The sequence below is a fragment of the Miscanthus floridulus genome, chromosome 19 (assembly GCF_019320115.1).
Source record: "Miscanthus floridulus cultivar M001 chromosome 19, ASM1932011v1, whole genome shotgun sequence".
In the NCBI taxonomy this organism is placed as follows: Eukaryota; Viridiplantae; Streptophyta; class Magnoliopsida; order Poales; family Poaceae; genus Miscanthus; species Miscanthus floridulus.
Window position 1 is genome coordinate 77049340 of NC_089598.1, and position 71479 is coordinate 77120818.

The 71479-nt window shown below is 46.2% G+C and overlaps 4 protein-coding genes and 1 pseudogene across 7 annotated transcripts; 3 read left to right on the plus strand and 2 right to left on the minus strand.

The window, feature by feature from the left end:
• The first annotated feature begins 4517 nt into the window (after positions 1-4517).
• On the plus strand, positions 4518-8301 carry LOC136528354 (receptor-like protein kinase 5). The gene is made up of 2 exons (XM_066521305.1): positions 4518-7282; positions 7399-8301. Exons 1-2 carry the CDS (start codon positions 4615-4617, stop codon positions 7881-7883), a joined length of 3153 nt encoding a protein of 1050 aa, XP_066377402.1. The 5' UTR covers positions 4518-4614; the 3' UTR covers positions 7884-8301.
• Positions 8302-11186: 2885 nt separating this feature from the next.
• Positions 11187-12216, plus strand: LOC136526210 (uncharacterized). The gene is made up of 3 exons (XM_066518956.1): positions 11187-11476; positions 11585-11960; positions 12124-12216. The coding sequence occupies exons 1-3, from the start codon at positions 11187-11189 to the stop codon at positions 12214-12216; spliced, it is 759 nt and encodes a 252-aa protein (XP_066375053.1).
• Positions 12217-15067: 2851 nt separating this feature from the next.
• LOC136526211 (receptor-like protein kinase 5) lies at positions 15068-24794 on the plus strand (annotated as a pseudogene).
• Positions 24795-28435: 3641 nt separating this feature from the next.
• On the minus strand, positions 28436-29455 carry LOC136526212 (uncharacterized). The gene is made up of 2 exons (XM_066518957.1): positions 28947-29455; positions 28436-28733 (listed from the first exon to the last, which is right to left on the minus strand). Exons 1-2 carry the CDS (start codon positions 29453-29455, stop codon positions 28436-28438), a joined length of 807 nt encoding a protein of 268 aa, XP_066375054.1.
• A 4117-nt stretch (positions 29456-33572) lies between these two features.
• Positions 33573-39877, minus strand: LOC136529373 (nuclear poly(A) polymerase 4-like). Of its 4 annotated transcripts, none has more exons than XM_066522448.1 (12): positions 39065-39877; positions 38846-38923; positions 38656-38763; positions 37571-37633; positions 37324-37485; positions 36407-36520; positions 36246-36308; positions 35840-36169; positions 35597-35761; positions 34357-35223; positions 34193-34229; positions 33573-34095 (listed from the first exon to the last, which is right to left on the minus strand). In XM_066522448.1, the coding sequence occupies exons 1-11, from the start codon at positions 39167-39169 to the stop codon at positions 34224-34226; spliced, it is 2061 nt and encodes a 686-aa protein (XP_066378545.1). In that variant the 5' UTR covers positions 39170-39877; the 3' UTR covers positions 33573-34095; positions 34193-34223. The 4 variants fall into 4 exon arrangements, with proteins under 4 accessions (XP_066378545.1, XP_066378543.1, XP_066378544.1 ...); XM_066522446.1 differs by having other exon boundaries at positions 34193-34269; XM_066522447.1 differs by having other exon boundaries at positions 33573-34229.
• Positions 39878-71479: the final 31602 nt, after the last annotated feature.

The following is a 71479-nucleotide window of genomic DNA, read 5'->3' on the forward strand; positions in this document are numbered from 1 at the left end:
AATTGGTGAGTCCGGCGGTTTTAAGTTCGATTACCCATAAACCAAAGTTGTACTTGCATATATTTTGCACAAAAATCACGTGACTTATAACTTGCAATCTAGGGGTTAAAAAAGTCACGTGACTTATAACTTGCAATCTAGGGTTAAAAAAATCAACCTGATTTATAAATTCTATAAAACAATTTCTAGAGGACTTATATAACTTGAGATCTAGTATTAAAAAAAGTTAACCCAATTCATAAATTCTGTAAAACAATTTTTAGAGACGGCTAGATTTTTGTGCGATCATTTCTTCATATTGGCAATGTGAACGGATGCATTGCAACAGCCATGCGCACACACTAGTATGGTAAAGACCGTGTGTTAGTATATGTATACATATGCGGTTAGAGATATACTTAGTTGTATGCAAACTCAAGATACAATAGGTTTAACCTAACTCCCTCTAAAAAACCTAGAATAACTTATCTTATACTCTAAATCTTTTATATACACTCGAGCCCAAGATCAATACAACCGACAACGTATCATTAGCAAAAGGCTTTTCAACGTATCCGATCCTTTCATTACCTGACTGACGACATTTTAGCTCATACAGGGTGCATTTTCCTGTGCCCCAACGCTTTGCAATGGTCTCAGCAAGCCTAACTCCCAACTAAACTATGGACAGATCGATTTCCTCTATTTGAATATAGTATCATCGACCGAAAGCATTGAAAACTTTTCATGTTAATGATATGGTGTTATATATGGTAATGATTGAATACTCGTCGGTAGTGGCAGTAGCTACTGACTAGTACAAACATGACGTAGTGGGTAGCACTGAGTTAAGGGTACTATTCGCTTATCTTGAAATTTGGCTTATGCTAATGCTTATGCTGAAATGTTGTAAGAGGAAAATACTGTTCTATCGCTAAAAAGTAGCTCAAGCAAATAGGGCCAAGGTTGATACGCAGGATGATCATAATTCTTGGGATGATCACCTGCTCCAAAGGTGCACGCCGACCGAACCCTACCGACGCATACCCTCAAATACATGGGATATATCTTTATAAGCACATTTGAAAACTGGACTCGACTAATAGTGAGATTAATCAAGTTAGTATAGACGTCTTGCTATCAATGGACAAGTCATCTGCTATTAAAAGAATAATGTAGTTAAATCTTGTAATAAACCCAAAAAAATACGTGTAGTCACGCCTCAATTAAATCTAACCATCTGAGCTACGTGCCCAGTTCACAGCGACTAAATCATATTATAAATATACAGCCTGTTCGTTTGGCTGTGGCTTGTCGTAAACGATCGTAAATTTTCAGCTGGAACAGTATTTTTCTCTCACACAAACCAGCCAGCAGTACAACGATACGAACCAGCCAACCGAACAGGCTGATAAACGTCATTTGCACTTTAGTCAAGCTTGCAGTTAACGGTGCAGAAAATAACAAGTCATTTCTCTGAATACAATAAACTATTGTCATGACCTTAACAACTGATTAATCATTGCTGATAGTTCCACATATGTTCTGTCGGACACAAAATGTTCTATTTCGAAAAACATGGAGTTAAATAGTTCCACGACAGACGTGGACACTTCTTGTTTCTTCCTTTTCCTTTTTAAAAAATGCCTCAAGGTAAGGTGATGACATGAGGAGCTGTTCCACTGCTTACGCATGCATAGGATGGGATATGCATAGCATACGAAGAGCATGTTTACATGGCAACAAGGATGTCACAATAACTTTTGGAAAATCCATCTAGCTCCAGCATGCGGAAATCCTCCTCCCTGTTTGGATTTGAGCTAAAATGTTGTATGCTGCAGCCTTTTTACAGTACTAACCAAAGTACTACTCCCTCAATTAATGAAAGCATAAAACAAAGTTTTCCGGCTTTAAATAAATTCAAATAAAAAAGTCATCAACTATAAAATTATTGATCTCTTTAGGTGCTACAACTTTGATAGCCAAATTGTCAGCCAACTTTAAAAATCCAATTCTAAAGACCATGGAACTTCCGGTCACCTCTAGATTTTTAAGGTGATTCAAAAGCGTGGCCACCTTTAGAAATGGCATTTTTTTAGAAGCGGTTGGGCTATATAGCCGCCTCTGAGTATAGAGGGCATTTCTAAAGTTGGCTAGCATTTCCCAACCTCCTACAAAATCAACTTCTAAAGACGGGCTGACTCAAAAATCACTTTTAGAGCTGGTTCTTGATAGTGCGGCCTCCAAACTAAAGGGTAGGTGCCTACAAGGTTTGGATTCTCTAATCACTATTAGTAATCAGGTTATTTACTTAAACTTGACAACTAAAATTGATTACCCAATAAATCGGTGCGAGTTTTTACCATGTTTATTCATCTTTACATATAACTTATTTTCTTACACTTGCGGAGTACGACATGTGCTCACCCTTGTTATATCATGCTGCTCACAAGAACAAGCTTTGGAGGATTATCCAAAATTATTTTTTAGAGCACTAGGCATATGTGCTTCTGCTGTCGACCTTCCTATGGAGTTGATGGATGCCACCGTGATGTTTCTTTTGCTGAACAAATAAACATTTCTGATATGCTTTTGTTAAGAATTTGAATCTTTGTAACGAGTTTATTTGATACCATATAATGCATTGTTTCTAACTTACCATTAATGAAGTCATTATATGTGTATGGATTTGATCCTGGCGCAAATATAATATGCATCTCGGCATATGGTTCTAATTTTACAGTCAAGTGTGACAGCGGAGCTAAAAAAAACTAATTTATTGTAGCTTTACTGTCTTTCATTTTATTTTTAGAAGAGAGATAAAAATAACTCCTTACTATAATATATACGGCCCCTTAGAATGGAACTGTTTTGGAAAGATGTGGGGTCCAAACGAGGACTAATTAATATAAAGAAGTGGAACTCAAATATGTTTATTTAAAGAGTTACTTAAATCACAATATCCTTTCAAAAGTAAGCATGTGGAATATAGTTTTTTAAGACAAAATAAATTATAGAATATAAGTAACACTATTGAGAAATGTGTTAACAGAGACAACCAAAACGCATTTTTAAGGGAGGGGTGTCTGCCTGCCTCTATGTAAAAGTTTGTGTTAATCACAGATAACAGAAGTAATGCTAAATGTCCATCTCTAAAAATCAATTAAAAAAAAGGACAACCAAGCCTGCTACCAATACACTGGCCATAGTGGATCGCTCTTCCTCCTCACTGTGGACCACACGTCCATGCTAAATCCTACTCGCCAGGATTTGTGAGAGCGAGAGAGGGTGAGGGGGATTTGGAGAAGCAAGGGCGGGGAGAACTGGAGAAGAGAGGGTGAGAGGCTCAAATCAATGGTCGAGATCCCACTGCCTTTTCATTCTCATTCTCGAAATATGTCGCCGCCTACTTAGCTAGTACCGATCGAGCCCCGCAGGCGCCTCCTCACTCTAGCCCGCCGCTGTCTCCACTCCGTGCGCTACGCTCATCTGACAGGCCTTCACCTCTGCATGCCATGCTCAGTCGATGGACCACATGCTGCCTTCTCGCGATGCCTCCTCGCATTGTGCGCGCTTGGCCGATGGGTAGCCCTGGATTCAAAGAGTCAGGGAAGGATTGGTTCCTCGGTTAGCTTTGCTAGACGAGGCAACCCTTGCCAGGGGCAATGAGCCAAATTGGCTCACTTGAGTTAGTAAGGAGAATCCTGGAAAATACAGGCCCCAAGATAACCTAGGTAAGAATGCAAAAGGCATTGCAACTTTGATTTCTTCTAAGCACCGGCCAAAGATCCAAGCATGCCCTCGAATTTGTGAGGAGAGAGCGTAGATGGGAAAAAAATTAATACGGTGTTTGGTTTGAGGAACCGCTCCATCCCAGATGAAGTGATGCATCATGAGTTGATTCCTTAAATTTGATGGAATGGCTCTATTACTCGTACTAGTATTAATTATTGACTTATAGGGAAAATAAGGTGATGATGCATCAACCTATTCCATTCCATAACCCAAAAAAATTGTATAGAATGCCGAAATCTTTTCTTATTCCTATAATCTTTTGTGTGTAATTAAATTGGTTTCTACGAGATACATATATACTGTTCCCGTAAAATTCCTAGGCTGCAAACGTGCCCAAAGTAGCCGAGCACGATTGAAAAATGTCACGTGACTTGCATAGTTACCAATGCCTGTATACCCATAGTCATCAACACTGTCTGAAGTCCGAAGGAACGAAAAGAAAGAGCAACTGGACTACTGGAGTACTGTTAATATGGAGTCATTGAGATTAGTTTATTTCTACTCAGTTAGTACAGGGTTATTTTTTTATGAAACACTAACCGAGGTAGGAGATATATATGTCTTTGGGAACTGGATTCTAATAGAAGAGACAGACTTTGATTAGCATCCATCACCCTGAGTGCGCCACTAACTATGCATCGCTGGGCCACCGAACAGTAGCCGGAGAACGTTGACGCGCTGACCAACGACTCGCCCACCCTTTTCACACGTATAACAACCAGCCGTCACTCCCGTGGCCTCACACTCCCATCTCTTCCCCGTCCTCTGCTCGGCAGCTCACCTCACCTCCTCACATCACCGCACAGCCGAGGAAGCTTCCAAGAAGAAAAAAAGAACAAAATGTCGGGGCCCACCACGTGCTGCCGCCGCTTTCCCCTGCTGCTCGTCTTGCTCCTCTTCCTCCTCGCCGGCGAGGGCCGCTCCCAGCCGGCGGCCGGCACCGGCCCCGGCCCCAGCGACCGCGACACGCTGCTCGCCGTCAAGAAGGAGTGGGGCAGCCCCCCGCAGCTCAAGTCCTGGGACCCCGCCGCCGCCCCCAACCACTGCAACTGGACCGGTGTCAGGTGCGCCACGGGCGGCGGCGGGGTCGTCACCGAGCTTACCCTGTCCAGACTGAAACTCACCGGCTCCGTCCCGGCATCGGTGTGCGCGCTCAAGAGTCTCACCCGCCTCGACCTCTCCTACAACAACCTCACCGGTGCCTTCCCCGGCGCCGCGCTGTACGCCTGCGCGGGGCTCACCTTCCTCGACCTCTCCAGCAACCAGTTCTCGGGGCCGCTCCCGCGCGACATCGACCGCCTCTCGCCGGCGATGGAGCACCTCAACCTCTCCACCAACAGCTTCACCGGAGTGGTGCCGCCCGCGGTGGCGGGGTTCCCGGCGCTCAGGTCCCTGCTGCTCGACACCAACAACTTCACGGGCGCGTACCCCGCGGCCGAGATAAGCAGCCTCCCCGGTCTCGAGACGCTCACGCTGGCCGACAACGCGTTCGCGCCGGCGCCCTTGCCTGCGGAGTTCGCCAAGCTGACCAACCTCACCTATCTCTGGATGGACAGAATGAACCTCACCGGAGAGATCCCGGAGGCTTTCTCCAGCCTCACGGAGCTCACTACTCTGTCCTTAGCGTGGAACGAGCTCAGCGGCTCGATCCCGGCATGGGTGTGGCAGCATCAGAAGCTCCAGTACATCTACCTGTTCGACAATGGCCTCTCTGGCGAGCTGACGCGCAGCGTGACGGCGTTGAACTTGGTTCAGATTGATTTGTCGTCGAATCAGCTCACCGGAGAGATACCAGAAGACTTCGGCAATCTCAAGAACCTCACCTTGCTGTATCTATACAAAAACCAGCTCACCGGCACCATCCCGGCGAGCATCGGGCTGCTACCACAGCTCGGAGACATCCGGTTGTTCCAAAACCAGCTGTTCGGTGAGCTCCCGCCGGAACTGGGCAAGCACTCGCCGCTGGGCAACCTTGAGGTGTCCGTCAACAACCTCTCTGGCCCGCTGCGAGAGTCGCTCTGCGCCAACGGGAAGCTCTACGACATTGTCGCCTTCAACAACAGCTTCTCAGGCGAGCTCCCCGCGGAACTCGGGGACTGCAGCACTTTAAACAACCTGATGCTCCAGAACAACAACTTCTCCGGCGACTTCCCGGAGAAGATATGGTCGTTCCCGAAGTTGACCTTGGTGAAGATCCAGAACAACAGCTTCACCGGCACGCTGCCGGACCAGATATCCCCCAACATTTCACGGATTGAGATGGGCGACAACATGTTATCCGGCTCCTTCCCGACCTCTGCACCAGGGCTCATGGTGCTCCATGCCGAGAACAACCGGCTGGGCGGCGAGCTGCCGTCTGACATGAGCAAGCTCGCCAACCTTACTGACTTGTACGTGCCCGGCAACCGGATCTCTGGCTCCATCCCAACATCGATCAAGCTGCTGCAGAAACTAAATTCACTCAACATGAGAGGCAACCGGCTGTCCGGCGCCATACCGCCGGGGAGCATCGGGCTTCTCCCAGCACTGACGATGCTTGACCTGTCCGACAATGAGCTCACCGGCAGCATCCCGTCAGACGTAAGCAACCCGTTCAACTTGCTTAACCTGTCATCAAACCAGCTCACCGGCGAGGTGCCGGCGCAGCTGCAGATCGCGGCCTACGACCAGAGCTTCCTCGGCAACCGGCTCTGCGCCAGGGCGGACTCAGGCACGAACCTCCCGACGTGCCCAGGCGAAGGCCGGGGAATGCACGACGAGCTTTCCAAGGGACTGATCATCCTCTTCGCGCTGCTCGCTGCCATTGTCCTCGTCGGCAGCGTCGGCATTGCGTGGCTGCTCTTCCGGCGCCGGAAGGAGAGCCACGAGGTGACGGACTGGAAGATGACGGCGTTCACCCAGCTCAACTTCTCCGAGTCGGACGTGCTCAACAACATCCGCGAGGAGAACGTGATCGGCAGCGGCGGGTCCGGGAAGGTGTACCGGATCCACCTCGGCAACGGCAGCCACGACGAGGAGCGCGGCATCGGCGGCGGCGACGGCAGGATGGTCGCCGTGAAGAGGATATGGAACTCGAGGAAGGTGGACGAGAAGCTGGACAAGGAGTTCGAGTCGGAGGTGAAGGTGCTGGGCAACATCCGGCACAACAACATCGTGAAGCTGCTGTGCTGCATCTCCAGCCAGGAAGCCAAGCTGCTGGTGTACGAGTACATGGAGAACGGCAGCCTGGACCGGTGGCTGCACCACCGAGACCGGGAGGGCGCCCCCACGCCGCTGGACTGGCCGACCCGGCTCGCCATCGCCGTCGATGCGGCCAAGGGGCTCAGCTACATGCACGACGACTGCGCTCCCCCGATCGTGCACCGCGACGTCAAGTCCAGCAACATCCTGCTGGACCCGGACTTCCAGGCCAAGATCGCCGACTTCGGGCTCGCCCGGATCCTCGTCAAGTCCGGCGAGCCCCAGTCGGTGTCAGCCATCGGCGGGACATTCGGGTATATGGCTCCAGGTTAGAAGCTCAGGGATTTCAGTTGCCATCCATTTCAATTTCAATTTTCAATCTGTGAGAATTTACAGCTGCAGTGCTGAATTGCTGATTGATGTGTGGCAATGGCATCTCTGCAGAGTATGGGTACAGGCCAAAGGTGAACGAGAAGGTGGACGTCTACAGCTTCGGCGTTGTTCTGCTAGAGCTTACAACCGGCAAGGTCGCCAACGACAGCGGCGCGGACCTCTGCCTGGCGGAATGGGCATGGCGGCGGTACCAGAAAGGAGCGCCGTTCGACGACATCGTCGACGAGGCCATCCGGGAGCCGGCCTACATGCAGGATATCCTGTCGGTGTTCACGCTCGGCGTCATCTGCACGGGGGAGAACCCGCTGACGCGGCCGTCGATGAAAGAGGTCATGCACCAGCTCATCCGGTGCGAACAGATCGCCGCTGAGGCGGAGGCGTGCCAGGTGAGCTACGAGGGCAGTGGTGGTGGCGGCGGCACACCGCTCCTCGAGTCGAGGAAGAAAGGCAGCCGGCGACGGAGCATGTCTGATTCCGGCCGATGGAACGACGACGACGACGAGGACAGCGGCAACTTCGTTGTGCACGTGGTGTAGTCGGACTACTGCAAGCTCATCCATGGAGGAATTTCGCAGAGGCGCCGCCCTCTGCCGAGCAGGCAGCTGAAGAAGGCCGATCCCGCATGGGCGCAAGAACAAACAACGAAGTGCAGTATAGAAAATGTAATAACGCCAATATTGCGTGTAATAACACCATGTATCCACTGTTTGACCGGCAGTAAAGCCAGTTTTAGCATGAACCAGTAGCCTTGTTGTAGAAGAGTGTACGGAGTAGCTTGCAGATACAGGATGTGGAGTTGCTTTTCGGTTGTCTGAAACTTTTGGGCACTTCTGGAGTTTCAGAAAACTGGAGACCACACAATCTGAGTGGGGCGGCTTATCTGCAACAAACTGTCTGTGTTGTATACAGACATACTAGGAAGCCAATTTGCCTTGCGATATGTGAGGACTGTGATGTGGCGCACCTTTTTCAAAGTGGGGAAGGCCGTGATGCTGGTGCAGAAAGAACAAATCTGTGGGGCGGCTTGAACTTGGAAAAAAACTGAACATGGGACAAGAAACAATGGGCATGAGTTGGGAAATGCATGGCGACATTCGGTGAATTGGAGTATGTCGGCAGATTTCTTTGCATCTATAAATATCAGGTTCCATCAAGTCATCAAGGTGCCAAACATTCTTAGAAAAGGTGGTTCGGATGCGATATAGAATTCTGCGCAACCATTTCATTTGCATGTACTCGTGTTGGCACCAAATATGTCCATAGTGCTAAAATTAAATGTAGTACCGAAAGAAGAGTTTCAGGTTTCAGCTGATATGTTAAGTTCAGCATTACATTGTGTCAATAGCAGGAATAAACTTATTTTTCTGAACAGGCAATTGTTTTAATGCAGTAATATACTCGTATTGCCTAGACCTTGAAGGATTTAACAAGGTTTTATAACCATGCTACTTTTCGGCACTGTAATTTTTGAACGGGTCGTAGTGTAGTGGTTATAAAGCCTAAATAGCACCTCTGGATTCTAAGTGTGGCCTCTCATGGGAGCGAATTTAGGCTGTTTAGAGCATCTCCATGAGACTCTATACTTTAAGTAATTGTTAGGAATATAGATTTTAGCGAAAAAAAATACCCTCCAAAAGCTTGTTTAATTGATTATTATCTAAGTATAGCCACCCTCTATTCAACTCACTAGCCAAATATAGAAAGTGAGAATGACTCTTTAGAGTAGGCACAAGATATATAAAATTTGTTGGAGAGTTAAAAAAAAATAGAAACGATTTTTATGCAAATAGCTCTCAAAATGATGATATAGCGGTTTAGAAAGTCTCTTTTGAAGATGCTCATAAAAAGCATTCAAGGATTTTCTCGACCAAAAAGGTTGGGTTCTTCTAACTTAAAAAAAGCAATAATCTAGAGGAGGTTATTTCCTGACTAGCTGAGTATTTTTTTGAACATAGGTTTGTCGAGAGTTGATCTATCTTTTCTCGAACACGTAGGAGAGCTGCGTATCATTGTATTAATAGAAGAAGAGTCGAGAGTTGATCTATCATAAGTTCATTTGATGAATTCTGGTAAGGTGACTCCATTCCATATGTTTATGTTAATTATTGGCATAATAGTGAACTAACACGTTATATTCAAGAAAAAAAATGAATACGAAGATGATGGACCACCCTATCCTCAAACTGAACAACTCCTTACTGCATGTGCACAACATAGAATTGTTTCAGAATAGAAAGGAGCATCCTGAAATTAAAGCAGATCCATCCTACAAAACGAATGTGTCACTGAATTTTAGATGTCAACAGGATATATATATCTAGAATTAGAGGTAGATTCCCTGATGTCAGATTGAAAAGCCAGAAATAAAAGGTTCTCAGAGAATGTAGAACACAGACAAGAAACAAATGGACACATCAAGCACTTTCCCAGCAGAAAAACGTTGATAGCAGATACTGGGATAGGGATAAGGAAAGGGATATCTCACCCTTCCAAAGGGTAATATTGTATCCTAGCCATTCATCCATTTCCCTTTCCCTATCCCACTCTCTATATCTCTCTATCCAAAAGCCACCTGCAGACAGAAGCTGATAAGAGCCACATTCCCCAGCGAACAACTTCAGACTATGCTGGTCACCTTGGATCCCACAATCTTGCATTCCATTTCACATGATTGTCAATTTCATTCGTGTCTTTTTTTTCATCATTGCACCTCCTTTTTGTTTCTGCAGGATTGCCCACAATTCCGATCCAGTGATATTCAAAGGAAATAGGTAAAACAAGAACTTTCTTTGAAACAAGCAGCATTATAGGATTTCCGTGTAGCCTAACAAAATGCCGCACAACCGGCAACACTAAGTTCATTTCCCCCTTTTCTATAAGTAAAAGAACAAATTTCTTGGAGTTGTCCGATTGGCAATAGAGGGCTTGTTTGGTTCAAAGCCACATTATTTAACAAGCACCAATACTTGCACATAGTAACACAGTGGTTCAAAGCCACATTCTTAATGCAATGAGACAGTTCTCGTGTGCACACACAATCAAAAAAACAGCATCATAACATCCACCTTTAAGAGAAGTATAAAAACATTATTACAAACATCTAAAAGATCAGGCCCAACCCAAACAAGATAAAATCAACAGGGCAGACCCTGTAAGTCGAAGAGAAAAAAAGCAGGAAAAGAAACTACTGCGTGAGGCTGTTGGGCTGACAAAAGGGGGTGCTGCTCGGGTCAGGTGGGGAGAGAGACCAGCCCAGCATTGGTTGTAGAGGAGGTAGCAGGGAGAGAACAGGCATATGCCCGCCTCCTCTCTAATTCCATCCACCTTGGATTTCAGCAATCATAAATGCCATTTGACAGAACTAACGAGTTGCTTTACATAGCACCTTGTGCCTTCCCTTCCACCAGAATTGTTCTAGTGATAGATTGAAAAGGAAATGTAAACCATGGCTTTTGACGAACTTTTCTTAGAAACAAGCAACTTTTCAGATTTTGAAATAGTCCAACAGAATGCCACAAAACCCAAAATTAGTAAATTCCTCTTTTTTTTCCTTAAGGAAACTGATGTAACCACCACCCAATAGTTGGTACACAAACACAATTTTTGGTCCCTTAAATCATCACTTACATGAACGGGCGGCGCTTTACCTGGAGCAATGAGCAGGACACGCCAACTCTCACCAGGATAGATAGGCTCTTCTGCACAACTGAATGGGAGCTGCTATTCCCGTCATGCTTCCTACACTCGCTGCCATCTCTTATGTCAGACCACACACCTCTTCTCGAGAGATGCAACAGCATCATAATGCGTGCTTTCGCTTCGAAAATTTCTGCACAAAAATGGAGGGGTTCCAGGAGTTAGTTCATGGCATCTGGAACCAACCCGTGGCGTCGACCCAACCTCTCAAACGGCTACACATTAAATTATCCCAGGTCGCAAAGGGCATCAAACGGTGGCGAAAAGAGAAAATAGGCGATACAAGGCTGCAGCTAGCATTAGTAAAAGAAATCCTCCTGCAACTTGAGGCCGCACAGGAGTACAGATCCCTGTCTCAGGAGGAACTACAGCTCAGGCGACAGCTAAAAATTCGTAGTATGGGCCTTGCAGCAATAGAGAAATCCAGAATCAGGCAAAAATCCCGCCTCACCAACATCAAATGCGGCGATGCCAACACCAAACTATTCCACATTCGTGCGAGTTCAAGAGCCAGAAAAAACTACATCTAATGCCTGCAAAGTGACAATGGGATTGCCCTCACGCACAAAGACAAAGAGGAGGTAATCGGCGACTACTTCCGGAATCACCTAGGCACCGTGGTCCCGAGACCGGCCACCCTCTTGTGGTCCGCTCTTGGGTACAGCCCTCGCGACCTCTCGGAGCTGGAAGCCCCCTTCACCGAAGATGAGATCAAGGAAACCATCCACTCCATGCTGGGAGACAAGGCTCCGGGCCCGGATGGCTTCACTGGAGCCTTTTTCAAATCATGCTGGGAAATCGTCAAGTCCGATGTAGTGGCGGCTATCAATGCTCTCTTCGTGATGAATTCACAGGGCTTTGACCTCCTTAACTCAGCCAACATCATCCTCCTCCCCAAGAAGCCTGACGCAAGGCAGGTCACGGACTACAGACCTATTAGCCTGATGCACAGTATCGCCAAGCTCTTTTCCAAAATCCTTGCGAATAGGCTGGCACCGTTGCTGAACTCCCTAGTGTCAAAATGTCAGAGTGCCTTCGTAAAAAAAAAGAAGCATACATGATAATTTCCTCTACATCCAGAACACTGTGAAGCGCCTGCACACGTCCAAAACCCCGGCACTTTTCATGAAGCTCGACATCCAGAAAGCTTTTGACACGGAGCTACTTGCTTGAGGTGTTGAAAGCTCTCGGGTTTGGGCATCGCTGGCGCGAGTGGGTCTCCATCTTATTCCGCATAGCAGCCTCTAGAGCCTTGCTAAATGGCGTGCCTGGAGGAAAATTCCGCCACGCCAGATGGGTGCGCCAAGGTGATCCGCTATCACCTATGCTCTTCATCTTAGCCATGGACCCATTGCGGCGATTGTTGGACCTTGCCACCAGCCACAACGTCCTCACGCAGCTGCCTCTTGTTGCAGCAAAGTGGAGAACGTCCATGTATGCTGATGATGCTGCAATCTTTGTAAACCCAAAAAAAGAGGACATCGACGCCGTCAAGATCATTCTTGAGACATTCGGGAAGGTGTCTGGGCTGTGCATAAACATGGATAAAAGCTCCGTCCACCTGATTAGATGTGAAGATATCGACCTTGATCATGTTCTCTCGTCCTTTTCGGGGACCAGAGACACTTTTCCGTGCCGCTACCTTGGTCTATAGCTGCACTACAGGCCACTGCGTAAAGTACACGTGCAACCCCTCATAGAGCGAATCGGCCAGAGATTACCTGACTGGAAGGGCAAGTTGCTAAACAAAGCAGGACGCTTAACGATGGTCACTTTGGTCCTATCGTCTATGCCTACCTACCACCTCACTGTCTTCCCACTTGCTGCCTGGACCAAAAAACAGATTGACAGAATCCGCAGGTCATTCCTTTGGAAAGGGGAAGAAAACACAAATGGATATCACTGCCTTGTCAACTGGCCGACAGTGTCAAAACCAAAAGAGCTTGGTGGCCTTGAGGTCCCAGACTTGGAGAAATTTGGGAGAGCGTTACGATTGGGTTGGCTGTGGCAGGACTAGACAGATCCCTCCAAACCTTGGGTTGGTATGGACTTGCCTTATAAACCAGCGGATAGACTCCTCTTCAATGCCTCAACCATCGTCACGGTCGGGGACGGTAAGAAAGCACAGTTCTGGCATCATAGTTGGCTGGACGGTGAAGCTCCCAAAAACCTTGCGCCACACCTCTTTGAACTTGTTAAGAGGAAAAATAGAACGGTCCAGCAAGAGCTCCACAATAACAGTTGGATTCGCTTGCTCAGAGGCAGGATCACAACAGCCACTCACTTAGAGGAATTAGTCTCACTGTGGCTCAGGGTACAGAACATCCAGCTGCAGCCTAGAATACGGGACTCCATTGTTTGGAAGTGGTCAATAGATGGCATTTACTCAACCCAATCAGCATACCGCATACAATTCCAAGGATCCTACCGCAGATTCCGTCCGGATCTTATTTGGAAGGCACATGCCGAAAACAAATGTAAAGTCTTCACTTGGATTCTCATACAAAACAAGATTCTAACGGCAGACAACTTGCAGCTAAGAAATTGGCCACACCAAGACCATTGCGTGATGTGCAATGGACCACTGGAAACGGCCCTTCACTTGTGCTGCGCCTTGTGCCGGGGTGGGAACACTTCGATGTGGACTTAATTCGGCCTCATGTGCAGCCATCTAGCATAAGGGCGTGGTGGGAACAGGGGGCGGCCAACATCCCAAGGCAGGGACGTAGACACTAACGGGGTGGTCATCTACACAATGTGGAGCATTTGGAAGGAAAAAGGATTTTCCAAAATTTGGTGATGGATGTCCGGCAGGTAGCCTCCAAAACCAAAGAGGACATCGACCTATGCTGTAGGGTCTTCAACAACCTGACTTAGACCTTGTATCTATCCCCCAGGACGTGTGTGCTGTGGGCTTTACTTTACTCTATGTGCCCTTTGGGGGTTTCGTGCCGATGGCACTTTCTGTACATAAACTCTCTTTCCTTCCTTGATTGAGAGGCAGAGCTCCTGCCAGGTTCATTAAAAAAAATGTTATGGATATTTCCTGACCGACTATCCGACTGAAGGGATCAGTATCTTTACTTTCAGAAACCCACATGGCTGTATGTAACAAAATTAGGATACTCAAATTCATATATATATATATATATATATATATATATATATATATATATATATATATATATATATATATATATATATATATATATATGTTATTGTTTGTTGATATCCATTCATATCTTATCTGACAGCTGACATTATCTGTATCCGAATTCGAGTCCGACGAATAATGTAGCTATCTGTATTTATAACCCTCCATATCCGATCTGTTTACATCCCTACTTACAGCTCAAGGAACTGATGGCATCTTGGTCTATTTTTTGTGGAATATCTGGAATGAGCGGAATCAAAGAATTTTCTAGCGTGTATCTTTGCAACCTCTTCAATTAGCCTTTCTCAGGAAGAGATCAATATGTTCAAGCTGGCAACTAGAAAAAATGGTTCACAAAATGGGGGAAATAGTTTCTATGAGTTTAGAGGAGGCCCGAGCTGTACAGCCTGTTCGCTGGTTGGTTTCTGGGCTGATAAGCCTGGCTGATGCTGGATTGTTATGAGAGAAAAATACTGTACCATGGCTGATAAGCCCTGGCTCAAACCAACAAGCGAACAGACTGCTAATCTAATCGTTTTTTTCATTTAGTTGGGAAGCAGGGGCCTTAGTGTGCCCTTTCTCTTAGTGGTTTATCCTCTTTTCTTGTTGTCCGTTGTTTGATTTTTCTGTACTTGCTCTCTTGCTGTGTTTTCGGAAAAAAAAACATCTCAAGGAACTGAAGCAGTCAACAGTCCGTAGTGTCGATAGAATTATTCAAAGGCAATAATAGAAAGACAGTGACATGTTTTGACTGATCAGTAGACCTTGACTGCAAGGTCTTCATTCAGATTCACTGTATAGAATACATGAACTTAACAACATCTTCTAGTAAGTATCATGGCTAGTCTCTACCTTGTTCGTGGCATCCTCATGCTAACTCTGGTCCTCCTCAATATTCATATCCTCAAATCTAATTGTGAGTCCATCACTAGGGATTCTGAGAAGGCAGCGCTTCTAAAGCTTGAGCAAGACTGGGGCAAGCCTGCGGCTCTGAACTGGAGTTCCATCACAAACACCGATCATTGTGATTGGTCAGGCTTCATTTGCACAGATGGCTTTGTAACAGGTTTGTCACTTGCTGGCCGTGACCTCTACAAGCCAATTCCAAAAGCAATTTGCTCGTTCAAGAATCTATTTTACATCGATCTATCCAAGAACCAAATATCAGGTTCTTTCCGTACATCTATTTTCAATTGCTCTAGACTTCAGCACCTGGATCTCTCATTCAATTCATTGTTTGGTTTTCTTCCTGCAAACATCCATAAATTGTCACCAAAGCTTGCCTATCTAAACCTCGCATCAAATAGCTTATCTGGCAGCATCCCAAGTGCAATCTGCCAGCTTCATGGTCTTCGATTTCTCCACCTTGATAACAATTATTTTAATGAAAGCTACCCAGCAGAGCTTGGAAATCTCTCAGAACTTCAAGTTTTATCTCTTGCTTATAATCCCTTTGCTCCAGGCAGGATGCATCCACAGTTTGGGAATCTGAGCAACATAAAATATTTGTGGATGAACAACATGAATATAGTTGGTGAAATTCCAGACACCATGTCTCAGCTGAGTCAACTTAGGCTACTCGACTTGTCTTCTAACAGATTGAATGGGATGATTCCTAGTAGGGTTTGGAGGTTGAGAAGTCTGGAAATGCTCTATCTAGTCAACAACTCTCTGTGTGGTCATATAAGTGGACCAATTGAAGAAATGAGTTTGACCGAGATCAATGTTTCAAACAACCTACTCACAGGAAGGATACCAGAGGATTTTGGTAAGCTGAAGAACCTCCTTTTGTTGCATGACAACAATATCTCAGGTTTGATTCCGAATGGTATTGCACTTCTTCCCATGCTCCATGATATGCAACTCTCACGCAACTTTCTATCTGGTGGACTTCCCAATGAGCTGGGGAAGCATTCCATGCTTTTTAATATTGAAATTTCATCTAACAATTTATCTGGGAAGTTGCCTGAGGGCCTTTGCTCATTTCAGGCCCTTTAGTACATTGATTTCTCCAATAATAGATTGTCGGGTGAACTCCCAAAGTCTCTCTTGCGCTGCAGGAGATTGAGGTCCATATTCTTGAACAATAAGCAGCTTAGAGGCAGTTTTCCAAGCAGCCTATGGTCACTGCCAGAGTTGACTATGATTATGATCCAGGAAAATGGTTTCTCTGGCTCACTGCCAAGTAAGTTGAGTTCAAATATAACAACAATTAATATCAGCAATAACAGATTCTCTGGAACCTTACCAATGTCAGCAGACAACTTAAATATGTTAATGGCAGAAAACAACTTCATCTCTGGTGAAGTCCCAACAAACCTCATCCTACATGCACTTTTGCAAGTCCTCGTCCTGGCTGGAAATATGTTATCAGGGTTACTACCTTCAAGGATCTGGTACATGCAGTACCTAAAGAAGCTTGACCTTAGGAAAAACAATCTCTCTGGTGAGATCCCAAACATCCCACTAGACACCGTGGATTTAAGTATGGCAATTGATACCATAGATCTCTCAGAGAACCACCTCTCTGGCCCAATACCAGCAAGCCTTATATATCTGAGACCTACCCTCCTCAATCTCTCTAATAACCAACTGACAGGCCATATTCCACCTGTTTTTCAGATAAACGAATTTGAGCAGAGCTTTCTATCCAATCCTGGTCTCTGCTCCTACAACTTTGGCAACTATCCTATGTGTAGCACACAACCAGGTCCAGAAGAACAAGACAAACATTTGAAAAGGCCCATAATCATTTTCCTAATCCTTGGTTCAACAATGCTCGTATTCACAGGGATTTTTTGTTTCATTAAGATTAGGTCTAGGAAAAAGCATGAGGCTCCATCTCCACAGTGGAAGCTAACAACCTTCCAACCCATTAGTTAAAATGTTGAAGACACTCTTTGTGGTCTTACAAACAATAACCCTGTGGGTAGAGGTGGCTCGGGAAAGGTATACAAGATATGCCTCGGTAACAACTGCAAGATAGCTGTCAAGAAAATAGGTAATGGCCTAAAGAAGGATGGTATGCTGGAAAAACAGTTTCAAGCTGAAATTGGGACTCTTGGATCTATCAGGCATGCTAACATTGTCAAGCTGCTTGGCTTCATATCAACCTCCGAGTCGAAGCTCCTGATCTATGAATACATGGAACATGGTAGCCTATTGTTAGATTGATCTCTAACCTAACTGGACCCAACGGCCCAGTTGGGCCTTTGATTTGCGCCCTGATCGGAGGCGCCCAGCCCATCATGGCTGGAGGGCCCCTGTCACCCTGCGCTATATAAAGAGGTGGGGGCGCTCTAATCACGAGGTTGACCTGAGCCGACCTCCCCACCAACACTCAAACCCTAATCCGATCAAGAGGGGCGCAGCCAGTGACGGGAAGCCACCAGCCGCGCCGCCCCGCTCCGACGACAGCAACTACACCGACATCTTCCCCGACCATCGTTGCCCGTGCGCAGACTGCATCGACGAACCTGATGGAGGCCACTGGATCTTCCAACCCTGCGGTCTCGGGTTCGAACCCCTATCTCTCTATCCCTCTGTCTCCATCTCTCTGTCTAGATGTATTAGGGCTTGTTTGGATCAACTGGTTACCTAGAAGGCCCTTAGTTCTACCCTAGATCGATCCTATGGTTACCACAATAGTACCAGAGCAGGTTGTTACCCTAGGTGTGGATTTAGATCTTGGGGTAGAAAGAGAAAGAAGTAGATCGATTCGAATTTTGATTCGGATGAAAGAAACTCTAACCCTAACCCTAGATCGGGTTCGGGAAAAGTGAAATCCAGTGCGGATCTAAAAGAAGAAGGGGGCTTCGGCCGACAAAGGGTTCGGTTGAACCCTAACTTCGATCCTTTTGGATCTGAGAAAAGAACAGGGTTCGGATGAACCCTAACCCTAACTGGGTTAAAGAAGCATGGCTCGTGTTCATGTCAAAACCGAACCTTAAACCCGTGAAGAAATCACAAGGAAGATAAACAGTGAAACCCCATCCCCAAACCCTAACCCTAATCCCCAAATCGGATGAAATCCGAGCACAAGAACCAAAGAAACCGAAAGGGGAAGAGGGGAAAGGGGTGGCTTACCTCGTCGTCGTGCACGCCGACGCGCGGGGAAAAGAAAGGGCCGACCGGGGGCACTGCTCGTCGGGATCCGACCACAGGGGTGCCGTGGCCAGGCTGCTCGACGGCGGCGCGCTCACCCGCTGGGGAACGCACACGCCGACGAGGGGGCCGGCGACGGCGCCGGGGCTCGCTGCTCTACTGATTCGCCCGCTCGCTCGCTCGGTGACTGCTGCGGCTGTACTGAGGAAAGAAGAGAGAGAGCAGTGAGGCGAAGAGAGAGAGAGAGCGAATGAAAATGACCTAGGGTTTCTGCTCGGGCGGCCGCGACGATGTTTTATCCGAGCGAGATGCGCGCGCAGCCGTCGGATGCAGACAGACGGCTAAGATTAAATGGGCCAACTCGTGGCCCAGGCGGGCGCGTGGACGCGCGACTTTGTCGGCCCAGGCCCAGGTTGCGGCCTGGGTGCGGCTTGTGCGCGCGCGGTGCAATGGGCCGAGCCGGCTTTTTGCCAGTTTTGGGCCGAAATAGTAAAGAATGAGCCCGTTTTCATTTTTTCTTTTTCCAGAAAATTGAAAAATGGAAATTGGCTCAAAAGAAAATAGAAAAAGTATTTTCCCTGTGGGTAAAATTCATCAAATTGAATGATTTTCCGCTGCGTATTTAAAGATGTTATTTTCATTATTAAATTCGAACCAATGGGAGAATTTAATTATGAAAAATAGATATGTTTTAATTGATTATAATATTGTTATTATTCTAACCAACATTGATTAATGGCAATATTATGATGTTTTGTCTTGCATCAATTCTATTTTCTGCCCAACGGTGATATAGAATTAATGTAGAGAATAATTGTATATTTTAATTTTGACCAACATTGAACTAAGGCATGCAATTGTTATTGTTATCATTTATGTTCTCATATTATTTGAATTGTGTTTTCAGGCGGATACAACTTGATGAGTTGTATCAAAGAAATCCCCACTCTAAAAGGTGATAACTACATTGAGTGAAAGAAAAAGATCGACCTAACTTTCATCCTCGCTGAGGTGGACTGGGTAGTCACCACACTGTGTCCCACAGAGCCTATGGCACCAGTGCGGGAGACAAACGAGGCTGATACCGCTTGGGCAACCAGAGAGAGGGATTTTGCATCCCAAAGAATATCCTATGACCTTGAGCATATGAAGTGGGTCACTGCCAACAAGAAGTGTTTGGCAGTGATAAAGAACACGATTGAGCCTGCTATTGTGGGCTCAATTCTAGAGTGTGACACCGTCACTGAGTATCTCGAAAGAATAAAGAGTCAGTTCACTGGCTCTTCAAAGACATATGCTACCCAGCTGATAAAGCAGCTGGTGATAGAGAGATACTCAGGTAATGGTGGCATAAGAGAGCACATACTGAGGATGAGCCACTTCGCATCCAAGCTAAAACCAATGGATTTGGCTCTCAAAGATGAGTTCCTTATCCATCTGATTTTTGCTTCCTTGCCAAAAGAGTTTGACACTTTTGTTGTCAACTATAACATACAGCCCGAGAAATGGGACATGGAGAGGCTCATGGCTATGTGTGTGCAAGAGGAGAGAATGAAGGTTATCAATGGTGGCACAATCAATTATCTAAAAGATAATAAGAAAAAGAATACTAATGCAAACTTCTCGTCAAAGTCAAAGGGAAAGGGTCACATGCTGCATCAGCCTCAGCAAAATAAGTTCACAGTGGATAAAGATCAATGTCTCCACTGCAAGAAGACGGGGCATTATAAGAAAGATTGTCCCGATTACCTAAAGATGATTATGGCAAAGAAATGTGAGAATATTATTACGTTCATAAATGAATCCCTGTATATACAGTATTCAAAATCTACTTGGTGGATTGACTCAGGTGCAACTGTTCATGTTGCTAATTCTTTACAGGGATTCCGTTCGACGAGAACTACGCAAAGAAGCGAAAGACATGTTAAAGTCGCAAATGGAGTCCAAGCTGAAGTTGAAGCCATTGGCGATCTTTCTCTAGAGCTAGCTGATGGTTTCAAACTCATACTTAGAGATGTTCTTTATGTTCCCTCCCTACAGAGGAATTTGATTAGTGTTTCATGTTTGGACAACGATGGTTATGATTGCCATTTTAGAAATGGCAAATGTAAGATAACATATAATGATGCATGTGTTGGTAATGCTATCTTACAAAATGAGTTTTATTTGTTATCACTACGTGATGATCTGAATGTTGTATGCGATAATGGAAACGTTGCGTGCGACAATGTGAATGTATCCTCGTCTACGAATGTAAACAGAAAACGAAAGAGAGCTCACGATGCGTTGTTGAAATTATGGCACTATCGTTTAGGCCATATTTCGAGGGGGAGAATAGAAAGACTAGTTAAGAATGATATTCTTCCTCTAGAGCTCTCAGATTTAGAACAATGCAGAGATTGCATAAAAGGAAAGTATATAAAGAAAATTAAGAAAGATGTCAAACGAAGCACAGGAATTCTATAGATTATTCACACAGACATCTGTGGTCCATTTCCTGCAAAGAGTGTGGATGGTTATGATTCGTTCATAACATTCACAGATGATTACTCCCGTTATGGCTATATTTATCCAATCAAAGAAAGAACAGAAGCATTGGATAAATTTAAGATATTTAAGGCAGAAGTTGAAAACCAACACAATTTAAAGATTAAGATAGTCAGGTCCGATCGGGGGGGGGGGGTACTACGGTCGGCATACCCCATATGGCCAAGTTCCTGGACCTTTTGCAAGGTTCTTACAGGAGAATGGCATAGTAGCCCAGTATTCTATACCGGGCGAACCTCAGCAGAATGGAGTAGCTGAAAGACGCAATCGTACCCTGATGGATATGGTGCGTAGTATGACAAGTTACTCCACCTTACCATTGAGCCTATGGATGGAGGCGTTAAAAACCGCCATTCATATTCTCAATAGAGTACCAAGTAAATCGGTGCCCAAAACACCGTATGAGTTGTGGACAGGAAGAGTGCCCTCACTAAACCACTTGCATGTGTGGGAGAGCCCTGCTGAGGTTAAAGTATTTAACCCAAACATTGGGAAGCTAGATCTCAAAACAGTAAGTTGCCATTTCATTGGCTACCTAGAAAAGTCAAAAGGTTTTCGTTTCTACTGTCCAGATAGACATACAAAGTTTGTGGAAACGAGACACGCTGTCTTCCTAGAGGATGAAATGATGAGGGGGAGCATGGTAGCTTGAGAAATTGACTTTGAAGAGAAGCGGGTGTATGCACCCACTCCGATAATTCATGAGCCATTTTTCTCACTACCTGCTGTTGCTGCACCAATAGTGCAAGACACTGTGGTGCCAGCACCTGTTGTTATCCTACTTGTGGCAACAATGAATGATGATAAGGAACCTGTTCTTCAGGATCCTGTAGAACCTATTGCCACAAATGAGGGGGAGCAACAACAGCCTCAAATAGAAGATGTGCCAAATGTGGAGGCCCCTAGTTAGAAAATTAGCTATTCCTACTGATTATGAAGTGTACAACACTGAGGAATTTCAAATGGAGGATGATCCCACCTCATTTGAAGAAGCCATGAGAAGTGATTATTCATCAAAGTGGCTTGAGGTCATGGAAGATGAAATGAAATCAATGAATGCCAATAAAGTTTGAGATTTAGAGATAATTCCTAAAGGAGCCAAAACAGTAGGGTGTAAATGGGTCTACAAGACAAAACTTGACTCTCAAGGGAATATAGAGAGATATAAAGCCCGACTTATGGCAAAAGGCTTTACGCAAAGAGAAGGGATTGATTACAATGAGACCTTTTCTCTAGTCTCATGTAAGAATTCTTTCAGAATCATAATGGCATTAGTGGCATATTACGATCTAGAATTACATCAGATAGATGTAAAGATGACATTTCTCAACGGAGACTTGGAGGAAAATATTTACATGGCACAACCGAAAGGTTTTATCATGGAAGGAAAAGAACGAATGGGATGCCACCTAAAGAAATCTATTTATGGATTAAAACAAGCTTCAAGACAGTGGTACTTGAAGTTTGATCAGACAATAAAGAATTTTGGGTTTAAAGATAATGTAGAGGACAATTGTGTCTATACAAAGTTTAAGAATGGGAAGTTCATCTTCCTTGTCTTGTATGTGGATGATATCTTACTCGCTAGTAGTGATGTCAGTCTACTACTAGAGACAAAGAAGTTTTTGTCCTCAAAGTTTGATATGAAAGATCTTGGTGAAGCTTCGTTCATTCTAGGGATCGAGATTCGCCGAGATAGAAGTAAAGGGGTATTAGGACTGTCACAAAAAACATACATTGAAAAGATCTTAAAGAAATTCAGTATGCACAAATGTAGTCCCTCACCTGCTCCTATAGTCAAGGGCGACAGATATGGGGATTTTCAATGCCCTAGGAACCAATATGAGATCGATCAAATAAAAGTGGTTCCATATGCTTTAGCTGTCGGAAGCTTGCAATATACTCAAGTATGTACGCGCCCTGACTTGGCATTTGTTACTGGGTTACTTGGCAGATTCCAGAGCAATCCTGGAATAGAACACTGGAAATTGGTAAAGAAAGTCTTGCGTTATTTGCAAGGAACGAAAGGCCTCATGATGACGTATAGAAGATCTGATTCACTCCATATAGTGGGATATTCATATTCTGATTATGCGGGAGATAATAGAAAATCCACGTCTGGATATGTATTCACTCTCGCAGGAGGAGTTATTTCATGGAAAAGCTCAAAACAAACCGTCACTACATCATCCACAATGTATGCCGAGTTTGTAGCGTGTTATGAGGCAACGAGACAGGTGAACTGGTTAAAGAAGTTCATACCCGGTTTGAAGGTGGTTGACGACATCTATAGACCACTAAAGTTATACTGCGATAATAATCCAGCAGTACAGTATGCTCACAACAATAAGTCAAGTGGTGCTGCCAAACACATTGACATAAAGTATTATGTTGTGAAAGATAAAGTCCGGGATCAAGTCATAAGTCTTGAGCATATAAGTACAGTAAAGATACTCGCGGATCCGCTTACAAAAGGCTTACCACCCAACATGTTCAGAGAACATGTAGCCGGCATGGGTTTAAGGGAAAGCCTATAATTCCTGGACAAAAGAAGGCCTAAAGATAAGTATCTATTTCAGAACAGAGTAGTGTGTTGTAGCTGTTAAATCTATCGGCAATGGACCGTGACGATGAGACATGCTCTATGCGCTAATCTGTAATGGAATGAACAAAAGTAAAGAATATGAAAGTGAAAGATGGAAAGAGATCAAGGGGGAGATTGTTAGATTGATCTCTAACCTAACTGGACCCAACGGCCCAGTTGGGCCTTTGATTTGCGTACTGATCGGGGGCGTCCAGCCCACCATGGCTGGAGGGCCCCTGTCACCCTGCGCTATATAAAGAGGTGGGGGCCGGCGGCTCTAATCATGAGGTTGACCTGAGCCGACCTCCCCACCGACACTCAAACCCTAATCCGATCAAGAGGGGCGCAGCCAGTGACAGGAAGCCACCAGCCGCGCCGCCCCGCTCCGACGACGGCAACTACACCGACATCTTCCCCGACCATCGCTGCCCGTGCGCAGACTGCATCGACAAACCTGATGGAGGCCACTGGATCTTCCAACCCTGCGGTCTCGGGTTCGAACCCCTATCTCTCTATCCCTCTGTCTCCATCTCTCTGTCTAGATGTATTAGGGCTTGTTTGGATCAACTGGTTACCTAGAAGGCCCTTAGTTCTACCCTAGATCGATCCTATAGTTACCACACCTATATGATTGGTTGCATCAGAGAGATCTGACAACTGAACAGTTCAATTGGCCAATGAGGTATATGATTGGTTGCATCAGAGAGATCTGACAACTGAACAGTTAAATTGGCCAATGAGGATGTCAATAGCAATTGATGCAGCTAAAGGACTGAGCTACATGCACCATGATTTATCTCCACCTATAGCACATCGAGATGTCAAGTCCAGCAATATCCTGTTGGATCTTGAAAGCAAAAATTTCAGACTTTGGTCTGGCACGTGCACTTGTTAAAGCTGGCGAGCCAGAGTCAATCTCAGCAATGGTCGGATCCTTTGGATATATGGCTCCAGGTAAGAAAATAGTATCTTATTTTTCCCTTTCATATTGAACAAAGTGGTATGACTATATGAAGGAGATGAATCCCACTATTTGCTAGAGTTTGCAAGCATAAGAAAGATCAACTTGAAAGTTGATGTCTACAGCTTCGGTGTGGTTCTCTTGGAGCTGACAACTGGGAGACGCGCAACTGGTGAGGATGGTGGCCATGAGAATTTGGCACAATGGGCCTGGCGGCAATTCCAAGAAGACAACTTTCAGTTGATGGATGTAATTGATGAAAATATACGAGATGCATCCAACTTCCGTGAGGTTCAACTAGTATTCAGCTAGGACTATTTTGCACAGGACCAAAACCATCACTAAGGCCAACGATGAAGGAGGTCGGTGCTACAACGCTGAAGGGAGCATGTCAGTCATAAATGTTCTTAACTGTGAGGTTGTCCGATGTCGAATCCTGGACATCGAACAGATGTCAGGAAAGGAAAATAAAGGGTTCCAAGTATATATATCAAATATGTCATATCTATTATCATGACTTGGTAGATATTACCCAGTCTATTTATGTAACTACGCTGCAGAAACTTGTATAATATAATTTGCTGTATTTGTTCAGTGACAATCCCAGGACATCCATGAACCACTGTCTGATACAGAGTTTCTGCATAACTGAAAGATCATGTAGCACAATGTACTGACTAGTACAAGTTCTAACCAGGTTTACAGGCAACACTACACTAGGTCATTATTGTTAGCCCCTAGATCTCCGATACGGGTGAGTCAGATCACTCACCACGGCTTGCCGACCACGTACTGTTGTTGCCGACCACACACTATGGCTAGAGGTAGAAGAAGGGAGGAAGAACAGCACACACAGCACAAGCACCAGCGTCGGCCGGAGCTCTGCAGAGGAGATGGCAAAACTGAACTCGCTCTCTTTACTGAGTTGCAGTGACAAACTATATATACAACTCTACCCATCTAATCCTAGTACACAGACATGTCAGGCTGCCATGCTGCTACAGTGACTAGATGTGACAGCAGGGTTGACTTTGGCGCCGCCCCTGCTGTGGCTACAGTACGGTAGGAGAGCCGTTCGGCGCCTGCCCCTGCAGCCGCTATAATGCAACAGCAGGGAGCCCTTTCGGCGCTGCCTTCCCCTGCTGTGCGTTCACACAGGGAGCAGCAGATTACTTAACAATTTTTTCCCTAATCTTGTTGCTAGCCCTAGAACCCTCTCCATGCCGATCACCTTCTTCAGCTCCGTGAGTCGAAGACGGCCGAGCAGCTTGGTGAGGACGTCCGCGAGTTGCCGACCAGTTTCGACGAACTCGATGATGATCTGCCCTCCATCGACACAGTCCCTGAGCAAGTGGAACTTGATGTCAATGTGCTTGCTCCGATCGTGGAGAACCGGATTCTTCACGAGGGCGAGGGCGGGCTGGTTGTCCACCATCAGTGCTGGTGGGTAAGCTTCCACACCGGTCAGCTTGCCCAGTAGCCGGCGCAGCCACACAGCTTGCCACGCCACTGTGGTTGCCGCCACGTACTCTGCCTCGCACGTGGATAGCGCCACCACCTTCTGTTTCAGCGACAGCCATGAGATTGGAGCTGACCCGAGGAAGACGAGCACGCCAGAGGTGCTACACCATCCGTCGATGTCCCCCGTCATGTCTGTATCGCTGAACACAGTGTGCTGCAGCCTACTTTCACCGGTCTTGGGAAAAACGATCCCCTGATCCACCGTCCCCTTGACGTAGCGCAGCAGCCGCTTCACCGTAGCCCAGTGATCCTCTCGAGGATCCTCCATGAAGCGGCTGACGTAGCCCACGGCGAACGCAATGTCCGGCCTCATGTGGACTAGGTAGCGCAGACCGCTGACGATGCTCCGGTAGAGTGTTGCATCTACCTTCGCCGCGGTACTGGCCTTCGTCAGCTTCAGCCGCTCCTCCATCGGAGTCACGCACGGCTTGCACTTAGCCATGCTGCTCCGCTCCAACAGCTTCGAGGCGTACGTGCTCTGACCGAGCATGAGCGCCTCCTTCCCCTGTCTCACCTCGATGCCAAGGTAGTAGGAGAGCGCGCCGAGATCGTTCGTTCGAAAACGAGCCGCCATCTCGCGCTTGAAGCTATCGATGTCCTCCGCACGCGCGCCGGTGACGATCAAGCCATCCACATACACGCCGATGACGAGTTCCTCCTTTCCCATCGTCGCGTGTAGAGCGCATGCTCGGTTGCGCACCGTGTGAATCCAAGCTCGCGCAGCGTGGAGTCAAGCTTGGCGTTCCATGCTCGCGGGGCCTGCCGCAGCCCGTAGAGCGCCTTGCACAGTTGGAGCACCATGTGCTCCGCTGCCTTGACGGCGAAACCCAGAGGTTGCCTGACGAAGACCGTCTCCCCTAGCTCGCCATTGAGGAAGGTCGATTTTATGTCCAGGTGATGGATGCGCCAGTCCTTCGCTGCTGCCAAAGCCAGAAGCAGTCGGACAGACTCCATGCGCGCTACCGGCGCAAAGACTTCCTCGAAGTCGATGCCCTCGCTCTGGACAAAGCCTTGGGCGACAAGGCGCGCCTTGTGCTTGACAATGGCGCCGTGCTTGTCCCGCTTGACCTTGTACACCCACTTCAGGCCGATCGAACGACATCCTAGAGGTGGATCGACGAGCTACCAATTCTCGTTTTCCTTGATCGTCTTCATCTCCTCCAACATCGCCCATCACCAATTTGCATCGTGCTCGGCCAGCGCAAACGTGGGTGGTTCCTCTGCGCTGACGAGAAGCAGCTCTATTTCATTGAGCAGCCATCCCACTAGGCCTGAGGGCCCTATGTCATGGATGACGTCGTCCAGCTTGCAGAACCGCACCTCCTCACCGTCGTGGAAGGCATCCACGAACTCAGTGATGTCACTTGGGGGTGAGGCAAACTTGATCGGCGTCGATGGGGTTCCCTATTCCACCGGAGTGATCGGCACAGCACCTGGAGTGCTCGGCACCCCGGCTGGAGTGCTCGGCACTACTCCGAGACCACTCGTCACCACTCCTGGAATGGTCACCACCACTGCAAGAGTGCTCAGCCCTAGTCTTGGAGTGGTCGGCACCACTGCAAGACCTCTCGGCTCTGCTACGGGAGTGTTTGGCATCCGTCCTGGAGTGGTCAGCACCACTGTAGGACTATTCGGCACCACTAGTGGAGTGCTCGGCTCTGTTACTGGAGTGGTCTGCACCTCTTCTCCAGTGTATCCACCATCGTGGATGACCAAGTGCTCAACGACGAAGGTGCTGGTGAAGCCACCAGCTTCCCCTGTGCCCGGACTGTCCTAGTCCCAGGCCGCCTTCTCATCGAACACTACGTCGCGTGAGACAAGCACCTTGTCTCGCGTGGGTCGTAGAGCCGATGCGCCTTGGTACCTTCCGCATAGCCTAGGAGCACCATTGGTGTGCTCCTGTCCTCCAGCTTGGTGAGGACCGGCTTCGTCTTCCTGACGTGGCCGATGCAGCTGAATGTCTAGAGGAAGGACACGCTTAGCTTGCACCCATACCAAGCTTCGAATGGCGTCCTACCCTTCAGGGCCTTGGTGGGCGCGCGATTGAGGATGAACACCGCCATGGTCACCGCCTCACCCCGGAACCTTACCGGCATGCCCTTGGCCTTCATCATGGATCGAGCCATGCCAACCACTATCTGGTTCCGTCGCTCCACCATGCTATTCTGCTGTGGAGAGTATGGCACGGTGTGGTGTGGTGTCGCACCACGCCCTGATCCGCATAGTACGCAGCGAACTCCACTGAAGTGAATTCGCCGCTGCGATCAGTCCTCAGCACGCGCAGCTTCTTGCCGCTCTTCGCCTCCGCATGCGCCTTGAACTTCTTGATCGCTGTCGCCGCCTCGTACTTGCTTGTCATGAGTTGCAGCCACAAATAGCGACTGCAATCATCCACGAGCAGGAGGAAGTACCACTGACCACCGTTTGTGGCTGGCGTGATTGGCCCACAGAGGTCGCCGTGGATGAGCTCGAGAGCTTCCACCGCGCAATACTTTGCCGCCTTTAGGAATGACAGCCTCATCTACTTCCCGGCCAGGCAGCTGTCACACAGCTCGCCTCCATGCTTGATGTGGGGCAGCCCTCGGACCATCTTTTCTAGCCGACCGAGCGCATCGAAGCTAAGATGGCCGAACCGGGCATGCCACAGCCACGGTTCCTCGGTGTGCCATGCCGCCAGGCACACCGGCTGCTCCACCTTCAAGTCGAGCAGGTACAGCCGGTTCCAGGACCTCTTCACCTTGGTAAGAAGGCGCTGCTCCTGGTCCTTGATCCTGAGGACGCCGTCCTTGATCAGTACCTCGCTATCCAGCTGGCCAATGCTAATGATGCTTGAACGCAGCTATGGGATGCAATATACATCCGTTAGCGCGCGGTGCTCGCCGTTCTGGCACGTAAAGATGATGGTGTCGCACCCTCGGATCACCACCCTTGAGCCGTCACCGAACTTCACCGTGTCGGTCACATCGTCGTCGAGCTCGGAGAAGGCTTCCTTGGAGCTTGTCATGTGGTTGCTGTCGTCAGAGTCCAGGTACCACCGCTGCTCTTGTCTGCCGCCCACACATCCGAGGTGGACTTGGGTGCGTGATTCGTCGAGGTGGACAGCCTTCAGAGCCTTCCTAGGCCCTTTCACCGCCATCACATCTCCCTTCTCCATGGCCTCAACGTCGTGCAGTGCACAGAACGTCGCCATCAGGAGAGTGGCCTCATCATCATCATCAGACTGCGTCAGATGAGCCTTAGTCTTCTTCTCTTGCTTGTGATTTAGGCACTCCTTTGCCCAATGGCATGTCTTCCCGCAGCGCCGATAGGCGTTGGGGCCGACCTTCATCTTCTTCTCCAAAGAAGACTTGCCGTGGCGCTTGCCATCGCCATCACGGCTGGAGGAGCCTTCCTCGGAGTTCCTCTGGGCAGCCCACTCCTCCTCTGTCAGCAGCAGCTTGCCACTGTCCTTCGTTGCTGTGGCCTGCTCCATACGCTCGTCCACCGTCCGTAGACGGCCTGTCACATCCTCAATGGTGAGGGTGGATAAGTCCAGCATCATCTCTATGGAGAGAGCAATCTGGATGTACTTCGCCGGCACAGAGTGGAGGTACTTGTAGACCGCCTCTTCTTCGTCGATGGTGATGCCGTGGCTCCTCAGCTTGCTGATGAGCGTCTGCAGGCAGAGGGACAAATCCTCTACCGCTTCACCATCCTTGAACTTGAGGTTGGCGTACTCCTGCTTCAGAAGCTAGGTCGTCGCCTTCTTTGCGCGGTTGGACCCGACGCGCATTGCCGCAATGGCCTCCTACGCCTCCTTAGCAGAGCTCTTCGCTCCCCAACGGCTCCCTATACTCCGCTGGCACAACAGCAAGGATAGCCTCCAACGCTGACATGTCGTCTTCTTCGTTGTCGGTGCCCTTGTCAACAGCATTCCAGAGCCGTCGGACTCTGAGCTTGACCTTCATGGTCACCGACCACTCGACATAGTTGATGCGAGTCAGCGTCGGCCAACTGGTGCCGCTGACCTCCCGCACCGTGCGCATAACGACCTCCTGTCGTGGCTGGGCAGCCACAGCAGCACCGCTGCTATCGCCCATCTCCAAACCGTCCGTCATCGTCAGCGGTTAGTCCGGCGACAATGCTTGTACGGCTCTGATACCACTGGTTAGACCCGTACCGGAGATCCTGGGGTCTATCAATTATGACGTACATTCTAATCAGCAATTTCTTAAACGAACGGGGTGCTTTTATTGATAGCACAATCAATGAATCAAACAACATATGGTGTCAGCGGGGAGAACCGGAGAAGCATTCAGAAATTTCAGATGATATTCTCCACAACTAATTAGCCGCCGAGAGATCTAGAGAGCTCCATTGTCACTGTCAGATGATTAATTTCCAATTTCCTCGACTGGAAAGCGTAGCCACACCAGTGTTTCTTGAATCCTTTTTTTCTCACAGAGTACAAGTTGAAAGACTTGATATCTGATTATGTCTTTCATTCTCTACACTCCCCCTCCAATATTATAAGTCATTTCACGTTTGTTCTAAATCAATTTTCTTTAATTTTAGCCAAGTTTTTGAAATATATATATATATATATATATATATATATATATATATATATTCATATTTACAAGTTCAAATAATAGAACAATGAAGACATATTTTATACAAAGTTGGTAGATATTTGTATATGTTTTCTATAAACTAGCAAACGTACTCGTATGCTACAACAAAACATATACCTTATCGCACAATCACCTGAATGACTTAGGGTTCGGCGATTTATGTAACTGTTCTAATACATACTCTCTCTGTCTTTGATTAAATATATTTCTAGAGTTGTCTTAAGTCAAACTTTTTAAACTTTGACCGGATTTCTAGAAGAAAAACCATCAAAATTTATGACATCAAATTAGCATCATTAGATATACCATAGAATATGTTATAGATGTTGTTACTCTTTTCTATAAAGTTAGTTAAATTTAAGACATATAGCTTGACGTGCACGGATTCTATGAATTGATCTATTTGGGGACTGAGGGGTATTGAAATCGGCCTTTGTACCATCTATGGACGCACAAACGTGCATGGTTCTAATTCATATGAGCACATGTCGTAGTCTAGCCCCAGACGAGACAAGAAAGACGCAAGGGCATTGTGGGAAGTAAAAGGACTAATGGAAAAATCTATTCGCTATTTAATATTATGTACTCCCTCAGTCCCAAAGTAAACACACATCACGCTTCTCGAGAAATTAAATCTTTTAAATTTTGACTAAATATATATATAAATATACTAACATTTGTGGTGTATGGTAAGTACCATTACATTAAACGATGGAATATGATTCCATAACAAACTTATTTGGACAAACAAATGTTGATATGATTCTTTATATTTCTAGTCAAACTTAAAAAAAGTTTGACTCCTTAAGAAATGAGATGTGCATTTATTATAGATCGGAGGGTGTATATAGGTATTGACTTGATCAAAATGAAAAAAAAACTTGGAACAAAACTAAAGTGATATATAATTTAATAGTGAAATGCGCAGTGGGTCTTTGGTTTCCCGCATTCTCATTTTCTCATTCAACTTTTCAAGTGGTTCATTCTAAACTCACTTTGGGTCCAATTATGGACCTGAATTGGCTCCAAATGAACAACTTGAAAAGTTGGAAGGACCTGGATTCAGAGTTTATGGATCCAAACGATGATACATGAAAAAGTTTAGAGACCAATGATACATCTCACTCTCCTTCACTCCAGATCTGGCAGTGCACTGGTAGGGCCCCCACGACGGCCGCCCACCAATGCGGTGGCGTATTAAACAAATTGTGTGCAAATGTAAACTCATTATTGAAACAATGTGGCTCGGTATTCAATTAACTAGCAAACAATGTCACTCAGTTTTCAAACAAAGAGCTCCTCCTTGAACTTGGAGAACCAGCTCTGAGACACCTTGGGCTGTTTGTGGTTGATAGATACAGGGTCTGTTTGGTTCGCTTTCAAATTATGCCAAGTCAAAGATTTGGCAAGCCATAATTTGACTGTTATTTGGTTTGCTGGGCATGGTTAGTTGATAGCCAAATTTTGGTTGCCAAAACTTGGGCAAGCCAAGTTTTTGGCCTCTATTTGGTTGGTTATCAAAATTTATCAATACCTCACATTTAGTTTGCCAAATCTGTGGCAAATACTTTTGCCCAACTTTTAACAACTTTTTGTTGCCAAATTATTGGCTTGGCAAATTTTGGAAGCCAACCAATCAGACCCGCTATATCAAAACTTGCCAACCTCTTACATTAGCTTACCAAATCTATGGTAAAATTTTATGTCTAATTTTTACCACCCAAATCTTTAGCACGGCAAATTTTAGTCGCAAACCAAGTAAGCCCATAAAGATTTATCTTTTGGTCCTTCAATTCTATTCAGAAAGTGAGATCTATACTATGAGGAAAAAGCCCATAGATTTATTATTTATAAATCTATAGCTAAGTAATAAATTATAACTGAGTTATACATGATCCAATGAGTATAAAATTTTTACTAAAATTCAAGCATATAATAATTAGCCCACCATAAAAATTTCACCACAATTGGATCATAGAAACTGTAGCTATGAATGAATTATAGAAAAACATAGATCTAAAGCTACAACAAAAAAATTATACTAAAGCATATCATATTATATGTTCACTGTGTACTCATGTGGAGTCCAACAAAATTTGATTTTTTATTTTATAATTTTTTTATAATTTATTATGATTTTTCAAAGATTTAACCAAAATAAATAAAAAAGAAAAAGATAAAACCGTCTTTGAAAACTGCTTATAACCGGTCATGGAGGTAAAACGAACGGTTTTAAAATTTCAGGAGGTGGTTTAGCCGGTTTTAGAGTTTAGAAATGAAAAGTAGACTTTCGTAAAAGTTGAGAGAGATAATGTAGACTTCTCTGCCGATCATGCTCAAAGTACGGGACGGGTCCAAAGTAGAGCTCCGGGACGGGTCCAAAGTAAAGAATGATCCAGAACCGGGCCTACCTAGACGGGCCCAATGTAAAGCACGATACACAAACGGGCCTGACTGTCAAATAAACAGATAGCCCATGTTTACCTAGACGGGCCTGACTGTCAAATAAATAGATAGCCCATGTTTACCTAGACTGGCCCAAGGTAAAGAACGATCCACAGATGGGCCTGACTGTGAAGTAAACAAATAGCCCATGTTTGGATCCATTCTATTCTAGCACCAAACATTACTAGTGGATCCAAATTAATACTAGGAGCTGCTAACGTTTATATGTACCTCCAACTCATTATCAGCTAAAAACTAGCAACTATTAACTATTACCTAGCTAATTTTTAGTACTAGTGGATCCAAACAGACCCTATGTTGGCATTGCCCTTTGCCAGATCTGTTATTTGGAAGATTTAATGTGATCGTGCCCGACACAATGCACAATTTATGTGGGCCCGGTAGACAATGCAAAATCTATGTATCAGACAAAGTGAGAAGGGAAACAAAAGAGATACAAAAGATCACTTTATTAGTACTCCTATTTAAGAAAACCAAGTGCTATCCGTATCATCATGTGTGTTTAGACGACAGATTGCAATCCGTATCACCGCTGGCTACTGATTGCTCACAAATCTTTCGTTCCAATGAGAGCACCAAGACAGAAAATGTGACCTTTATTATAACTCATCAGAATCATCACATGAATGGTACCACTAGCACACAAGAAACAGTTAAAAATCTTATATTACAAAGGAGGGGTACAAACGGGCCCCACGGAACACAGCATCTCATCTAGTTCTATTCTAGACCTACAGCATGGCAGGGGCATCTCAGAATCAAACAAGTCAACTCAGGGAAGCCCGCTGTAGCTCAGTTCATACACAAGAGCCAGCTGCTCGACAAGTAAAAACCGAAAACTGAAGGTCCATGCTCATCTAGAGTGTACCAGCAAGACATGATATTCGACCATGCCCTTCCACGAAATCTTCGTTGTTTTTTGCCATGCCGTTGCAAGGCATGATTTTCGACCATCTCCCATCAGAGAAACCCCCGCAATTGCAAATCTGTGTCCAGAAGGAAACTTGTGAGTTGAGCTACTTACCATTCCATCCAGCAAGGGGTAGAACTTGTCCATCTCTACACCATTTTTCCCCAATCTTGTGCGTTGATGCCACTAACCCTGCCATAAAGTAGCAGACAAATACCAAACAGTCGAGTATAAAGAAAACAGAGCAATGTAGATACTGAATGCACAAGGGTTGAGTTCAAGACCATGCCTCAGTGACGACTTCCATGATGTATCCTTGTTCATACCTGCATCAGCTTAAGAAACCACTTCAATCCTATGGTTTGGCTTTTATGCATCAAAAAAGTTAAATAAGAATGTTCAGATCATGTTAGACAGCACAAAAACAGGAGCAGTGTGCACCAGAAGCATCACCTCTAACTCTTCTGGAAGGCCACCTTGAGTAACTCCATTCCCGCCAAAATGAACATTTTCAGCAAGGACATCCTTTTCCATACTCTCCACCAATTCAGCACTGTTGTTGCTCCCCAACCTTTCACTTCCAACTAGCTCTGATACAACTTTCTCAGCTACGCGCTTCAAAGTTGTGCACACTGCTACAGTTGGAGTGGTGCATTTCTCAACAAGAGGAACATGTTTACTAACTGCATCACCAGAACACACTGCTCCTATTGTCGTACACCTAGGGGCAGACACAATGGTATCTGGGCTTCTCTCTGATGCCTGAGGTGAAGCCGGACTACCACCACTTGCATCACTAGGAGCCCTTTTTATTTGGTTGTTACATCTAGTCTCATCGCCAGTGCTCCCAGATTGAGGTGAATTTTTTGGATGAACTGGGCTGACCGATGACCTCTTAGCAGACCTGCTGGGTTCAATATCATCAGTTCCAACAGAATCAAGCTTTCTCTTCAGCTGACTGTCCGGAGACCTGGTTGCTGTGCCATCTTCAGTGTCATTTTTATCAGACTGATGGTTCACATGTCTTGAAGGGCGAGGTCTTTTATAACCCTCTGGAAACACATAAGCTGGGATCTGCTTCCTCCGAACATGAGAAACAGCTAACTCCATCCCAGGCTTCCAGAACTTATACAAATTGATGTCATGCCTAAACTCATCCACCGTTCCACGAATATCGAACTGTTGTCCTTCCTGTATTTTCACACCTTCTTTCCTTGATAATCCCATGAAGAAAGCACAATGAGCACACTGCCTAGAAGGGTCTGCATACTCATGTGGGTACGGATGACACTGTAGCATTCCATATGTATCACGTTCAATCTGTTTACAACCGACAAGAAATTATCTTAGTTCAGCACATGACAAATTAACAGCAACAGCATTAAAATTAGACACAATCATGGGACTGATTGACAGAAACAATGACACCACCTTGATAAAAAACTATGCAACAGCATTAAAATTAGACACAAAATCATCGGACTGACTGACAGAAACAATGACACCACCTTGATAAAAAACTATCTTACTAGGGGTGACTAACAATCAAAATAGCAACTGAATCAAACAGTGAAAAACTAACAGTGGCTTACCAACATGTTTCCTACCACCTCTGGTACCACAAAACAAGCAGCAAGCTAGCAAGTTGACTAAGCTTGTATGATGCAACCGATATAACATACGAGCACATTACCTTCAAAGTTAGTTGCCGCAATCGAGATTCAACCCATCCTTTCCAAAGTCTAAGGTCTTCATCATCCTCGGCGATGATGTCAACCTGTAGATAATTCTTGTATGCTTCGAAAAATTGAAAAGGCTCAAACAGAGCAGACCAGCTGGCCTTATTCATTTCAATTTCCTGAACCAGAGGGCATACAATACATGGTCAGCGTAAGTATTTATGAAATAGTAACTTCAGTGGTGCAAAGAAGATTACCTGGCAAATTTTATTACCAAACTGGAATTGTTCCATCATAACCCTCAGCGTGCTTGTGGAAACATTATAGCTCGAGTTCATGCACGGGTATGCAGGGGTTATAATGGGCATATGATGACATCTATCTCGAGGATTTTTGCGTGGATCCCAAACGGGGAAACCAACTTCATCCTCTTCTATGGAACAAAGCATAACCGGATTTGGCCACTGCCATTGTGTAAAAACTCTAAAAAACCGTGAGACCAGCATACTTGGCACAGCATTGGGATAGAGCTGGCAGACACGTGCAACCAGTAAAGCCCAGTTGACACCACCAAGAAAACCAGTAACCTGGCAAAACGAATGATTGGATATCATAGCAAGTTGAAGAGGAAGTTAGCCAAGCGTACTTGTGACAAAAACTTACATTAGAGTAAACACCTCTTCTTTTTGCCCAGTACTTCAAACATCTTAATGTCGTGCGAAAATTCTGTAAGAAAAGACGCATAGAATTAGAACGTTCAGATATTTTAGAGGTAACAGACAGTTGAGAAAACGAAACATGCGTATCTGATTCCTCAAGTCAACCTCAATATTTGGAACAAGTCTAATGATTTGATCCGCTACTCTGCACCCATTAAGACTACGGACAGTAGCTTCATCGACGTCATAAAGGACTGATCCTTGCGAGATATCCAAGTCCTGCAGTAGCAAGTTAACTAGATATGTATCTCTTGGAACAAAATGGCATAATACAGCATTGATGCAGGACCCCACATGTAAACCTTCATGCATAAATTTAAGGACACGACAAAGAAACTAAAGATTTGGTGAAATCAACAGCAGAGGGAATTCTGCATTGATTGATGTCTGTAAAATTAACCCGTTTGTCCCAATGAATCAAGGCTGATAGTGAAGAACTTGTAAATAAATGCATCTCAAAGTCACAAAAATAGCATTGCAAAAAAAACAAAGTTCAGGAATATCGAGAATAAAATGTTCACACTAGATACCTCACTACAGCAGAGAAGCAGAAGGCAGTGCAACCAGGGGTAACAAAACGATAAAATTTACCAGGATGGCTACAAAATATATAGATGGAAGGCATTCTAACAAATTATAAAAGTTTTGGTAGCAACAGTCAGATTGTTACCAAAATACAAGTAATCTGCAACTTTAAAACTGAAGCAAAAGACTGATTTTGTATTGCAAGCACAGGCCCATAAGATAGAACCTCTGACACAACTAAGACACCAAGTGAGTCATAAAAATTCCTCATCAAATGTATATTAACCTAAAGCAGGAACGACACCTGTAGACATAAACAAAACACTGCCATGTACCATGTTTAATACAAAAGGCTGTATTCTGTGTCACACTAAAAGAACAGCTGAAAATAAAAAATCTTTATGATACAAGTTCAAATACCTCATGAAATAAGCTATGTCTAAGTTGAACAGATAAACAATTGATTAACTGGGGGAAACATCTAGTAAGAAACTTACAGCTGGTACTACTAAGAGGGAGACACTAGCATAAAGAAGGTCCATAGATATTCCATGGAACTTAAATTTCATAACAGGGACATGTGCATCAGGTACAGGCTGCAGCTCGGTCACATCCTCTGTTTGTGCTAATATCCCATGCAGTACAATAAAAAAATCTTCCTGACAACAGAATCATATGTTAGTAAAATCCTGTCTCTAATATATAAACCACACCAAATATGTAACAGAACAAAAAAAAAATCACCTCACGGTTCACATATGAAGGTCCAACACAGAGTGTATCAATATCAGCTCCAGGTCCATGAACCTACAAAGGTGAAATAAAAAGCAAAAACAAATTACTATGTGAAAAATAAAGTATAAGAAATTCTTCACAAAGAAGGATTACAGATCCACGTAATTTATATATTTTCTACAGACAGCCTTGTGATCAGAAGCATCATGAAAATCCAAATATCAAACTACAAGCCTGATTTTAACCAGAACTAGGCCGATGGCCTAATCATGTAGTTACTAGCTTGATAATCCTGTGTTTCTGGTTCATTTCGTTTGGTGGTTTGTTCTTTACATTACACACGTATAAAATCCCACAAGATTTGTGTTTGTGTGGCCTAATACTTGTTAGAATCACAAGGTTACACCAGAACTTTAAATCACCTATTACTGGCTAGTATGGTACCTACCAGCCACTAGAAGCAGACACCAGAAATTAATGGCCTGTTACCACTTGTTATTATGTCTCTGACAGCAGCATGACTACCTCCAAAAGATTCAGCTTGGATCCAGATTCTAATTGACAGCAACGTTACACAACAAAGTGATATGACATATGGTCATCAAGGTATCTATACAAACCAGCCTAGCGGCCACCATGTGTGAGCATGGCCATTAAACTCGAACTAGCCAATGATGAATGTGGAACATTATTGTGCAAGAAGCAAAAATGCCTCATCTCACCCACATTTCCCTGTGGAATGCATATTCCAAAACCATTGTTGTTGCTACTTATATTCCAGTAATCCAGTAATGTTCCAAGTTTCACTAAAACAAAGTGCATCTTGTATGATGCTGTTGATCATACACTATCGCAACTAGTCCTTCCATTGTTGTATTTTAATAGGACACGAACACTGTTAAAGGAGCATCAAAACTATATATATATATATATATATATATATATATATATACACACACACACACACTATCGCAAGTACAAAGACTATCTAAACTGTACACATCAGTCCATCATGAGTCCACTAATGAATGAATAAAAGATGGGTGGCAGAGCAAAACAGGCGCAACTAGTAAAAGGGAAGTGGTAGAAATTACCCCAAGACGGTATGAGCCAAAGGTGAAGAGTACAGCATTTGCCTCTTCAACCATTTGATCAGTATATCCTCTCTGACTAGTCAATTGCTTCACCCAGTCTTTTACAATCTGCAAATGCCAAAAGAGCATGTTTAGAGAAGGATAATGCTGTGTTGAGCATAAGAACACGTGTGGCAACAAGAGTAGCTACCTGGTCAAGTTTCCCCAGCACCTCCTCCCGCCTAGCAGATTCGTCAGGGCTCTCATAGAGACCCGCCTCGACCAAAAACTGCAAATCAACAACAGAAAAACAGTAATTACATGGTACAGTATCAGTCCGGCAAAAACTGTAGTTAGATAGTACAATATCAGTCGGGCAAAAGAATTGAGACAATACTGGTAACATGAAACTAATAAATCAATTACAAACCTTCTCTAGTTCCGCCGTCCTCTGGAGGTCGGCCTCCACCGGCCCGAGCAACGACAAGGGCTTGGTTATTCCGTACTGTTTCGGGGGATCAGAGCCGCTGGCCATGGAACCAACGGCACGAGAACACTAAATCAAGTCCTCCTCGGGAGACGCGGCACGGCAAACAAACGAGAGCCCCCAACACGAGGCCGCCGCCCTGAAGGAACAGGATAGGGTAACTAGAGCGGATCGGCCGCCGGAAACCCCGAAAAAATCACGGCAACTCACAGCCGCGCCGCCACAAAATCACTTTCACGCGGAGAACGGGCGCTACACGACCTCTTCCCGGGCTCAATCTGGAGCGCCCGATCCCTTATATCTGCTGCTGAGCACGGCGACTCCGACTAGGATTACGCAAAGGTAACCACCGCCTGGCACACGGATCCGGACACTGCCCGGGCCCGGAAACCCCTCGCCGCAGAGAGACTCGAGAGCCCGAGTCCGAAATCCCCCCGCAGGACCTTCCCGGACTGCGCCGCCGGGACGGGACGGGTCGGATCAGATCAGGCCGGCCGAGGCGCGGCCGGAGAGGACCATCCAATCCAGATCCCCCTTCCCCGCGCGGATCCGGCGATCCGCCGCCCCGCGTCGGCGGGGAAGAGAGAGAGAGAGAGAGACTGCGCGTCGGCGGGGTGGGCCGTGGGGCGGCGGCGGGGGTAGGGGCAGGAGAGAGAGAGGGGCGGCGAATAGGTAGGGGAAGGAGGGGGGAGGGAGTAGAGAGAGAAAGCGGAGCGCGTGCGTTCGCTATCCGTCCGTCTATTTCCTTTCGGGGGGCGGTGGACGCAGATTTTTTTTCGCCGGGAGAGGGATTAATCGAATATTTGGTCGCGTTGAACGGGGTGGCCGGGTGGTCGGTGTATATAATTATTTTAATTAATTAATTAAGATAATAGCTAATGGCATCGGGTTAACGCGGCGGGAGAGGGGGCCGGCCCGTGTTGTATTCGTCGGCGCCGCGGCGTAGGCCACGCGGTGGAGGAGAGAAACGCGCAGGAATCGGCGGAGTTTTTTTTTATTTTTAATACTTTTTCAAAACTATTTTTAAATGTTTAATTTTTTTAAAAACTAACGCTTTTGGCCGCGACTGTTCGCATCACAGCCACCGCCGTGGCAGTCTGCCGCGATGCTAACCAGTGACGTGGTCGGACTGTCGCGCCACCGGTCAGGGCGCGGGGCTGACGCGCCACGCATCACAGCCCGGCAGCCTCTTGTAGAGGCCTGCGGCCCGGCCTTGCTTCCCTTCCTCTCTCTATCTTACTCATCCCATTTTGAACCAGTTGGAGAGAGGAGCCTTCGCCCACCGCCACGCCGCGCCCGCCGCCTCCCTCCCTCACTCCCCGCTGCCGCGCCGCCCCTCCCTCTCTCCCCACTGCCGTGTGCCCCTCCCCGTTGCCGGCACGGGCGCCACTCCCTGTGACGCCTCCTCCCTCTCTCCCTCTCTTCCTATCCTCTCCCTCCCATGCCACCCCTGTCCTTAACCCTCCTCCAACTTTGGACGCAGAAGAAGCCCTTCACCGGTCGCTAGGAGAAGCCCGCTGCCGGCAGGCCATTGCCGTCGCCGGCAAGCTTGTCGCCTTAGGTGGATTGGGGTGAGCCCCAATCTCCCGTTGTGGTTTGTCGAGGTAATCCTCTTGTGCACTTGCTCCTTCAATAAAATTATTGTTAGCTAGGGTTAGAATTCAAAATTAGTTTGACCGAATAATGATTTCTATAATTAGTCAATAAAGTTAGTAAAGTTAGCTAGATAGGTATAGTTAGTGAAGTTAGTTAGTATAGTTGGTTAATACAGTTAGTATGGGTACTAATATTAGTTTAGTTAGTGTATTTAGTATAGTTAGTTAGGTAGTGTTTGGTTCTGGGGATAGGGTGGGATGGAGACGGGATGGATCCGCTTTTTCGACTGTTTGGTTGGAAGTCCACAGGAATTGGGATATTCCACCTAGAGCATATCCATGGAATATTCGGTGAAATCGGGACCGTGCCCGTCCCAGAAAAAAACACGGATGGGGACGTCCTCTTGCGACGGCGTGGGATTGCGTTAGCATCTCCAGATGATGGCGAACGGGCGCGTGGCCTCCTCCGGTGCGAGCGAGCTCTGGTCGGGCGCTCGCGAGGCCACCTCCGGGCTCCGGCGCGGCGTGGCGCGGCCCTAGCTCGTGGAGCTCCGGTGCGGCACAGCACAGCCCAGCTCGTGGAGCTCCGGTGCGGCCCCAGCTCCGGCGCGTGGGCGAGTCCGACGAGCAGCAGCCATGGCGCGTGCGAGCATGAGGGAGTCCGACGAGCAGTAGCCATGGAGCGTACGAGCGTGGGGGAGTCCGACGAGCAACAGTAGCCATAGCGCGTGCGAGCATGGGGGAAGCCATGGCCTAGGCGAGCATGGAAGGGACCCATCGAGCGGCGGCCGTGGCGCTTGCGTGCGAGCGTCGGGAGGCTATCACGGGAAAGAAGATAAGGCATCACGCTTGGAAAGAAGATAAGGGAGTATAAGAAATAAAAAATTAAAAAGATTATGACAAGTGGGTCCCACTAAACAGTAACTAACGACATCAAATTCACCCTCCATCCCATTCCTATTTATCCCTTCAACCAAACACAAAATGGGTTGATCCCGTCCTTGTCAACCAAATAGAAAATGGAGTCGTCCCGTCCCCGTCCCGTCCCAGAAATCAGAGACAGAACCGTCTCACTCCACTTTGACTCCCAACCAAATGCTACCTTAGTATAGTGAGTTAGAATTATTGTTATAGGTATTAATATTATATTAGTTAGTTTTCTTAGTATAGGTATTAATACTAGATTAGTTAGTAGGCACAACGATTTGGACGACTTGATGAAGTTTCTTGAAATGCTTTTGTAGATGGATTATTGTGTCAGAGTTTTTTATGGAGTAAGTGTTAGGAGAGAAGATGGTATGTTTGAAGATATGAAAGAAGAATTGGAATGGTTTGTACGATCTTTGTGTCCATTTGAAGGTAAAGTTTGGCGGTGATTTCACACTGAAGGGGAGGTTTGATAGTGGAAAGACTAGGGCACACTACGTGCTGATGTCCTTGCGCGACCATGCTCATTGCACCTCCAGCCACTTAATGCCGGTAATGCTGCAGATCCCGACGGTGACGATCCTAAAGGTCCCCAAGCATTCACAAGAGCACTCCGAACACTCCAGTGGCCTCGTGGTTTTCAAAATCACTGGGGTCGAGCCCTACGAGGGGCGGATGAACCCCACATAGTGGCTACAAGCTTTATGCCACCGCTGTGCACGCCGCCAGGGGGATACCAGTGTCATGAAAGTAAACACACACAAATACATAACAGTGTATCACACATAAAAACCAAATATAATAGAATACTAAGCTCTCCCTAAGTCGCTCCCCTTAGTCTAACATACTCGATCCCTCTTCCCCTTTGGCGTCAAACACCAAAACCTAAGGGTCGGTCGGCGGGGCTGCAGCGGACGAGTCGGGCGCTGAGGTACGAGGAGCGAGCTAGAACTATGTGCCATCATCATCTGACCATGAGCTCTGAGTTGTCTGACCCTGTGTAGCTGGAAGCGATGCTGAAGCGGTCTAGGTCGGATCAGGGACTAGAGCGGCCGTAGACTGTGCAGGTATCACTGAAGTAGGCGGCTCTAATGATGCAACAGAAGAAGGGAGCGTCTCTGTAGTCCTGGTAATAGGTGCAACTGTAGAAGGACCTGGGACATGTAAATATGATGGAGTAGGCTGCCCTGTCAACTCACTGAAAGTCGCTCCAAGGCTCCTAGAGACTGAGGTATCTAGCACTAGTAGCGAAGAAGTCTGAGCTGGTGTGAAGCCCGTTTGAAAAGGTGTGAACTATGGGGCTAGCACTGGTGAGGCAAACCACTAGGACACCTACTCTGTAGGTGAAGCAACTATGCTGGTGGTTGTCCCTAACTCTGAAGCCCACTAGGCTATAATGCTGGAGTCATAGAAGTGGTGGCAGGCTGACCAAGCTAGGGTGAAGGTTGTGGCCGTGGAGCCCCAATAGCTGTCACAACATGCTGCATAAACCCCAGTAGCTGCTGCTGCATGAGAAGCTGCTGATTATGCCTGGCCTGCTACTGCTGTTGTATAGCCTGCTGCTGCTGCTAGATCGGCTACTGCTATCGTTGGAACTCATACTGCCTAGTCTGAAACTGTGCAAAAGTGGCAGCTGTCTCATGAGCTTGGCGAGCCTGATCCCGCCTCATCCGCTCAAGTATGGCAAGTAGAGCGGGGTCTGTCTGTGGTGCAGGTGGAGCTGAACTAGAGCTACTGGCCTCATAGTCATGTCGTCGTGGAGGCATCTGAGGAATAGGCTGGTAGTCATCATCTGAGCTATCACTGGGGTCGCTCACGACAATCCCCTCCTGCTGAGCATCAAGCTCCTCCTCCTCTGTAGCTGCTATGCCCCTGATGGTCTCATCCTACTGAGCTGTAGTCTCTGGCACCTCTGGACGTCGACTCGGCTGGCTAGGTGTCCTCACTGCACTATGACGAATCATCTGAGTCATGTTGTATGTAGGGAATTTTGTAGTAGCACCACTATACTCTGCCAGCATCTCTGGTGGCCTCACAGTAACTGCCCTGTGGATCAGGAATGTAATCCAGTGAGCATATGACAGCTGCCTATGACCTCTGAATCCCTCTGCAATAGTATCCTCCATCTCTAATAGAAGGAGATCCTAAATATCAAACATTGTTTGTTGCATCAAAGAGTTCAGTAACCATAACTGTATACGAGTCAAGCCCTCGCGATACCCCATCCTCGGAAGCAGTGTCCTCCTCATAATAGCATCCGGCACTCTAGCTGTAGGAGTGAGATCACTAGGTGTCCTGCTCGACCTCTCGCCGAATGGCTCTGTAAAGCAATGGTGGACTAGATCTGTAGGGGGCACAAGACCGCCGTGAGAGCGTCTGGGAGGCGTTGTCTGTCCATAGCAAACCTCATGTAGCCGGATGGGCTGCTCCTAAAGTCTGAGTATCTCTCTGACCCTAGTGCTCATCAGCCTGTAATCTCTGCCTCTGAAAGCAAAGTGAATGAATCTGTGTTGCGGGTCAATCTAAAGTGTAGCATAGAATTGACGGACTCAAGATGGAACATATAAGCTTGTCCGTCCAAGTAAATCTGTCAGCCCTGGTAGGTAAGATAGATAAGGGCGAATATGCTCTCCAGCTACTGCTACAATGGTCTCAATGTTGCACACCTTCTGAGATCTGAATACTGCCCCACTGTTAAGATATGCATTATAAAAATCTTCCTGCAGAGGTGTGTAGAAACCCTCTGAAGCACGCTCATCCCGCCTCGGCGGGAACCACTGCTCAAAGTCCACAAATCTGAGCTGCTGAACCTGCTTGGCCGTGGCGGCCCTCAAATCCAAGTGAGTCACTGAAGGCGGACCCTATGGTTTAGGCGGTGGACGTGAACCCCTCCACTGTGTCTCTGACCTCGGTGTGACTAGAGCATAGGTATGACCAGAGCAAAGAAGCTATGGCTACGGTGCTTGCTCTGTCTCCCCAGCCTGCTCTCCCTCCTGAGTCTGCTCTGCTGGGTATGGCTGCTGCTGAGGCTCCCCCTGAGACTGACTCTCATCAATAGCGACACGTCATCCTCCAACCATGAGAGTCCTAGCTGGACCACCATGATGGCGCTCACCTGCTCAAGTGCAGCCCTCGTAGATGGAGAAAGCTGATCTGTAATAACAACACCACTCCGAGCACCTCCTCTCTCTGCGCGCTCTGTGGCCTCTACAACTACGGCTACTCTCGTTGTATCTGCATCAGGGTACTTGTGCTTCCTCGTTGCTAGCTTCTTCGTCATCTTGCCTTTTGCATCTGTAGGCAAGCGAGGTGGGGGCCTTGGATCCTCATCATCGGGACTACCTCCGACATTCCTGACATGAGCCATATGACGAAGCTGAGAAGAACAACTGCCGCTGACAAGGATCAACTGCCAACTGTCACTTTCGAGGCTTGGCCTCGATCCATACTCGTGAGCTTGGCTCCGAGTTAACTGACAACTGCCAATAGGACCACAACAGCACCGACTCGCTACACGATAGAATAGATAGGATATACAAATAAATATAATATATCTAGAGAAACAAAACCCTAAGAAAGCAAGCAATGGATATGAATTTGGAAACGAGGGCTTGCTAACTTAAGAACCGGTGAATCGACGAGAAGAGGAACGAATCGAGGAACCACTGGGTCGGCAACTGAATGGCTAGGGTTAGGGTTGCGGCGAAGTTTGGTGGCCGAGCAATGTAATGAGGGCACGAGCATGGGCGGCGGCACTAGAGCTAGGGCACGGGAGTAGAACACACGGCGTCGGCGCTGGTGCACGGGGGCGGTGCTGGTGAGGCGGCGTTGCTGCTGTGGGAGCTCGGCAGCATGCGGAGCAGTGTGGGCTAGCGGCATGGAGCAGACGATGGGCGCAGGCACGAGACGGCGAGGTGCGGTGTGGTGGTGAGCGAGCACGCTGCAGTGGTGCGGCGCGGTGGCGTACAGCAGCGCACAGCTCGAGAGGGTGTGGTACGGCGCGGTGGCACGCGTGCGTGGCTGTGGGTAGACAGTGGTGCAGCACAACGGTGTGGGAGGCAACGTAGCGGGCGGCGGCGTTGGCGTGAATTCGGTGGCTAGGGTCCGGGCTAAAGAGGCACGGCGTGATTTATGGGGGCCCCCGACAGGATAGATAAGGAAACAGAGAAGAAACCGGATCCCGTACATTTTCTACTGACCGGACGCTCCGGTGGCAGCGACCGGACACTGCCACCTAGCATCCAGTCGATTCCAGAGAGGTCCAAAACCCTTGGAATCACGATCGGACACGTCCAGTGAACGCCGACCGGACGCAGGCAGAGTCTGGTGCAAGCAGTCTCCTTTATCTTCGATCGTCCATACGTTGGATCGCCATCTGACCAGATGCTGCGAAAGCACTGTTTCAGCGTCCGGTCACTCCTTCTCCGCAGTAGTTCACCTCTTGTGAAATGACCGAATGCTGGACATCAGAGCTCGGTGCAGCATCTGATCACTCTTTTTCCAGCAAATCATCAAAGTCCTTCGTGCTGCCTGTTCCTAATAAGTCCTAACTTCAATAAGATCCAGATAAGCACTAATTGGGACTGATGTGAGTGACCTCTCTCAAACCCTCAAATTTTTCAAAATATTTTACCTTAGGCTATAATTCTTTTTAAGAAAGTAGACAATAAGAGGGTAATTTAAGATAAACGACGAAGCAACATTCATGCATATGCAATGCAGTACTTGAAAGTAAATCTAGTTGCTTGTCAAGTTTGATCCAAGGTTAAGCTTCTTCACACGCTTTTCGGCGGTTATCTTAACCATGTTAGACAAGCCCTATATGAATTACCATAAAAAGTAAATATGTTGTATATTACAATGTAATGCAAGGGACAACACAAGCTCAATTTTTAGTGAAGTTACTAAAATCAAGAACATTGAGCTCATTCCGCAATCGACAAAAAGTCACCTCATCTAGCGGTTTAGTGAAGATATCAATCAATTGATCCTCGGTCCTTACACCTTCTAATGAAATATCATTCTTTGCAAAATGATCTCTAAGAAAGTGATGGCGGATATCTATGTGCTTGGTGCAAGAGTGTTGAACCGGATTATTTGCAAGTTTTACCGCACTTTCATTGTCGCACAAAAGAGGTACTTTTTCTAGAACTATACCATAGTCTATTAAAGTTTGTTTTATATAAAGAATTTGTGCACAACAAGCACCCACGGCAATGTATTCCGCTTCGGCAGTGGACAAAGCCACGCTATTTTGTTTCTTGGAGGACCAAGACACAAGTGATCTACCAAGCAAATGGCACCCTCTGGATGTGCTTTTTCTATCCACTTTGCAACCGACATAGTGCGAATTGGAATAGCCAACTAATTCAAATATAGCTTCTTTGGGATACCAAAGGCCAATGCTTGGTGTGTGCTTAAGATACCTAATGATTCTTTTAACGGCAATCAAATGAGTTTCCTTAGGATTAGCTTGAAATCTAGCACACATACACACACTAAACATGATGTCGGGCCTAGATACGGTTAAATATAACAAGCTACCAATCATAGAGCGGTAGAGAGTTTGATCAACCGTGTTACCTCCCTCATCTAGGTCGAGATGTCCATTAGTTGGCATTGGTGTCTTGATTGGCTTACATTCATCCATCTTGAATCTCTTGAGAAGATCATTTGTATATTTCTCTTGAGAGATGAAAATCCCTTCTCTCATTTGCTTGACTTGAAAACCAAGAAAGAATGTAAGCTCTCCAATCATTGACATCTCGAACTCCTTCAATATCAATTCACCAAACTCTTTGCAAGAATTTTCATTTGATGATCCAAAGATGATATCATCAATATACACTTAACAAATGAAGATGTGTCCATCAAGCTTCCTGGTGAATAGTGTGGTGTCGACCTTCCCAATGATAAAGCTCTTCTCAATGAGGAAGTCCCGAAGGCGCTCATACCAAGCTCTTGGGGCTGGCTTAAGTCCATATAACACCTTGGACAACCTATAGACATGATTAGGGTATCTAGGGTCTTCAAACCCGGGAGGTTGATCAACATAGATTAGTTCATTAATAAAGCCATTTAAAAATACACTTTTCACATCCATTTGATATAGTTTCATGTCATGATGTGATGCATATGCAAGGAGGATACGAATGGCTTCTAGTCTTACAATCGGTGCAAAGGTTTCTCCAAAATCCAAACCTACAACTTGAGAGAACCCCTTTGCAACTAGTCTTGCCTTGTTCCTCACAACAACGCCTTGATCATCTTGCTTGTTGCGAAACACCCACTTTGTTCCAATGACTCTTGCGCCTTTTGGTTGCTCTTCAAGAGTCCAAACTTCATTGCGGGTTAAGTTGTTCAACTCTTCATGCATGACATGTATCCAATCCAGATCTTGAAGAGCTTCTTCTACCTTAGTAGGCTCAAAACAAGAGAGAAAAGTGTGATGTGCAATAAATGAAGCAAGTTTTTGTGAGCGAGTCATTACACCCTTTGATGGACTCCCTATGATGAGATCTTGTGGATGATCTTGTAGTAGAGCTGTGTTTCTTCTATTGACCACTTAAGGAGGAGGTTGTGGAGCATCAACATCTTGTGCTTGTACCACCATTTGATCATGGAAGACATGAGTGTCTTCATTTTCTACTCTCTCATCTTATCTCCATCTTGTGGCATATTTGATGAAGAAGGTGGATCAATCACTTGTACATCATCTTTGTCATCTTTAGGCTTGATATCTCCAACCAGAATGTTCTTTATAGCCTCCCTCAATGGTTCATCACCTACATCATCAAGATTCTCATGTGCTCCTTGGGAGCTGTTAGATTCATCAAATTCCACATCATATGTTTCTTCAACCAAGCCGGTGGTATGATTAAATACTCTATATGCTTTAGACTTTGATGAGCAACCAACAAGAAAACCAATATCACAACGTCTTTGAAACTTCCCTAGGTGTTGCCGCTTCTTGTAGATGTAACATTGCAACCAAACACCCTAAAGAAGGAGATGTCCGGCTTCTTCCCATTGAGCAACTCATAAGGTGTCTTGCCAAGAAACTTTTGAAGGAATAGGTGGTTGGATGCATAGCATATGGTGTTGATAGGTTCTGTCCATAGAGCTTCGGGGGTGTTGTACTCATCTAGCATTGTTCTTGCAAGAGTGATCAATGTCCGGTTCTTTCTCTCAACTACACCATTTTGTTAAGGAGTATATGTTGCGGAGACCTCATGCTTGATCCCAACTTTATCACAATAGGCTTCTATGTTTATGTTGTCAAATTCCTTCCCATTGTCACTTCTAATCTTCTTAAGCTTCACTTCAAACTCATTTTATGCTCTCTTGGCAAACTTCTTGAAGAAAGATCCAACTTTGAATTTGTCATGAAGGAAGAATACCCATGTATATCTTGAATAGTCATCAACAATCACAAGACAATAAAGATTTCCTCCCAAACTCTTCTATGTTGTTGGTCCAAATAAGTCCATGTGAAGGAGTTCTAGCACTCTTGTGGTTGACATGAAAGCTTCTGTTGGATGAGTATTTGCAACTTGCTTGCCGACTTGACATGCACTACAAAGCTTGTCCTTCTCAAACTTCACATCCTTCAACCCTCTCACCAAATCATTCTTCATTAGCTTCTTGAGTGAGCTCATCCCAACATGAGCAAGTCTTCTATGCCATAGCCACCCAAGTATTATTTTGGTGAATAGGCATGTCTTCAAGTTAGCATCTTCGGAGGTGAAATTCACTAAATATAGGTTGTTGTATCTAAATCCTTTGAATATCACTTGATCATCATCCTTCTTAGATACAACAACTTCCTTCTCGGCGAACAAGCATTGAAAGCTAAGATCACACAATTGTCCAACGATAGCAAGTTGAAGCTCAATGAAGCAACATATAGCATATTTGAGATAGAATAATCATTTGATATTGCCACTTTGCTCAATCCTTTAACCTTGACCTTTGAATTATCTCCAAATATGATTCTTTCTTGTCCATCTACTTCTTCATCTAGTGAGGTGAACATACGAGGATCACCGGTCATATGTTGTGTGCAATCACTATCAATAAGCTAATGACTTCCACCGGTCTTGTAGTTCACCTACACACAAGAGATCAAGCTTTAGGAACCCAAACTTATTGAGGGCTCTTCACCTTCTCAACACCAAGTGACTTTGCAACCCAAATTTTCTTAGGCCTATTCTTGTTTGGAGGTCCTAAAAACATAACTTTCATCTTTCTACTAGAATCCTTTCTAAGCATGTAATGAGCATTGAAGGCAAAAGGTATAGCATGCTTAGGGGGTTGTGGTGGTGGAGTTTGGCACTCATGGGTAAAGTGGCCTTCTTGTCCACACTCAAAACACTTCTTTGGCTTTAGCTTTTGTTGTTGTTGAGCTTGAGCCTTCTTCTCTTTGTTTGCCATATACCCAATGCCACTTCTATCCATCTTCATGATGGTGTTCATTAGTAGCTCACTTTGAAGATGCTTACCTCTTGTGAACTTACTCAATCCAATCTTGAGATGCTCTTTCTTCAACTTGAGCTTCTTGTTCTCTTCCTTGAGAGCATCATTATTTTTCTTTTGCTTGAGCTTCTTGTTCTCTTCTTTGAGCTTCTCAATCTCAAGAGTTAAGTCACCATCATGATCACTAGTTTCAAGCACTATAGTGTTGGTGGTCTTGAGCTCTTCAAGATCTTTCTTGAGCTTGTCATTGTCATTCTTGAGCTTGACAAACTCATCATAATCATCGGCCTCAACCACTTGCTTGCCCTTGCTACTAGAACTTTGCTCAATGCTCTCAATGGTCAAATCATCACATGATGTAGTTGAAAGCATCTAGGCCCCTTGTTGGGTTTCGGTGATTAATGACAATACAAGATTACTATAACTAATGTGTGTTTTGCAGAGGCAATTAAGTTAGGTCATGGTAATGGAGATCGATTGGGCAATCAAGGTGGTCATGCCCCTACGATGGAAATCATTTTGGTTTTCAAAGGATGGATGATAAGGTTAAGGATGACTAGTTCTAAGTGTCGATTGAAGTTGGAGTGACACTTAGAGTAGTTTAGGACTTTGTTTTTCCTTTGGCCATACTATTAAGGGGGGTATGGATGGGTAGCTTGACCTATGTGAGTCTAGTGAGTTAGGTGTAGTGCACACTTGTTAAAATTAGCACTAGGTAGCTCTACAATAGCCCTATGATCCTATGGAGCAAACTTCATTCACATATGTTCGAAAGTTGGAAGTGAATGGAGGGTCAAATGTTGATCGGACACTGGCTCCGGTGCGACCGGACGCTGGCCACAGGGTCCGGTTAGTACATTTGAACAAGGTGATTGCGTTCGGTGTGACCGGACGTTGGAGGGGTCAAGTGACCAGACGCTGAGAGGCAGCGTCCGGTCGAGTCCAATAAGGTTCCAGAGAAGGAAATCTGCGACTAGATGCGTCCGATCAATACTGACCGGATCCTGAGGATCCAGCGTCCGGTCGAGTACAGTAAGCATCCAGTGAGGGTTTAATGCGACCGGACGCGTTCGGTCAGTGGTGATCGGACCCTGCCAGTGTCTGGTCAACACTTAAACACTGGTGTGCGGGTTGAACTGACTGGAGCGTCCGGTCAACATGACCAGAGCGTCCGGTCAACATGACCGGAGCGTCCGGTCACCCCGTAGAAGCTCATAACGGTTTGTTTTTCAGGCTGCCTTATAAATAGAAGCTCCACTCGTGTGTGGAGTTACTTTTGCTCATTCCAACAGCTGATAAACACATTTGTGAGTGCCAAGAAGAGCAAGGTCCTAGTGAGGTGATTGAGATTCGTAAATCCAAGAGAGTAGCCTCATTAGTGAATCAAGAGTAGCAAAGTGTGCATCCACCATTCTCATTAGGCTTTGTGTTGTCAAGTGAGAGTTCGTGCTTGTTACTCTTGATGATCGCCATCACCTAGACGGCTTGGTGGTGATTGGGAGCTTGGTGATCACTCGGCGGAGCTTGTGGGTGACCCAACTCAATTTGTGAGCGGTTTTGGGTGATTCGCCGCGACGGAGTGTCGAAGAATCAACCCGTAGAGAGCACATTTATAAGGCAGCCTAAAAAACACATTTATAACCGTTATGAGCTTCTGCGGGGTGACCGGACGCTCAGGTCATGTTGACCGGACGCACCGGTCAGTTCAACCCGCATTCCAGTGATAATGTGTTGATCGGACGCTGGCAGGGTCCGATCACCACTGACCGGACGCGTCCGGTCGCATTAAACCCTCACTGGAACCTTACTGTACTCGACCGGACGCTGAACCCCCAGGGTCCGGTCAGCATTGACCGGACGCGTCCGGTCGTAGATTTCCTTCTCTGGAACCTTACTGGAGTCGACCGAATGCTTCCTCTCAGCGTTCGGTCACTTGACCTCTCCAGCGTCCAGTCGCACCGAACGCAATCTGCTTGATCAAATGAACTGACCGGACCCTGCGGCCAGCGTCCGGTCGCACCGGAGCCAGCGTCCGGTCAGCATTTGACCCTCCATTCACTTCCAACTCTCGATCATATGTGAATAAAGTTTGCTCCAAAGGATCATAGGGCTGTTGTGGAGCTACCTAGTGCTAGTTTTAATAAGTGTGCACCACACCTAACTCACTAGACTCACCTAGGTCAAGCTACCCATCCATATCCCCCTTAATAGTACGGCCAAAGGAAAAACAAAGTCCTAAACTACTCTAAGTGTCACTCCAACTCCAATCGACACTTAGAACTAGTCATCCTTAACCTTGTCGTCCATCCTTTGAAAACCAAAACGATTTCCATCGTAGGGGCATGACAACCTTGATTGCCCAATTGATCTCCATTACCATGACCTAGCTTAATTGCCTCTGCAAAACACATGTTAGTCATAGTAATCTTGTATTGTCATTAATCACCGAAACCCAAACAAGGGGCCTAGACGCTTTCAGCCACCATTGCTATTGATCTTCCATCTTCACCGCCACCATCGCCATCATCCTCTACACACCTATGCCTTATGGCCAAGGGTGAACGCAAGGTAACTAATAATGATGATAGTAGTGATGATGAGCAAGCTAGCAATGATGATAGTGATAGCGATGATGATGATTCACCTTCATATGATGATCTTGTCAAAATACTAAGAAAATACACTAAGATCATTAGAAAGAGTAGAGCTAAAAATGAAAAGCTTAATGCTAAAAATGATTCACTCTTAGCAAAGTGCGATACATTGGAAAAGGCTAATGATGAGCTTAGAGAAACTAATGATGCTATATCATCCAAACTCAAGGAGCTCAAATCTTCTAAGAAAGAGCTTAAAGATAAACATGATAAATTTGAGTGGGTGCACAATGAGCTCATCACTAGCCACAACAAGCTAAAAGATGAATATACCACTCTTAAGATCAATCATGATACTCTTGTTATTGCTCAAGAATTTTTATCAAATGAGCCACATGATGCTACTAACCATGTTGTGAAGATTGATATAGCTACATCATGTGATGATTTGATTGATGAGAGCATTGAGCAAGGATCTAGTGGCAAAGGCAAGCAAGTGGTTGAGTGCAATGACTATGATGAATATGTCAAGCTCAAGAACACAAATGAAAAGCTCATGAAAGATCTTGAAGAAATGAAAAGCCACAACACCATTGTGCTAGAAACTCTTGATCATGACAAAGAGTTGATCCTTGAGAATGAGAAGCTCAAAGAAGAAAACAAGAAGCTCAAGGAAGAGAAGAAAGATGATGCTCTAAAGGAAGAAAATAAGAAGCTCAAGTTGGAGAAAGAGCATCTCAAGATTGGGTTGAGCAAGTTTGCTAGAGGCAAGCACCTCCAAAGTGAGCTACTCATGAATACCGTCATGAAGATGGATAGAAGTGGCATTGGATATGTGGTGAGTGTAGAGAAGAAGAAGACTCAAGTTCAACAACAACAATCAAAGCCAAAGCCAAAGCCAAAGAGATGTTTTGAGTGTGGACAAGAAGGGCCATTTTTCTCATGAGTGCCAAACTCCACCGCCACAACCCTTGCCCAAGCATGCTAGACCCTTTGCCTTCAATGCTCACTACATGCTTAGAAAGGACTCTAGTTGAAAGATGAAAGTCATGTTCTTAGGACCCCCTAACAAGAATAGGCCTAAGAAGATTTGGGTGGCTAAGTCACTTGTTGAGAAGGTGAAGGGCCCTCAACAAGTTTGGATTCCTAAAGCTTGAATCTCTTGTGTGTAGGTGAACTACAAGACCGGTGGAAGTTATTGGGTTATTGATAGTGGTTGCACTCAACATATGACTAATGATCCTCGTATGTTCACCTCACTAGATGAAGAGTTAGATGGACAAGAGAAAATAACATTTAGAGATAACTCAAAGGGCAAAGTTAAAGGATTAGGCAAAGTGGCAATATCAAATGATCATTCCATCTCCAATGTGCTATATGTTGCCTCATTGAGCTTCAACTTGCTATCTGTTGGACAATTGTGTGATCTTGGCTTCCAATGCTTGTTCACCGAGACGGAGGTTGTTGTGTCCAAGGTAGATGATAATCAAGTGATATTCAATGGATTTAGATACAACAACTTATATCTAGTGGACTTTACCTTCGAAGATGCAAATTTGAAGACTTGCCTATTCACCAAAACAACACTTGGGTGGCTATGGCATAGAAGACTTGCTCATGTTGGTATGAGTTCACTCAAGAAGCTTATGAAGAATGATTTGGTGAGAGGGTTGAAGGATGTGAAGTTTGAAAAGGACAAGCTTTGTAGTGCATGTCAAGCCGGCAAGCAAGTTGCAAATACTCATCCAACCAAAGCTTTCATGTCAACCACAAGAGTGCTAGAACTCCTACACATGGATTTATTTGGACCAACAACATACAAGAGTTTAGGAGGGAATCTCTATTGTCTTGTGATTGTTGATGAGTATTCAAGGTATACATGGGTATTCTTCCTTCATGACAAATCCGAAGTTGCATCTTGCTTCAAGAAGTTTGCCAAGAGAGCTCAAAATAAATTTGAAGTGAAGCTCAAGAAGATAAGAAGTGACAATAGAAAAGAATTTGACAACACAAATATTGAAGCTTATTGTGATGAAGTTGGGATCAAGCATGAAGTCTCCGTAACTTATACTTCTCAACAAAATAGTGTAGTTGAGAGAAAGAACTAGACTTTGATCACTCTTGCAAGGACAATGCTAGATGAGTACAACACCCCCGAAGTTCTATGGGCAGAAGCAATCAACACCGCATGCTATGCATCAAACCGCCTATTCTTTCAAAAGTTCCTTGGCAAGATACTTTATGAGTTGCTCAATGGGAAGAAGCCGGACGTCTCCTTCTTTAGGGTGTTTGGTTGTAAATGCTACATCTACAAGAAGCGGCAACACCTAGGGAAGTTCCAAAGACATTGTGATATTGGTTTTCTTGTTGGTTACTCATCAAAGTCCAAAGCATATAGAGTATTTAATCATGCCACCGGCTTGGTTGAAGAAACATATGATGTGGAATTTGATGAATCTAACGGCTCCCAAGGAGCACGTGAGAATCTTGATGATGTAGGTGATGAACCATTGAGGGAGGCTATAAAGAACATTCTGGTTGGAGATATCAAGCCTAAAGATGACAAAGATGATGTACAAGTGATTGATCCACCTTCTTCATCAAATGTGCCACAAGATGGTAAAAAAGATGGGAGAGTAGAAAATGAAGATACTCATATCTCCCATGAGCAAATGGTGGTACAAGCACAAGATGTTAATGCTCCACAACCTCCTCCTCAAGTGGTCAATAGAAGAAATACACCTCTCCTATAAGATCATCCACAAGATCTCATCATAGAGAGTCCATCAAAGGGTGTAATAACTCGATCTCAAAAACTTGCTTCATTTATTGGTCATCACTCTTTTGTCTCTTGCTATGAGCCTACCAAGGTAGAAGAAGCTCTTAAAGATCCGGATTGGATCAATGCCATGCATGAAGAGTTGAATAACTTCACTCGCAATGAAGTTTGAACTCTTGAAGAGCGACCAAAAGGTGCAAGAGTCATTGAAACAAAGTGGATGTTCCGCAACAAGCAAGATAATCAAGGTGTTGTTGTGAGGAACAAGGCAAGACTAGTTGCAAAGGGGTTCTCTCAAGTTGAAGGTTTGGATTTTGGAGAGACCTTTGCACCGGTTGCATGATTAGAAGCCATCCATATCCTTCCTGCATATGCATCACATCATGAAATGAAACTATATCAAATGGATGTGAAAAGTGCATTTTTAAATGGCTTTATTAATGAACTAGTCTATGTTGATCAACCTCCCGGGTTTGAAGACCCTAGATATCCTAATCATGTTTATAGGTTGTCCAAGGCACTATATGGGCTTAAGCAAGCCCCAAGAGCTTGGTATGAGCGCCTTCGGGACTTCCTCATTGAGAAGGGCTTCACTATTGGGAAGGTAGACACCACACTATTCACCAAGAAGTTTGATGGGCATATCTTCATTTGTCAAGTATATGTTGATGATATCATCTTTGGATCATCAAATGAAGACTCATGCAAAGAATTTGGTGAATTGATGTTGAAGGAGTTCAAGATGTCCATGATTGGTGAGCTTACATTCTTTCTTGGTTTTCAAGTCAAGCAAATGAAAGAAGGTATCTTTATCTCTCAAGAGAAATACACAAAATATCTTCTCAAGAGATTCAAGATGGATGAATGTAAGCCAATCAAGACACCAATGCCTACCATCGGACATCTCAACCTAGATGAGGGAGGTAACCCGGTTGATCAAACTCTCTACCGTTCTATGATTGGTAGCTTGTTATATTTAACTGCATCTAGGTCCGACATCATGTTTAGTGTGTGTATGTGTGCTAGATTTCAAGCTAATCCTAAGGAAACACATTTAATTGCCGTAAAAAGAATCCTTAGGTATCTTAAGCACACACCAAGCATTGACCTTTGGTATCCCAAAGGAGCTATATTTGAATTAGTTGGCTATTCCGATTTAGATTATGCCGGTTGCGAAGTTGATAGAAAGAGCACATCCGGAGGGTGCCATTTGCTTGGTAGATCACTTGTGTCTTGGTCCTCCAAGAAACAAAATAGTGTGGCTTTGTCCACCGCCGAAGCGGAATACATTGCCGTGGGTGCTTGTTGTGCACAAATTTTATACATGAAACAAACTTTGCTAGACTATGGTGTAGTTCTAGAAAAGGTACCTCTTTTGCGCGACAATGAAAGTGTGGTAAAACTTGCAAATAATCCGGTTCAACACTCTCTCACCAAGCACATAGATATCCGCCATCACTTTCTAAGAGATCATGTTGCTAAAAATGATATATCACTAGAAGGTGTAAGAACCGAAGATCAATTAGCGGATATCTTTACTAAACCGCTAGATGAGGCTACATTTTGTAGATTACGGAATGAGCTCAATGTACTTGATTTTAGTAACTTCACTAAAAATTGAGCTTGTGTTGTCCCTTGCATTCATTGTAATATACAACATGTTTGATTTTTGGTAATGCATATAGGGCTTGTATAACATGGTTAAGATAACCGCCGAAAAGCGTGTGAAGAAGCTTAACCTTGGATCAAACTTGACAAGCAACTAGATTTACTTACAAAGTATTGCATATGCATGGATGTTGTTTTGTCGTTTTATTCCATTTGCCCTCTTATTGCCTATTTTCTTAAAATGAATTATAGCCTAAGGCAAAATATTTTGAAAAACTTGAGGGTTTGAGAGAGGTCACTCACATCAGTCACAATTGGTGTTTATTTGGATCTTATTTATGTTGGGACCTGATTGGGAACAGGCAGTGCGGAGGAACATTGAAGATTTGCTGGAAAAGAGTGACCGGACGCTGCACCGGACTCTGCTGTCCAGCGTCCGGTCAGTTCACAGGAGGTGAACAAAAGCTGAAGGAGTGACCGGACTCTACATTTGAGCGTCCGGTCAGGAAGGGTTCCAGCGTCCGGTCGATCTACATGGAGTTCAAGGCAACTGACCGGACCCTGCCTGCGTCCGGTCATGGACCACCGGACGTGTCCGGTCATGATTCTAGAGGAATTGGACCTCTCTGGAATTGACCAGACACAGGGTGGTAGCGTCCGGTCGCTACCACCAGAGCGTCCGGTCAGTAGATCTTGTGTGGCTTTAGGACTCTTTTTCGGTTTCCTTTCTTATCGCGTTGGGGGACCTATTTAATCACGCGTGTCGTCCTTGCCGACCTATTCCGCCGCCGCCAAGCCCTAATCGCCAACGAGCTCCATCGCCCACCGCGTCCGCAAGCCTCCCGTGCGCCTCCCATGCCCTTACTGCCATTCAGCTCCACGCGCCGCCCGCTCTACATAGCCCGCACCAAGCACCTCACCACGCCATCTTTAGTCACCCGCGCGCGCCGCCGCGGCGTCAGCGCCTCCCTATGTCGCGCAAGCCCTAGCGCCGCTTCATTGCCGAGCAACGAGCGCCACTGAGTCACCGTGTAGAGCACCATGGCCATCCACTTCTCGCGCGCCTGCCGTGCTCCCTTGCCGCCGAGTCACTGCAAAGCTCTCATAGCATCAGGCCACCGATTCATCGAAGTGGTTCGCAACCCTAACCCTAGCCGGTTCCGAAGGTTCCCCGCGTGACGTCTCTTCTTTTCTCGGATTGTCGGTTCGTCAGGTAGCAAGCCAGTCGCTTCAATTTCACATCTAAATTGCTTACTCTCATAGGGTTTCGTATCTTTTAGATATATCATATTTACTCTTATATCCATCTATTCCATCGTGCAGCGAGTCGGTGTCGTTGAGGTGATAGGTGCAGTTGTCAGTTAACTCGGAGCCAAGCTCGTGAGTACGGATCGAGGCCAAGCCTCAAAAGTGTCAGTGGACAGTTGATCTTGTTAGCAGCAGTTTTTCTCTTGTCAGATCAGATGGCTCGCACCAAGAATGTTGGTGGTGGTCCAGGAGATGACGATTGGAGGCCCCCGCCTCATTTGCCCGCAGGAACAAAAGGCAAGGCGACGAAGCAGGTTACATCTAAGAAGCACAAGTACCCCGACGTAGAGACAGCGAGAGCAGCAGCAGTCGCTGAGGCCGTAGAGCGTGCCGAGAGAGGTGGTGCTCGCAGTGGTGTTGTCATTGTAGATTAGCAGCTTACACCAGCACAGAGGGCAGCAGTCGAGGAGGCTGAGCATCATCATGGTGGTCCACCTAGGACTGTCATGATGGCAGGACGTCGTCTAGCTATTGAGGAGCCTCAGCCTCAGGGGGAGTCCCAACAGGAGCCACAACAGTAGCCCCTACCAGTAGAGCTTCAGCCAGCTCAGGAGACTCAGGAGGGCCAGTAGGCCGAGGAGGCCGATGAGACCAAGCAGGCACCCTAGCTACGCCACTCTGGTCGTACCTGTGTTCTAGTCTCACTGAGGCCACTAACACAGTGTAGGGGATCGCGTCCACCGCCTAGACCACAGGGTCTGCCTCTAGTAGTACATCTTGACTTGAGGGCCACCACGGCCAGGCAGGTTCGGTAGCTAAGATTTGTAGAGTTTGAGGTGTGGTTTCCTCCGAGGAGGGATGAGAGAGCAGCAGAGGGTTTCTACACGCCACTGCAGGAGGATTTCTACAATGCTTATCTCAACAGTGGGGCAGTGTTCAGATCTCAGAGAGTCTGTAGTATTGAGGCTATTGTGGCAGCAGCCGGAGAGCATATTTGCCCTTACTTATCATATTTGCCAGGGCTGATAGATCTGATTGGCCAGATAGGATTGTATGTACCATCTTGGGTTCGGCAGTTCTATGCTTCGCTCTACGTTGACCCGCAGCATAACTTCATACACTTTGCATTCAGAGGCAGAGACTACAAGGTGATGAGTTTTAGGGCCAGGGAGATACTGAGGCTACAAGAGCAGCCTGTTAGGTTACATGAGGTATGTTATGGACAACAGGAGCCTCCCAGGCGTCCTCATGGAGGTTTAGTGCCCCCTACTGATCTTGTGCGACATTGCTTCAAGGAGCCCTTTGGTGAGGGGTTGAGGAGGAACCCCAGTGACCTTACTCCTATAGCTCGAGTGCTAGAGGCTATCATCAGGAGGACACTACTTCCCAAGTTGGGATACAGAGAGGGTCTAACTCGCCTACAGCTTTGGCTCCTCAATGCCCTGATGCAGCAGACCGTGTTCGGCATTTGGGACCTCCTTCTATCAGAGATGGAGGATACTATAGCTGAGGGCTTCAAGGGTCGCAGGCAGCTTCTGTATGCACATTGGATCACTTTCCTGATGCTTAAGGCTGTGCAGGTTAGGACCCTAGAGATGGTTGCTGAGTACAAAGGTGCCACCACAGAGTTTCTAGCTTATAACATGGCACAGAGGATCAAGCACAGCACACCATAGGCACCCACTCAGCCTAGCCATCGTCCAGATGTTCCAGAGTCAGTAGCTCAGCAGGACGAGATTATTAGAGGCATAGCTGCTACTGAGGAGGAGCAGCTTGAGGCACAGCAGGAGGTGACAGAGTCTAGTGACAGTTCGGATGATGACTACCGGCCCATTCCTCAGATGCCTCCATGCAGACACGATGCAGAGGCCGACAGTTCTAGCTCAGCTCCACCTACACCGTAGACGGGCCCTGCTTTGATTGCTATTCTTGAGCGGATGTAGTAGGATCAGGCACGACAGGCTTAGGAGATAGCTGCAAACTTTGCATAGTTTCAGGCTCGTCAGGACGAGTTCCAACGACAATAGTAGATCCTCCAGCAGCAGCAGCAGATGCATCAGCAGCAGTTACTCATGCAGCAGTAGCTTATGGGATTTATGCAGCATGTAGTAACAGCACTTGGGGCTCCACTGCCATAGCCTTCACCCCAGCTTGCTCAACCTATCACCACTTCGATGACTCTAGCAGTATAGCCCAGTGGGCTTCAGAGTCAGGGACAGCCTCTAGCTCTATTTGCCTCTCCCATAGTACAGGTGTCCCAGTGGTTATCCTCACTAGTAGTAGCCCCGTAGTTCACACCATATCATACGGGCTTCTCACCGAACCAGTCATCCTCGCTATTTGTGCCTGACATGTCAGTCTTTAGGAGTCTTGGAGCATCTTTCAGTGAGTTGATAGGCATGCCTACACTGCCACATATGCATACCACCAGTCCTTCTACAGCAGCCCCTGTCGCCGTGACTACTTAGAGGCTCCCTTCGTCTGTCGCTTCTTCAGATCCTACGACAGACGTACCAGCAGCATCACCGGCCGCACCTGCCCTAGCTCAGACCCAGACTGCTTCAGAGACACTTCTAGCAATAGAGGGTCAGTCAGTACAGAGCTCAGGGTCAAATGATGATGGCGCCTAGTTTCATCTTGCCCCTTGTTGGGTTTTGGTAATTAATGACAATACAAGATTACTATGACTAACGTGTGTTTTGCAGAGGCAATTAAGTTAGGTCATGGTAATGGAGATCGATTGGGCAATCAAGGTGGTCATGCCCCTACAATGGAAATCGTTTTGGTTTTCAAAGGATGGACGACAAGGTTAAGGATGACTAGTTCTAAGTGTCGATTGGAGTTGGAGTGACACTTAGAGTAGTTTAGGACTTTGTTTTTCCTTTGGTCGTACTATTAAGGGGGGTATGGATGGGTAGCTTGACCTATGTGAGTCTAGTGAGTTAGGTGTGGTGCACACTTGTTAAAACTAGCACTAGGTAGCTCCACAACAGCCCTATGATCCTATAGAGCAAACTTCATTCACATATGTTCGAAAGTTAGAAGTGAATGGAGGGTCAAATGCTGACCGAACGCTGGCTCCAGTGCGATCAGAGGCTGGCCATAGGGTTCAGTCAGTACATTTGATCAAGGTGATTGTGTTCGGTGCGACCGGATGCTGGAGGGGTCAAGTGACCGGACGCTGAGAGGCAGCATCCGGTCGAGTCCAGTAAGGTTCTAGAGAAGGAAATCTGCGACCGGACGCGTCCGGTCAATACTGACCGGACCCTGAGGATCTAGTGTCCGGTCGAGTACAGTAAGCATCCAGTGAGGGTTTAATGCGACTGGACGCTTCCGGTCAGTGGTGATCGGTCAACACTTAAACGCTGGTGTGCGGGTTGAACTGATTGGAGCGTCCGGTCAACATGACCGGAGCGTCCGATCACTCCGCAGAAGCTCATAACGGTTCGTTTTTTAGGCTGCCTTATAAATAGAAGCTCCACTCGTGTGTGGAGTTACTTTTGCTCATTCCAACAGCTGAGAAACACGTTTGTGAGTGCCAAGAAGAGCAAGGTCCTAGTGAGGTGATTGAGATTCGTGAATCCAAGAGAGTAGCCTCATTAGTGAATCAAGAGTAGCAAAGTATGCATCCACCATTCTCATTAGGCTTCGCGTGGTCAAGTGAGAGTTCGTGCTTGTTACTCTTGGTGATCGCCATCACCTAGACGCCTTGGTGGTGATTGGGAGCTTGGTGATCACCTGGCGGAGCTTGTGGGTGGCCCAACTCAAGTTGTGAGCGGTTTTGGGTGATTCGCCGCGACGGAGTGTCGAAGAATCAACCTGTAGAGAGCACTTGATCCTTACGCGGATCAAGAGGGAGCTACACCCTTGCGCGGGTGCTCCAACGAGGACTAGTGGGGAGTGGCGACTCTCCGATACCTCGGCAAAACATCGCCGCGTTTCTCTCTCTATTTACTTTGAGCATTTACTTTGAGCATTTACTTTGAGCAATTCAATACTTGTCTTTACATTCATAGAATTGCCATGCTAGAGTAAGTTTGGAACATAGTTTGGAAGTCCGTTGTGCGTTAGATTAATAGAAACACTTTTCTAGGCACAAGGGGTTAATCGGGCTAACCGTAGGATTTAATTATTGCAAGAAAATTTAGAATTAGCCCAATTCACCTCTCTCTTGGGCATCTTGATCCTTCCAATAGTTATATCAATCTTAACAACATTGTTAGTAGCATCATGTGGCTCATTAGATAGAAATTCTTGAGCAATGACAAGATTATCATGATTAATCTTAAGAGTAGTATATTCTTCTTTAAGCTTGTTGTGGCTAGTGATGAGCTCATTGTGCATCCTCTCAAGTTTATCATATTTATCTTTAAACTCTTTCTTAGAAGATTTGAGCTCCTTGAGCTTGGATGATATAACATCATTTGCTTCTCTAAGCTCAACACTAGCCTTTTCGGCTATATCACATTTTGCTAAAAGTGAATCACTCTTAGCTTCTAGTTTTTCATTCTTAGCTCTACTCTTTCTAATGATCTTAGTGTATTGATTTAGCAATTTAACAAGATCATCATAAGAAGGTGATTCATATTCATCATCATCACTATCGCTATCATCATTGCTAGCATGTTCATCACCACTACTATCATCATTTGATACCTTGGGATCACCCTTGGCCATAAGGCATAGGTGTGTAGGGGATGATGGCGGTGGTGGAGGTGAAGATGATGAAGAGTCAACAACAATGGCGGCCACTTTCTTGTTGTCACTATCATCATCGGATGAGCCACTAGATGAATCAATGTCCGTGAGCCAATCACCGACGATGTATACCTTTCCACTTTTCTTCTTCTTGTGGAAGTCCTTTTTCTTGCCATCTCTCTTCTTGTATGGCTTGTTTTTCTTCTTCTCATCTTCTTCTTCATTGCTTGAGTCATCTTTCTTGCCCTTGTACTTGTTCTTAAACTTGTCTTTCTTGGGCTTGGTGCATTGGTGTGCTAAATGACCAAGTTCTCCATAATTGTAGCAATCCATCTTAAAGATTGGCTTCCTTCTAGAGCTAGTGAAGAACTTCTTCTTCTTGCCATCAAACTTGATGCCACTCTTGTTGAGCTTCTTTAGCATCTTGGCGGTTCTTCTCACCATGAGAGCAAGACTTGCATCATCAATTTCATCATCACTTGAGCTCTCATACTCAAGCCTTGCTTTGTCCTTCTCTTGGCTAGCCTTGAATGCCAAGTCTTTCTTTCTTCTTGTTAGAGGATGAGCCATCTTGAGGTGTGATGTGCATGTACATCTCATGAGCATTGATCTTTCCCAAGATTTGTGTCGGTGTAGTGGTGGAAAGATCACCTTGATGAAGCACGGTCACAATATGCCCATATTTGTCAATGGGGAGGACACTCAAGATCTTTCTTACAATATCAGATGGTTGCATTTGAGTGAGTCCAAGCCCATTGACTTCCTCTACAAGAACATTCAAGCATGAGTACATTTTATTAGCACATTCTTTAGGAAGTATCTCAAAAGAGTTAAGCTATTTCATGACAAGATGATAGCGTTCCTCACGCTCACTCTTGGTTCCCTCATGGAGCGCACAAACGTCCAACCATAGTGCATGGGCGTCTTTGTGGTTCCTCACCCGATTGAACACATCTTTGCAAAGGCCTCTAAAGATGGTGTTTCGAGCCTTTGCATTCCATTTTTCATAATTCACCTCATCGCCTTGTAGGTGTGTAGCATCCCGAGGTTTTGGAAAGCCTTGTGAGGCAGCTCTAAGTATTCCAACATCTAGAGCTTCTAGATACGCCTCCATGTGGATTCTCCAACATGGAAAATCATCCCCCTCAAAGATAGGAGGAGGTTCATCCCCGTGAGACATCTTTGTCTAGGCGGTTAAGCCTAAATACGTGAGCATGAGGCTCTGATACCAATTGAAAGGATCAAGATGCCCAAGTGGGGGGTGAATTGGGCTAATTCTAAATTTCTTTTGCAATAATTAAGTCCTATGGTTAGCCCAATTAACCCCTTGTGGCTAGAAAGTGTTTCTATTGATCTACCACACAAAAATTTAGCAACCTATGTTCCAATCCTACTCTAGTATGGCAATTCTATCAATATAAATGATAAGAATTGAATTGCTTAAAGTAAATGCTCAAAGTAAAGAGAGAAGGAGGAATGCAGTGATATTTTGCCAAGGTATCGGAGAGTCGCCACTCCCCACTAGTCCTCGTTGGAGCACCCACGCAAGGGTGTAGCTCCCCCTTGATCCGTGCAAGGATCAAGTGCTCTCTACGGACTGATTCTTTGACACTCCGTCATGGCGAATCACCCACAACCTCTCACAACTTGAGTTGGGTCATCCACAAACTCTGTCGGATGATCACCAAGCTCCCAATCACCACCAAGCCGTCTAGGTGATGGCGATCACCAAGAGTAACAAGCATGAACTCTCACTTGACCACGACAAGCCTAATGAGAAGGGTGGATGCACACTTTGCTACTCTTACTTTCACTAATGAGGGCTCTCTTTGGGATTCTCAAATCTCAATCACCTCACTAGGACCTTGCTCTTCTTGGCACTCTCAAAGGTGTTTCTCGGCTGTTTGAATGAGCAAAAGTACCCCCACACACGAATGGAGGAAGTATTTATAACCATGGCTGAAAAATGAACTGTTATATGCCTCTGCGGGGTGACCAGACGCTCCGATCACGTTGACCGAATGCTTCGGTCAGTTTTCCCCGAACTCCAGTGTTTAAGATGTTACCGGAGGCTGGACAACGTCCAGTCAACACTGACCGGATGTGTCCGGTCGTAATTTTCCCTCTCTGGAACCTTACTGGAGTCGACCAGATGCTGGGACTCAGTGTCCGGTCACTTCACCTCTTAGCGTCTAGTCGCACCAGACGATTTCACCTTGATCAAATGAACTGATCAGACTCTGTGCCAGCGTCCGGTCACCCCGGAGCCAGTGTTCGGTCAGTATTTGACCCTCCATTCACTTCCAACTCTCGATCATATGTGAATGAAGTTTGCTCCAATGGATCTAAGGGCTTCTTAGGAGCTACCTAGTGCTAGATTTAGCAAGTGTGCACCACACCTAACTCACTAGACTCACCTAGGTCAAGCTACCCATCCATACCCCCTTAATAGTATGGCCAAAGGAAAAACAAAGTCCTAAACTACTTTAAGTGTCTCTTCCACTCCAATCGACACTTAGAAATAGTCCATCCTTAACCTTGTCGTTCATCCTTTGAAAACCGAAATGATTTCCATCGTAGGGGCATGACCATAATGATAGCCCCATCAATCTCCATTACCATGACCTAACTTAATTGCCTCTACAAAACACACGTTAGTCATAGTAATCACGTATTGTTATTAATCACCGAAACCCAACTAGGGGCCTAGATGCTTTCAACGCCTACCTGGTATTGAAGATGCCTTCACCTGCATGAGTTCTGGCCTTGCGGGCCAACCTCTCCATGGCCTTAGCCTACGAAACAGAGAGTCTCGCCCTCACCGAAGCCACCGACCTCTCCATCAAGATGGCCAGCATGGTCATCGACGCCAAGACAGTGCCCGTCGATGACCTAGAGATCCCAGCGCTGGAGCCTCCTCGTGCCTCCGCTAAGTCTAAGGAAATGAAGGAGGTCGGCCTCGGCCTCAATGACCCCACCAAGACCATCAAGATTGGGGCTCATCTTGACCCCAAATAGGAAAGCATGCTTGTCTCCTTTCTACGTGCCAACGCCGACGTGTTTGCTTGGAAACCTGCATACATGCCGAGGGTACCATGGGAGAAGATCAAGCACTCCTTGAATGTCTCACCGACCACCAAGCCGATCAAGCAGAAACTCTGATGATTCGTGCCAGACAAGAAGGAGGCTATTAGGGTAGAAATAAAATGGCTCCTAGCAGCCGGATTTATTAAGGAAGTGTATCATCCTGAGAGGTTAGCAAACCCAGTTCTTGTTCAAAAAAAGAATAAGCAATGGAGAATATGTGTTGATTACACCAATCTCAACAAACACTGCCCTAAAGACCCCTTCGGTCTACCTCGGATAGATGAGGTTGTAGACTCCACTGTTGGCTGTGAACTCTTCTCCTTCCTCGACTGTTACTTCGACTATCACCAGATATCTCTCAAAGAGGACGACCAGATCAAAACATTGTTCATCACGCCTTTTGGTGCGTATTGCTATACCACCATGTCTTTTGAACTCAAAAATACTAGGGTGACCTACCAAAGGGCCATCCAGATGTGCCTTGATCAATAGATAGGCTGCAACGTCGAAGCTTACATCGATGATGTGGTCGTCAAATCCAAAACCATCGACAGTCTCATTGCCGACCTCGAAGAAACGTTCGCCAACCTGAAAAGATACAGATGGCAAAGTGCATCTTTGGAGTTCCATCCGGCATACTCCTAGGCTACATCATCAGCGCCTGCGGTATCGAACCCAACTCTGACATGGTCTCCGCCATTACCAATATGAAACGGCCGACCTACGTAAAGGATATATAGAAGCTCACAGGGTGCATAGCTACTCTCAGCCGCTTTATATCATGCCTCGACGAAGAGGGACTACCGTTCTTCAAACTACTCAAGGCCTCTGAGCGCTTCTCCTAGTCGAAGGAGGCTAATATGGCCTTCGAGCAGCTCAAGTTGTTTTTAATGAAACCCCCGATCATGACGGTGCCTCAACTAGATGAAACCCTACTAATCTACATTGCTGCCACTTCTCGCATCATTAGCATAGCTATCATCGTCGAGCGCGTGGAAGTTGGACATGCCTATAAGGTGCAACGTCCGATCTACTTCATCAGTGAGGTTCTTAATGAGTCCAAAACTCGTTATCCTTAGGTTCAGAAGCTGTTATACGCCATTCTGGTCACGTTGCGCAAGCTCCGCCATTACTTCGAGTACTACAAGATCACCGTGGTCACCGAGTTCCCTTTGGGGACATCCTTCGTAACAAAGAGGCCAATGGCCGCATCATCAAGTGGGCAGTTGAGCTCGACACTTATTCCAAGAGCTGAGTGGACCATTAAGTCGTAGGCGCTGGCTGACTTCATCGCTGAGTGGACCGAGATCCAAGAGCCCATCCCCACTGCTTGCCCCGAGCACTGGATAATGTATTTCAATGGCGCCCTCAACATCAACGGTGTTGGTGCTGGCATTTTGTTTATTACTCTGACTAAGGACAAGCTCCGATACGTTCACCGAATTCATTTTCTAGCTTCCAACAATGCCGCGGAATATGATGCATGTCTCCACGGACTTTGTATAGTCGTCGAGCTCGACGTCAAATGCCTCATGGTATACAGAGACTCCGCGCTGGTCATCAACCAGGTCAACAAAGATTGGTCATGTTCCAGCGAGAAGATGGACGCATAGTACGCCGAGATTAGGAAACTCGAAGGAAAGTTCTACAATATCGAGTACCACCACGTGGTACGAGACCAAAATTAGCTCACCGACCACCTATCTAAGATAGACTCTTCTCGCACTATGATTCTACCTAGGGTTTTTGTTCAAGACCACTTTACGTCGTCTAATAAGGAAGAGAAGGAAGTTCAAGAAATCCCCCCAGACGAGCAGCTGGTGCTTACAGTACCTTCACCGGTCGTAGATTGGAGGGAACAGTTCATCAAGTACCTCACCAACACTGACATACCCACTAATAAGACCAAAACTGAATGCCTCATTTGTCACAGCAAGCATTATGTGCTGGTAGACGAGAAGTTAATGAGGAAAAGCGCCAAGAAAGAGATACTGCAAAAATGTATCACCCAAGAAGAGGGAGTGAAACTACTTCTTGAAATTCACTCTAGCTCCTGTGGCAATCACGCGACCTCCAGAAACCTAGTCGGCAAAGCTTTCCGAGCTGGTTTTTACTGGCCCACGGCCATCTTCGATACGGAAGACCTCATCTGATATTGTGAAGGATGTTAATTTTTCGCCAAGCAAATACACGTGCCGATGTAGGAATTGCAAACCATCCCAACTTCTTGGCCTTTTGCATGCTGGGGACTGGACATGATCGGGCCTTTCAAGCCTATGCCAGGTGATTTTCGGTACATATACGTCGCCATTGACAAGTTCTCCAAGTGGATCAAATACAAGCCACTTGTTTTGGCCACTGCAAAGAAGGTAGTCAAGCTCTTCGAAGATATCATCCATAGATTCGGTCTCCCGAACAGCATTATCACCGACCTCGAAACTACATTCACTGGTCACCATTTTGTGGACTTCTGCGAAGATCGATGCATCTCCATCAAATACGTCTCTGTTGCCCATCCTAGAGCCAATGGCCAGGTCGAACAGGCAAATGGCATGATCCTCAATACCCTCAAGAAGAGACTATACCAGAAACAGAAAAAGCATCCGAGCAGATGGCTCAAAGAGCTCCCAGCTATGGTCTGGGGACTGCACACTCAAGCTAGTCGCAACACCGATGTATCTCCATATTTTTGGTCTACTGTTCAGAGGCCATACTCCCTTTGGACATTGCCTTCCGAGCACCCAGGGTAGAGAATTATAATGAAGAGTAAGTCGTAGCTATTTGGATAGAGGACATTGATAGAGCCAAATAAGAACGCCTGATCACTTGCATCCGCATAGCCAAGTACCTAGAAGGCCTGTGAAGATACTACAATCGCAATATCAAAGGTCATTCCTTTGCGGTCGACGACCTCGTTATCCGTAGAAAGTAGAAAACCAAAGGAATGCACAAGCTCTCCTCCCCCGCCAAAGAGGTTACCCGACTAGGGCCTTACCGGCTATGTGACATGGAGGGAATCGATATCCCCAACTCATGGCACATCAAGCAGCTTATACGTTTCTATCATTGAAACACTCCAGATATGTACTCTTCACTTCATAATGAATAAAGTTTTTGTCGCCATAATTTGTCTCCATTATTTCTCCACTCCAGTTTAATCTCCATTTACGATTACTAGCTCCAAGTTACTCCTTAACAAGCTCCGACAATTATATGTGATCTCCATAAATGTTGTGCCCAGTTTCTCCATACTAAAATATCTTTAAGATATTCCGCCAACCATCGAGCAGCACACGTTATGTTCTGTGTTCTTTGGAGGAAATCCTGTCTCCGATCTCTCCCTACACGTGCTACGGGCTCCAGGGCTCTGCGTTATGGGTGGTCGGCTATGGTTCCTTGGTCATGTCTGTTCCTCCTACACGTGCACGAGCTCTAGCGCTCGATGTTATGGAATATGGGTTAGCCAAGGCCAAGAGCCCAGTAACGAACTAACTGCTCGGACACACCAGTAATGAACTAACTGCTCGGACGCTGCTTATACCATGTATAAACACGTTAGGGTTAACAACACATCTCTTTTTCACCACAAGCGCTAGCAAGCCACCCAAACACGCACATGTCATCTACTTACAACATTTATACAAATACACAAATGTTTGCTTAGGCCCTTGTGCATTTAACTCCCCTTTCCAGTTGTCCCATACAGGTTCCTCTCTACTCAAGTTATTGAGCTTGGCCCTCATCGTCTACCTCGCTGAATAGATCGACATCGTCGGCCAGCCTCTTCACCGCGTCCTCCACCTCATCTTTCAACTGCTCCTGCTTCGTCGCACCCATCCCTCTAGCGAATCTGGCCCCTATCGCTCGTAGATTGATGGTAGGGTAGTGAGACTAGACCACTGCCAGGGCATGTGTCATGATGGAGACAACGACATCTCAGTTGAAGCCTTTGAAGTTCTCCCACACCACCTTGCACCTGTCAATGATGGCGTCTAGACGAGGCCGTCTGTCATCGGGCTGAGGAGCTACCTCCATGTCGATAGTATTCCCCTCTAGATTTTTGCCTCTAGCTCCAGCACGTCGAATTGCGCCTTGGTTCTTCGATAGTATTCTACAGACACCAAAGGGCTTCGTCGAACAAAGAAATCATTTTAGCAACAACTCCGACCATGAACTACTCACCTTCTAGATCCTCGACTAGTTTCTTCGCTCACCTAGACGCCTCTTCCATCTCCTCTTGGAGTTGACCGACGACTTGACGCAAATGGTCGAGCTCTACATCTCGGTCTAAAAACGTAACGATCGATAGCAACATCATGACTGTTTGGCAATGCAGAACAAATTCACCGATCCATAGTACCTTTCTTCTATTCAAAGATGCTTTGTAGCTGCTCAGAGGTGCGCCCAGCTGCTTGGAGATGCTCTTCAGCTGCTCAGAGGTGCACTCTAGCTGCTCGGAGACAGTCTTCAACTACTCAGATAAGATGCCCTTTTGGTACTCAAGGTCCTTGGTGTTTGATTCAGCAAGATCCCTTTCGTGTTGGGCCCTCTAGACGTTCTTCTCCATCAGTTTCATCACCTCCTTCAGCTTCTCGTTCTCCTTGGCGAGGGGCTCCATCCTTTTGATCAACTACTGTCGTTGTGCAGTTCACGCTATGCCCTGCAAAGCACCAAGATTATAAAGGACCATAGTCTCCAACGCCAAAGACGAACACCGCTGACGTAATACTAACCTTAATTTGCTTCATAACTATGGAAAGGGTGGACCGTAGCCTCTTCACCTCCCTAGTGGTGTCCTCCTCTTCCACGACCACAACTTCCTCCCCTCGCTTGCGGAAGATACGGACGGTTTCAGATCATGATCCTTCACGCTCAATCTCCTCGACCTCGTCCTCTTCCTCCATAGCCGGTGGCACTCCCTAGGGGCTTGGTGGCCGCACAGAGTGATCGACCATGCCCTACGGCATCTCAGGACGCGCCGCCTGCTCCTTCGACGCTACCGTCCTCTACACCCCTAATTCCGGCATATCATCGGTAGCTCCTGCTCCTACCTTTGAAGACTCGGTGGCTCTAGCCATTCCTCCTAGCGTCTCCATCGACTTGCCCGTCGTTGTTGCCAACCGCTCTCCACCTCCAACTCCATAAGCAGTGGTGGTCGAATCCTCCACAAACTGATGAGCACTCAGGGACTCTAGGATAGAGTCTGCCCATAATGTCTCCCCCGGCTGCTCGCCAGTCTAGCCTAAAGGATTCAAATCCTTCACGCGCCCCGTTCTACATCAGATTAGCTCATCGGTCACCGCAACTATAAAAATCGGATAGCTACCGATCCCAAGGCAAAGATACT

Coding starts and splice junctions, on each gene's coding strand:
- LOC136528354 (XM_066521305.1), top strand. CDS start 4,615: ATGTCGGGGCCCACCACGTGCTGCCGCCGCTTTCCCCTGCTGCTCGTC. Junction 7,283..7,398: donor ATTCGGGTATATGGCTCCAG/GTTAGAAGCTCA, acceptor GCATCTCTGCAG/AGTATGGGTACAGGCCAAAG.
- LOC136526212 (XM_066518957.1), bottom strand. CDS start 29,455: ATGATGCTGGACTTATCCACCCTCACCATTGAGGATGTGACAGGCCGT. Junction 28,734..28,946: donor GGCAGACAAGAGCAGCGGTG/GTACCTGGACTC, acceptor AAGCATCATTAG/CATTGGCCAGCTGGATAGCG.
- LOC136526210 (XM_066518956.1), top strand. CDS start 11,187: ATGGAGGGGTTCCAGGAGTTAGTTCATGGCATCTGGAACCAACCCGTG. Junction 11,477..11,584: donor ATAGAGAAATCCAGAATCAG/GCAAAAATCCCG, acceptor ATGCCTGCAAAG/TGACAATGGGATTGCCCTCA. Junction 11,961..12,123: donor AGAAGCCTGACGCAAGGCAG/GTCACGGACTAC, acceptor CTCTACATCCAG/AACACTGTGAAGCGCCTGCA.
- LOC136529373 (XM_066522446.1), bottom strand. CDS start 39,169: ATGGCCAGCGGCTCTGATCCCCCGAAACAGTACGGAATAACCAAGCCC. Junction 38,924..39,064: donor GGACGGCGGAACTAGAGAAG/GTTTGTAATTGA, acceptor GTTGATTTGCAG/TTTTTGGTCGAGGCGGGTCT. Junction 37,486..37,570: donor CTTCATATGTGAACCGTGAG/GTGATTTTTTTT, acceptor TTCTGTTGTCAG/GAAGATTTTTTTATTGTACT.